The sequence below is a fragment of a genome, unplaced genomic scaffold (assembly GCF_019419815.1).
Source record: "Pyrus x bretschneideri cultivar Hongxiangsu unplaced genomic scaffold, Pyrus_bretschneideri_v1 Contig23, whole genome shotgun sequence".
Taxonomy (NCBI): domain Eukaryota; kingdom Viridiplantae; phylum Streptophyta; class Magnoliopsida; order Rosales; family Rosaceae; genus Pyrus; species Pyrus x bretschneideri.
The window spans coordinates 1,905,900-1,970,355 of NW_025999535.1; the positions used below are offsets into that span (position 1 = coordinate 1,905,900).

The 64,456-nt window shown below is 36.0% G+C and overlaps 4 protein-coding genes and 2 pseudogenes across 4 annotated transcripts; 2 read left to right on the forward strand and 4 right to left on the reverse strand.

Annotated features, from left to right (window-relative positions):
- Nucleotides 1-2,823: 2,823 nt before the first annotated feature.
- On the reverse strand, nt 2,824-4,239 carry LOC103957274 (protein FANTASTIC FOUR 1-like). Its single transcript, XM_009369418.3, has one exon. The coding sequence runs from the start codon at nt 4,038-4,040 to the stop codon at nt 2,970-2,972; it is 1,071 nt and encodes a 356-aa protein (XP_009367693.2). The 5' UTR covers nt 4,041-4,239; the 3' UTR covers nt 2,824-2,969.
- Nucleotides 4,240-12,509: 8,270 nt separating this feature from the next.
- Nucleotides 12,510-14,281, reverse strand: LOC103946484 (annotated as a pseudogene).
- A 777-nt stretch (nt 14,282-15,058) lies between these two features.
- Nucleotides 15,059-16,102, forward strand: LOC125478117. The gene is made up of 2 exons (XM_048585904.1): nt 15,059-15,074; nt 15,564-16,102. Exons 1-2 carry the CDS (start codon nt 15,059-15,061, stop codon nt 16,100-16,102), a joined length of 555 nt encoding a protein of 184 aa, XP_048441861.1.
- Nucleotides 16,103-21,235: 5,133 nt separating this feature from the next.
- On the forward strand, nt 21,236-23,149 carry LOC125478053 (cyclin-P3-1-like). Its single transcript, XM_048585774.1, is given in 4 exon segments — nt 21,236-21,575; nt 22,247-22,654; nt 22,758-22,780; nt 22,783-23,149. Coding segments are annotated over 3 exon segments (657 nt in total). The 5' UTR covers nt 21,236-21,575; nt 22,247-22,253; the 3' UTR covers nt 23,016-23,149.
- A 1,474-nt stretch (nt 23,150-24,623) lies between these two features.
- On the reverse strand, nt 24,624-34,362 carry LOC125477988 (annotated as a pseudogene).
- A 24,128-nt stretch (nt 34,363-58,490) lies between these two features.
- Nucleotides 58,491-60,134, reverse strand: LOC103957255 (probable inactive patatin-like protein 9). Its single transcript, XM_009369391.3, has 2 exons — nt 58,960-60,134; nt 58,491-58,875 (listed from the first exon to the last, which is right to left on the reverse strand). Exons 1-2 carry the CDS (start codon nt 59,884-59,886, stop codon nt 58,642-58,644), a joined length of 1,161 nt encoding a protein of 386 aa, XP_009367666.2. The 5' UTR covers nt 59,887-60,134; the 3' UTR covers nt 58,491-58,641.
- Nucleotides 60,135-64,456: the final 4,322 nt, after the last annotated feature.

Genomic DNA, 64,456 nt, shown 5'->3' on the forward strand with positions numbered 1-64,456 from the left:
CTTGGAAGCTAAAATATCCATATGAAGACGGAAAAAACCTCCACTATATTAGAGGTGCGTATGAAACTATTATTACGAGTGTGATGTTAGCCATCTATAAGAATCCACCAATGGCTAAATGGGGCAGGCAGTTATATAATGCACCAATATGCCAGTTTCTTTCATGGATATTAATAGTACTTTCAACTGGCAGTAAAATGAAAGTGATCCTTCACCAAAAAAATAGAAAGTGATCACAAGATAGCTTGGCCCCAAGAGTTTCTATCCTAGCTTTTTTTAAGACCTTTCATAAATCATGCTGTGAGAATATATTTATGTACCATATATTAGGAGTATGATACTCTCTTCTCTAAATTTTCCTTCTCTCTCACTTTTCTCTTTTTCTTTCTTTCTCTATAAAGAAGTTAGCAAAAACTGTTAACGTGATTTAATAGTAACCGTTAAAATAAAAAGAAATTGAAAGAGAAGAGAATTCAAAAAAGAAGGAATCCTACTCCATATAATTTAGGGTCTATCTAATCTATCAATGAAGCTCTTAAATTAAGCACATGATGTATTAGATACACTCTTGCATGCGGCTAAGTTAACAACTTCATTTGCTTTCGCATTCTAATCGTACACTCGTTGTACAATGACGTAGGGATGCCCCAACTCCATGAACGGACAATGTCTCCTCTCGTAAAAGTACATTAAGGTTTCACTAACGTGGATGAAATATATATTTAAAGGAGTAGGATTCTCTCCCCTCTTCCCTCCCCTTCCCTCCCTTCTTATTTTAACGGTCACGGTTAAGCTATATTAACATCTTATATTAATTTTTTATAAAAAAGAGAAAGACAAAATAGAGAATGTAAAAGGAAGGGATGGAAGAGAATGGAAAAATGAGGGCAGAGAATCCTAATCCATATTTAAACTCCATGTGCATGAATGAAAACTTAGAAATTGCTCACGCACGCAAGTACGGAAGTACGACAGCTAAAAACCACTTTTCTTGCAAAGATAATATTCTGAAAAGAACATGCATCTAGATTAACTTAACCTTGTTAATCATTGTTTTCATTGCCTGTCGATATCGTTTATATCAACCATCATAGCCGTCGATCGCACTAAATTTGTAAAGGAAATTGTATGCCAAAACTGCAATACAAGTGCATGTTATTATCGAATACTTTTTTTTAGGACAGTGGTCCTCCTCCTCCTCCTCCTGCTGTACTACATGAACGATCGATCGAGCTGACTAGCACAACTTTTGAGTCTTGAGTCTCTTGTGCGTGATGGAATATATCATATGAATTGAGAAGAGGAAAAGCGATCACACATGGATGATGAAGATTGACGAAGTCACTCCATGTTACCTTGTGAGCCCTACCCTATGATAGTTACCATGCATAAGTACCACAAGGTCCACAACTTGCAACATAGTTACCTTTGCATGACACAAAATTTTCGACCACTTGGTTATGTCATGTAAATCCTCTCTTTATTTCTCAATAGTAATTTCTCGTGATGAGATATACCTTATAATAGTTACCAAGCACAAGTACCATAACTTGCAACGTACTTACAACTTTTGCCTGAAACAAATTTTTAGCACACTTGCTAATCATAAGGTTTATGTGACTTCTCTTTTTATTTCTGAAATTGTCACGTAATGAGAGATATTACATGACACACTATATTTACAAGACACACATAGTACACAAATTGCAACACACTTACCTTTGGTTATTGGGGGTTGGTCTCTATTTCTCACGTTGATGCATGGTAAGAAAGAAACTCATATTACATTATGAGATAAATACAAAAAAATTAGCATAAACTCGTTTTATGTAATTTCTTTCTTATAATGTTTGTAGTCGCCTCAAATAACGAGCATTGTTATTTGTTTTTTAGAGTTAACTCACACTCATTGCAAGATAATACCACTGAACTCAGCTGTGTTTGCAATGAAGCATATTATTGTGAAGTAGTTTGGGAAGAATATTGGAAACATGAAAGTTGAAATTTTCCAAATACATATTATTGAACTTACAACTTTCAAAAAGGTCCAAAATGCTAGCCGTAAAAAGTGATTGGACACATTCGATTGGATGACAGTATATTTGGGACCAGGACCAGCAATATACTTTAAAATTGTGGTAGTTGGTGAAACTACGTCACTTTGTTCTCGTTTGGTTGTCAGTTTGGCTATGGAATTTGGCAGGATCATCTCCCGATCCCTTCCTTTTAATCTATCAAGTTTGAAAATCTGAACCATTAAAATTTAATCAAATGGTTATAAACAGAAATTCATTTGAAAAGTTATAATAACTTTAGTTGTTAGATCAAATTTCAATGATCTAGATTTTCGAACTTGGTGAATTAGGAAGAAGGGATCAATAGAGAATCACTTTCCATGAAATTTAAATTAATTCTTGTATCAAAAATTAACAGTACGAAAACCAACATTTTCAATTAAATTTTATAAATCATGTGACGATTGTTGATGATTTAATTATTACTTAATTATTTATTAACTTATTTATTTTCTATTGGTGACACATCACATGATTTATAAATTTAGTCTAAAAAGTTGATCTGTCTGACATTACTCAAAACGAAATCTACCTTAAAGTATTGTTATTATAATAAACGTTCATGGCCATTATTAATAAAAAATTATTGTGTATTGCTAAAATACATTTTCATGTTATAACTAGTTAACGTGTTATATAATTGTTAGTTGGACATATAGTATAATCGATTTATGTATTACGTGAATGTTATATACATGTTGGAAACAATAGGTTAATTATATCCTGAGAAAGAAACAAAGGGTAGAAATGTCCAATAACGATAATAACTAACATTAGCATAATTCGAAATTCGAAGCTACGAAAACTTCAAATTTAAATGACTAAACTTTCAAGGAAAAAAAAAGTGAAAAATCATAGTGAATTTTAAGCAGGGACAGAAATAGAGGAGAAGGCTTAAATGGCAACCCAAAAGGATTCCGGCCAATTGATCACCATCTTGTTGTTCCCACGCCCGCCTTCTTTACATCTGCTTGGCCTTGGAGGCCTCTTTTTCTTCTCCTTTCCAACCCCAGCATTTCCATTTTTCCCTTCCATATCCTCGTTTTCAACACAGTGTTCATTCTTTCCCTCCACCTCCTCTGTTTCAGCACTTTCAATATCCCCCTGCATCTCTTCTGTTTCAACATTTTCAACCTTCCCATCAAGTTCATCTTCTTCAACTTCACCACCAATTTCTTCATTTTTCGCCTCGATTTGAACCTCGTCGTCTTCTTCAACTTCTTCAATAATGTCACAGTTAGGCTTCAGCAATGTAAGCCTGAGTCTCCCATCACCGCGCTCCGCTTGGAAATATGCGGTGGGAGGGGAGACAACTGTGACGGCTTTCAAAACCAGCCGGCCGCCTTCCCGGTGAGGCGTCACTTGAACACCATTCGAGCCACTGATAGATGTCAAAGGAGGAGGGAAATTCGTGGTAGTTATGCTACTACGTTTCAATCTCTTTGGTGTAGCTTGAACATTGGTGTCGCTCAATATTTTTGAGCTCTCACTTGTGGAAATAGTAGTAGTAGAACATTTAGGGTTAGGGTTAACTTCCCCACTACTTCCAAGTGAGAGTAAAGGACTTTCAATCTTGTGTAACAAAAGTGAGAGCTTTTCGCCGCCATTTTCGCTACCCGTCTCGTTACCTAAGCTTTCCGTGCACATTTCCAAGCTTCCTGGACTGAGCGCTGAAGCAGAGCGCTTAGCGAGCGGATGGACATAGACTTTCTCAGCTTCGCTTTCGCTCTTGGAGGGTTGAATTGGGTTGACCAGAGACTGGAGGAAGCTCCAGCCAGCTACTTCAACTTCCTTCTTGTCCTTCTTGTCATTCAAGTTCAAGTTATCGATTTTCTCGATTTGGGATGCTTTCTCTTGAGATTGGGAGAGGAAATTCAATCCGGGTGGATTCAATTTGAGCAGAACAAGAGGCTCGAGGCATGATTTCAGGCCTGGGTGACAGACAGTGCTTGATGTTGAAGACATGTTGGTATGCGAAACAAGAATGTGAAAAAACAAACGGAGTTCGAAAAAAACTTAGGAGCAAGAGCTTGAATTTGGATGAAAAAAGGTGATAAATTTGAAGGTGTATGAGAAATTGTAGGGAAATCCGGCAAAAGACTTGGATTTAAAAAAAACCCAAATTTTGGTTTGGGTGAAATAGCAGATGGTTTGAGAAATATGGAAGAGGGAAGGCTTGAATTTATAGTAAAGGCAGGGTGGGGTTTTGGGTAAATATATTAACTTTCCAATACCGTGGATTGTGGACTGTAGTGAAGTTGAACTTTTGTGCCCACTAGAATTATACATCTGCGATTCTACTAAGATTCTCTCATCTCCTCTCTCCGTTTCTTTCTATCCCTTTATCTTACATTCTTTATTTTATCTTTCTCTTTCTATAAAAAATTAATATAAGATGCTGATGTGATTTAAACGTGACCGTTCAAATATGAAGGGAGGGAAGGGGAAGGGAAAAAAGAGGAGAGATAACCCTACCCCTTTATGATTTCCTCTCCCACACTGCCACACATGTTAGATCTATTTTTTCTAATAAAAGAAGACCAGCAACCACTTAATATTACGGTCTAATGGTATTCTTCTTTACTTATAAGTGAGACATCTTAGATTCAATTCTCGCCAAATGCGAGTTTGAACCACATTATGCTAGCTAATTGTGAGGCTAAACCCACCCCTCCCCTTTAGTTTAGATAATATCATTTATTCCAAAAAAATAAAACAAAAAAGGACCAATTGGTGGTTTTGCCACAACAGATCATTTTTTGGGGGGATCAAAAAGACTTATAGAGGTATTTTAGTCTCATTCTGGTAACCATTGTGTGATTCACGTCAAGAATTGAACCCTAAACGTGCTGTATGAAAACGAGCCTGAAATTTGTCATCAACCACTAGACCGTCCCATGGTAGTTTACATATCAAGTCTACTTCATATAACTAGAATTGGAAAAAGGGGGGAAAAATTAAAAAAATAATGATTTTGGACGGTGGTAAAGGCATTTAGGGGTTGTAGGGCAAACCAAATCTTAGGGCATGTTTGGTTGAGTGTCTAAAAAACTATTATCTAATATGATCTTCTACAATTAAAAGGTAGAAGAAATATAATTGTTTTGACTTTCATTTGTATGATTTAATAAGAGCCAGTTGTTTTTGAATGAATAAAAAAGAAGAATACTAAGGCTCTCTCCAACCGATCCGGCCAGAGGGTTATACGGCTAAAAATAACTTGAAATGACACGAAAACCGTCTCCAACCAAGGACTAGGCCAAAGGGTTCGTGGGCCCCACCAGGCCAAAAATACCAAATCATGACATTAGCTAGCCGTTGGATTTAAATTTTATTTATTTTATTTTTTTGGGACAAAATTTTAAAAATAAAAAATTCTAATTTTTTTCCTATAACTACCTAAACCATTAAACAACATTAAACAATATTAAACAACCTTAACTAACATTAAACTTAAACACCATTAAAGAACACAATCTCCACCTTGGTACTACTTGGGAAAGTTATTCAAACTTAAACAACATTAAAAAAAAAAAAAAAAAAAACATTTAACAACATAAAACTTAAACATCTACTCCATGCTTCTTTTGGCTCAAAGATGTGCAACAAGATCCTGTTGTAGGTACTTGTTTGTGTAGGCGAACGTATCATCCTATGGCTCCTTATGTACTCATTTAAAAAGATATTACCAGTTCTTGGATCCAAAGGCAAATTAGGCTCATCATATATTTTTGCACGAGCCCTCCTTAACCTATTTTGGATCATCTTGGTCGTCATCAAACTCTCCATCAATATAGCCATCTCGCTCATCCTCCATAATCATGTTGTGTAATATGATGCACGACATCATAATGGAGTTCAATTTATCTCTACTCCACCCTCTTGCCATTTCTTTAATGATCTTCCACCGTGATTGTAGAATACCAAAAGCTTTCTCAACATTTTTCCGATATGCCTCTTGGTACATTTGGGCGTCAACCACAAGGTTTGCAATTGCTTGGACAAGTGTTGCCCACTTTGGGTGGATGCCATCTGCCAAGTAATACCATATGTTGTACTAATGCCCATTGATATAGTAGTTAAGTTGAGGTGATTTACCCTCCGTCAGGTTATTAAAGATGGGTGAACACCCAAGAACTATAATGTCATTTTGGGATCCTGGGACTCCAAAGAAAGCATGCCAAATCCATGTGTCAAACGAGGCAACCGCCTTTAACACAATAGTTGGCTTTCTTGATCTTCCACTAAAGCCTCATTGCCATCCGGTAGGAGAGTTCTTTCAGCTTTGCGAATGAGCCGATCTAGATCTGCTTCATTTGGTTCACGGAGGTACTCTTTTTTGTAAAGCTGAACAAATGTGTGACAGAATTCAGCAAGATTATCAAGGCATGTAGACTCAGACATACCATATGTATCATACATCGCATCAGCTGGGGAGGCATAGGCCAACATTCGGAGTGCAATTATGAAATCTTGTTCTTGGATTTCACCGTTGTAATTTACGTATTTCGTATTCGCGGTATTTTATAGTATTTTGACGAATTAAAATTAATTTTAGATTTTAATTACTTAAGTACAAAGTTTGAATTTTTGAAAAATAATTATTTATAATTCATAGACCTTCGGGGGTCACTCTTAATGTTTTCGAATTAAGCTCACCACCACGAGCATGTAGGCGAAGGCCGTTTGTGAATTGAGACGAGGAAGGAGAAGTTACGGACTTTAGAAGTTTCTTAAATAAAATAGAAATTTAATATTTTTGGGGTTCCCATTACTTTGGGAAGGGACCAATTAGAAAAGAAAAGAAAATAAAGAAAGAAAGAAAAAAAAAGATTAGAAGCTGCCAGATGGCAGCAAAAGAGGGGGAAATGAAAGTTGCGAGAGAGAAATAAGGGGGAAGGACTAATCAGAAAGGGAAGGAATGAGGGGAAAGGAGGGAGAGGAGAAGCATGGAATTCCCTTGACTCGTTTTGCTTCTTCCCGACCAAACCTTACGGAAACAAAGGTTTCCAATGCTTTTCCCAGCCAAATTCTGGTTAATTACATTGATTAAACACCTGAGAAATACACCACAACCTTCCCTCTTCCATTTTCATCAAAAATCCAATACCAATTTGGTTCTATTTCGCGAGAATTGAAGCCGAGGGCTTCATGGGGTGCAGAGTGGTGATCCGCCGTTTCTAAAAGGTATTCCGATGACTACCACCACCAAAATGTTTCCTTTAGACCCAGGAGCAAACCCCAAACAAGTATAGGAGCGATGGAGTTGAGAATTTGACGAATCGAAGCACACAATTTCAAGGGTTTCCAGCGGATCAAGTTGGTTTTCAGGCATTTTTCGACCAAATTGGACTTCGGTCTAGGTATGAAAGATCTTTGGTAATTTTTGGAGTTAGTTGGAAAATTGGGTTTCCATTCGTTGGAAACCGCCATCTACAGCGGCGCATGGCCAGTGGGCTAACACTGCCTTTTTAAGTTAAATTCGATGTTCTAATTTCAAATTTGATAACTGTTTGATATAGTTCAATAGTTTGAACCTAGTATGGAATATTACGCCACTTGTTCCTTTTATGATTCGACGATCCGACCATTGGATCGTGACCAAACTCTAATGCATTATAGTACATAATATTTGAGGATCATAAGAGCTGACGAATTGGGAATCCAACGTACGGATCTTCCCAAATTGATTTTCGAAGTTTGTAAAACCAAACGTTGATAGCAACCTAATTCTAGCAATTGGCGAAGATCCGATCGTTGAATCTTTCCGAAATTTTAGAATATTGTTCTAGAAGATAAATGAGAAACTTGGGAAGTTACGGATCGGAAATTCATGGGCGGATGTTCCAAATTGACTTATATAGGGCTGTGGACCCCACCTTTGACAAAGACTTGACTTTTGGTCAATAGGCTACGAAATGATCTTAAATATTAAAATTTGTATTACTAAAGACTATGTAGGGCTTAGTCGGCCTATATGGGTTAGTGGGTTATCCCAGATGATATATACATCGGTTTACGTGTATGGGATGTCATATTGTGATATATATATATATATATGTTTATTTATCTTCTTAATAATGTGAATGATAAGTATGATAAATGTTATGACAATGTGTTTATTTATCTGCCATATATGATGTGTTGCACCATGCTTCATCTTCTTCATCGGACTCCTCATCTTCTCGTCTCATCTGCGGCCATTTATCTTCCAATTCAGAATTGGATGAGGACCCCCAGTTGGAATCCGAAGAGGATCCAAAGTTGGAATTCATTGCAAATTTGAATTGAAAGAGATATTGGAGAGGGCAAAACTGAAGGTGTGTGAATTATAGCCCAATATCCACCCTATTTATGGACATTAGAAGTTAAAGATAAGAAATGTCACGCAAATAAAAATCCTATCTAAAATTCCTACAACCAATTACATTTCGACACGTGGCACTCGAAATCATATCTGAAAAATTATTGAGATTACATGTCGACAAGAAATCTGGAGAGTTACTCACATATCGACACGTGGAACTCGAAAATCCTATCCGAAAAATTATTGAGATTACATATCGATAAGAAATCTGGAGAGTTACTCACATATCGACACGTGTCACTCGAAATTCGAGACGTAAAATTATTGAGATTCCATATCGATAAGAAATCTGCAAAGTTACTCATATATCGACACGTGGCACTCGAAATCCGAAACATAAAATTATTGAGATTCCATATCGACAAGAAATTTGCAAAGTTACTCACATATTTACATGTGACACTCGAAATCCGAGACGTAAAATTATTGAGATTCTATCTCGAAAAATTATTTACATTCCATCTCGAAAATTATTGAGGTTGTTTAATTTAAGTAACCATATTAATTCAATTAAAATAATAAATTATGTTTGGCCTATGGCCCTTTGGCCATCTCGGTTAGAGATGGCTTTTTGTCAAATGTCTATGTTTGGCCTAATGGCCCCTTGGTTGAAGATGGTAAGAAATATGGCATGACACTGTTCATTAAAATATTAATTTCTTGGAAGACTATAGGGTTAAAAGGAGCCATATGGCCCTCTTTCGGTTAGAGATGGCCTAAGGTGCATTCGGGGTGTAACTCCTTGTTTACCTTCTCGTGATTAACAAAATTTTCACCGTACATATGTTATGGTCAAAATTGTTTATGAAATTAGGTTAGGGTTGGCTTGGATATGAAATTAGGTTGAGATTTTTTTTATAGAGATGGTTTTCAAATGGTTATTAAAAAAAAAAAAAATTATGTTTAAACATCTTTATAGTACGGTATTTATCTTCACTTGTAAGTGAGAGGTCTTAGGTTTGAATTTTGTTGATGACGAATTCGATACCAAATTAGGTTGCCTCCATTGTGTGGTTTAACCGAACTCCCTCCTTTCCTTAGTTTAAAATATATCGTTGTACTAAACATCTTTACAGTAAAAATTTGTTGATCATGATTTGGACAAAGAAAACTTGGATAATTATAATAAAGTAGACATCTGTACCGAGTTAATAATTCTTAGAATGACTTGGGTGTCATTCTTGGCCGCTAAGACAACTCTCTTTGTTGCTTAACTATAAATTATTGTGGGGTTGAATCAATTTTTGTGATGAAAACGAGTAATTTCCTCATTTGATAGGGAACATAATGCTTTCTCAGCCATTTGCATTTACTGCCAAATGAAAACCAAACAAAGAGACCGGAAATGAAGGAGGATTCTCTTTGTTATTTTTATCATGCGATCTCTTGCATGTGTTCGGGTCATAAATTACGTTTGTAGTGTGTATTTCACTGAGGACGAGCCTTATCACAACGAAAAAGTTGTTCATTTATGATGTAAAAGTTACGAATTTGAGTCGTGAAAACATGCTAAAATGCAAGACTCATTTTCGGTTGACTAATTGCTTCAACTTCCATACAGAAAGTTTGCAGTTATCATAAAACATATAAAATGACCGACCAATTGAGATTAAGAGAACAACCTTGGTGGAAACTTAAATAAATTAATATTAATTAAATTTAACCTTTACTTTGTTTTCTTCTAAGGCAAGAGTTCAAGCACTAATCATGAAGTTTATTGTGCACTCAAAATCCCAAAATGTAGTTATCTTACTCTGTAGAGCAACAGAAAGCAACTTTCTCTCTGCATATTAGTGACAACTTTTTCCTCCATGTTAGTGACAACTTTTTCCTCCATTAATTTAAAACATGCCTGCATATGTTTCACCTAGGCAAAAAAATAGACATATATAGGGTCCTTAAATCATGCAACATGTCCTCAAGATAAATGGCATGCTAATTATTGTACTAAATTTGCAGACATAAGCTATAAATATTAGTGAGGCATTTTGATCCCACAACGAAACAACTTTATGGACATATCATCATTAGACTTCAAGATTAACTTTCCAAATGCTTAATTGCAGTCCTTTGATCTTAATTGGTATTGATAATGAATTTCATTAGTTAATTAGTCCAGTCGCTAGAGAAACTGATAATGTTAGTGAAAATAATATTCGGGTGCAAAGTACCATTTTAAGATAAAAAATATAGAGTACTTGGAGTTAATGAAACGAAAGACATGACACAAAATCGAGCACAGTAGTATTCTAAAATTCATACGGCCAACCCTTTTTAGTAGGATAAGGCTTGGTTGTTGATTGTTGTAAAACACCATTTTGGACATTTTCCCCTTTTGGTCCTGTTGTTGAGGATGTGAAGTCGTTGCTTGTATATGCCATTGGAGATGGTTTTACGGTTTACCCATATTATTTGAGGTCGGGCCAATGGTGATGCGCACTGTCTTGCTCGATTTGCTTTACATATAAGTGTAGCTTGCACTTAATGAGTTTCTGTACGTATGAATTGTTGTATTATCTGATTAATCTTGTTTTAGTTGTTCGTCGTACACCTTTTTTTTGGTTGGGTTGAAAACTCTTAACAAAATTTTAACGAGGGCTATGCTATGCACTTTGTCCTCTTTTCCAATGAAAATTGTCAATGAATATCGTACTTTTCACAAAAACAGGGCACCCTTATAATACGTTTATGTGGACTTCGGAGTTTCCTTCATGGCATGGATCGGTACGTCGAATTTTAATCAAGATTTGAGTAATATTAACCACCAATTGAAGAGGAAATGATCACCCTCCTCCTTTAGCACCAACATGACAAAAGTCAGAGCCCGAATCAGTTCTTATCAACTATAAATATACTGTAAAAAGTGATTCGGGCTATGACTTTTGTTGATGTTTTTGAATTCTTAATGGAATCTTGTTTTAATTTGTTTCTCCGTGTTGATATTATGGCTGCAAATACTAGTTTATTTGCTTAATTATGGTTTATTTTACTAATACATGATTCTGGTATTGAATTTAAAGCCTTAGGCTATAAATGCATCATCTGAAACTAAGGAACCACAGCCTGGGGGACCAAATCCTTCTCCTGAGAGAGTGGAACAGCACCCCGAAAACGCTGGCCCTCCTCCACGGGAGAAAACTAACTCAAACCTTAGGATGCAAGAAAAATCTGCCAAACCATCTCATTCGAGAAAGAGACCCAACAAGTACAATGCTGTTGTTAGGCGTTCTCTGCGCCTTCGTAACAGCATTACGCCTGTTCAAAACCAGGACATAGAGCCTGTGTACGTTAGTGATAGTGAGACGGAAGTTGAAATATGACATCATGAACTATCTATCTTCTAGTCAGGAAATATGACATTTCCTTTACATGTGCAGATTGAAGCCTTGACAAATGAAAACCGTAAGCGTACTTCAAAGTTGGAAGTTGCTCATGCCAAACTTGAAATCATAGTTTATACCAGCATTCATAGGTTTAAAAGGATAAAAAAAAAAAAACGTTACATATGTCGAGCGGTGAGTGGTTGCCATGTTTACTTTGTTTGGTTGTAGTTTGAGAAAGGGACTCATGCATTTTCTGAAGTGATGGAGAAGATGAAGGACGTGATTTTGGTCTCAACTTTATCGAAGGCTACTGAAACATTTATGAATTTCTCATCTCAAGCAGCATGTGATGCACTTTCTCCTCAGGATTCTGCTCAAGATCGCAAGTCAGCATCTAAGGACAAGAGAAAGAAGCTGTCCTGGTGGTTTAAACAGTAGCTGGATTGGCTTAGCTTGTAAAACGTGAAACCAGTAGGCAGTAGCTTTAGACATTGAAGCATAACTTTGGTTGTTGTTAATATTTAGTACTTGGTTACCCGTATGATGTATGTTTCCTTGCTTGAATGATGAATCGTAACTTTCGTGGTAGTTAATGAAGAATGTTGAATTGTAATATTCTTTGATCTGATACGTTTCCTTGCTGAGAACTGGTATCCGGAACTCGTTTATAAGATATTTTCCATTGAAATCACCTTAACATATAATTTGAGTAGGGAAAAGAGGTTCCGAAAATCAAAGTAAAGCGATAATATAATTTTCATTGAGATCATGTGCTTATGTTTCTGAAATCACAGAATAGAAGTCAATGGCATCAAAATTTACATCTGCAACAGTTTATTTCGAACCCCGAAGAAACAATCTGCAAAACCATTCGGCTACTGATCATCAAGCAAAGCAGAGAACCCTAAAAGATTACTTCTTGTTGTCTGAGAAACTTCATTATCAGCAGTAGCATCACCATTTGCCTCGTCTGCTGTTGGTCGTGGAGGAGACGAGAAGTCTGGGCACAACCCTTGTACAACTTGTTCATATGAACCAGAGAGGTCTTGGGAGGTGAGCTGGTGGTACTCCACAAGCTGGTGGAGGCATTGATTTTCCCTAACTAGGTTTGAATTTTCATTTGCTAGTCTTGATTTCTCAGCTAGCAGTGCCTCCAACTGAAGCCTCACCAGATCATCTTCCTCAGGCCTCAACCCTTTAACCAGCCCGTCTCGGAGCCTCCGATTCTCCTCCTCCAGCAAAACACAGCGCTCTTGCATAAAGGATAAATCTAACCTTATTGACTTGAGTTCCCGGCAAACGAAGCTGCTTTTGTTGCCATAGAAATCGCAAGCTGTAGAGAGATAAAACACACATAAGCACACAATTAGCAATCAACATAAAAACTCATCAAAGCCTTGACACTGAACAAAAGAGAGAAACCTACATTTTTTGCTTTCTTCAGCTTCCCGTCTCTGGGGCCTTCTTTCTCATTTTCTTTCTGGGATTCATCTCCTTGTTCCTTTGAGCAATGGCTGTCGTCGAATTTCCTCTTCAATCCAACATTGGAATCTTCTGCATTCTGCTGTTCTTCCGAATCCTTCTCTCTACTCTTCGTCTCCGAGTTGCTCAGGTGGTTATGTAATATCTCCGTCAATGTGGGTGGCTTAGCTAGACCGTTGGCTCCCTATATAAACACAGCAAACAAAGTAGTCCCATAAGCTCAAATCCCACCTGGATTCGACTAATTTCTACAGTTCAGGCAATCAAAAAACAAATTTCAAACATTACTATATAGCGTCTACAATACGAACACCTAAAAATACCATCATCGTCACCCATTGAGCGGTGTACTACACCGTCTGCTCGGTCTCATACGGTGTACTACATGGATCATTTGTAAGTGTTCGCATTTAGTGCATGTTCGTACCCAAGAAAAATCGCCTATTTAAACTCTTTCCAATTCAAATCTGACATAAAAGTTCAAATCTTAGCTACAAATAGGGTAGAAATTTACCTGAAGAGCATTATCCAAAGTATTCGAGAGCTGAGCCAAAGTGTGAGCTATGGAATCAAACCCTCTCATCAAAAGCAATGAGTCTTCCATCGTCGCTCTTGCTCGTTTCGATCCTCCGCCATTCTTTTCCCATAAAAAAAATGTAAAAACTTTCAAATTCACAACCACAGCAGAAAACCCAGTTGAACAATAACCAAAATTCTACAGTTAAACCAACAACTCACCGTTTGAATTGGCCGAGACGGATCAACATTTGGTGGGTTCTGAGCAATTGGGATTGTGGTGCTGCGATCATCTAGAAGAACGTCAATCCGGCTGCGGAGAGAGCTCCAGAAGCGCTTATCGGAGGAGGGGCTGAATACCGGAGAAGAAGAATCCATGAGTGACTGCTTGTTGAGGTGGATAGGCGATGGCGTGTCCACTGAAGCTGCCATTTTTGAGAGAGAACAGAGGAAAAAGAGTAACGGCTAGTTTTTGGGGGTTTGGAGGAGCTTGAGATAATGTGGGATATTTCATACATATATTCTAGTTTGACTGTTTGATGTATATTGTATATAGAGGAGACGAATGCCAACGTTACAAAAATAGTCAAATCGATCAATTTATTATTGATCTCAAGATTCTTGACTAACAAAGGGAGTTGGCTTTTTAGGGGAAACTTTTTAGTTTGCTCGGAACACAAGCGATACATCATATGTCATTGTATAATTTAAGGAAAGTTTCTTTTTCAAGCGTTCATCTAATTGTATAATAACATATGACGTACCATCTATGCTCCAAGCACATTAAATTATCTCTCCTTATTGAGGTGGGATGGGAGGAATTATTACGTCTTACCCTAACATTTACTTGTTGCATGTTAATATTATAAACTCAACACGTTACAATATCCCTCCCTAAAGAAAGAAAAAACACGTATTAGAATACAAGTATATTTGTCTCGATAAACTATATGTTAAATTTATTGGACAACACGTTTATAATTTCTGAATTAGGAATATTCTCTTGTACTTTTATTCCTTTTATCTTTTTCATTTTTCTCGGGTCAATAATGTTATTCTTATCATATTTTTGTACCACAATTGTATATCACCTTAGGTGGCATCTGATGTGGACAATCACATCATCTAAATTAATTAGCATTTAATTTCAAAATGTTAATAAAAAGATTGTTAATAAAATAATGATTATGGTATACGAGGAGTCTCCTTCTTCCACCTAAGATTATTTAAGTGTTTTAATTAATAAAAAATTGAAATTAAATGATGTAACTTGTCCAACTCATGTGCCATCTAAGATGGTAAAGAAACGTGGTATAAAGTTATGGTAAGAATAACATTATTTTTACCATGTTTTTATACCACATTCATATACCACCTTATGTGGTATCTAATGTGGACAACCACATCATTTAACTTAATCAGAATTTAAATTAAACTAAAAACCATTTAATAAACCAATAATTAAAAAAATTTTGGAATTAAATCGTGAGTGTGGCATACGAAGAGTCTTCTCCTTCATTCCCGATCCAATCTTGCTTCTTCTCCCGTTTCTTCTTCCACACCACTTCTTTCACACCATTTTTTTTTTCACCCTCAGTTTTTTTCACGTTAGTGTGAACTACCACAATCTCAACTAATTCCCATACAGCAAAGATTCATCAACGTCGACAATCACAATCAGATGTCAGTGCAATTTTCACCAATTCGCTGCAAATTTTCAAGCTTTATCAAATAATTAGGAAATCCAAATTTCCCAATTATGTCTCACAAAAAGTTGTTTATTTGTTGGATAATCTGTAGTAGAGGCAAAAGAAAGAGAACGGCTTTGGGGGCGGAGGTGGCAGAGAATACAACTCAGAAAGCTGTGGCCTAAGAAATCAGCGAACCGAAAGGGGCTTTTCTACCATTGCAATTACTGCACCAGGTCCATCAGCGATGAGTTGAGCTCCAATACGAGCACTCTCTCGCCAGACTCTGTCCTCCACAAACCGAAGCACTCCACAATTCTTTCCAGAAAAGAAGCTAAGGAAATCGGAAACCTGAAATGGATATATTCAAAAGAAGAACCACAGAAGAAAGTTGAAAGGAGGAGGAAAAGAAAGAAGAAGAGTGAGAGCAAGAGTTTGACAGACCTTCAGTTTGAAGAGCTAAAAGGGTTTATGGATCTTGGTTTTGTTTTCTCAGAGGAAGATAAAGATTCAAACTTGGTTTCAATCATTGTCAAGTTCAGAGCTGATGAGATGGCCAAGGCGAATGAGTTCATAAGGAAGCAATGGCAAAGAGATTGGGAAGCTGCTCGGCTTTCTCTCATTGAGGTGGAAACAAAATGTGGTGATTGATGACAAGTTCAGCACCGAGGGAGAATTTCGCATATATGTTGATTTCTGGTGTCACTTTTCAATGACCATATGTCATCCGTTTAGGTACACTAGTTTCAAGTACATATATGCAATCAACTTTGTCCTGTTTCCCAATTGCAATGTTGTCGAATAAGTATTTGTGCTTCGTAACATTGTTTATTTATGTAGTATTGATTGATCGATCGATCTTTAATTGAAGTATTTGTGCTTTGTAAAATTGTTTGCAAAATAAGAAGACAACCGCTCCCATTCCCAAGTACAGTTCCCTTCCGGAACCGGAAAAACGGAGAGTTTGACTTCTATCTGTGTAAGTTGCAAGTTGGCTTTTCAGCAACTAGCCAATTTATGAGACCATGTCAAGTTCACCATATCCATCAGCATTACTATATGGACTGTGCACCTGATAAAAAGAGAGACATCACATTTAGATGAGGACCTAGTAAGAAATTTTTAACTAGTTGCCTGCTGAGTTTTTGTTTGAAGACTACAACTTCACTGCAAAGTGTAGAAGATATGGATCAGGCCAGTTCTATTTGACTTTCTCATCTGCCAGAACTTAACGATTTTATGATTCGAATCATATCGAAATTCTCACCGAGGTAGGTAATTTCTTACAGTTCAAGTCAGAATATATATTAAGATCAAGTTGATCAACTAAGTTTTTTGGTATGGAGATTATAATATTTTACCTTTGGTAATCGCCAATTTCAATATCTTGAGCCTTAGCTAGGTCAGGCTTTCCAATACCAGCACCATCATCATTTTCATTGTTGAAAATAGGTGCCAGTGAGCAAACACACGACCCTTTTTTTGAAATACGATTCTATATGAAAAACAAATCAATGAAATTGTCCAAGAAGTTATGAGTCATGTATATAGTTCTTAGCCCTTCAAAAATTGGTAATGTCATACTTCTTCTGAAGCTCCAGCCAAGCACCAAAATATGTATATATATATGTATGATATCATATATCATAAAAATAGTAACATGAACTCAACGGCAGCAACAAAACCATTTAGTTTGTCAGTTATGTAGCGCAAGGAACATATGACATTGATGGTGACTAGAGTGCGGATAAGAACTTGATTAAACTCCATTTTCAGTACAACAAGAATTAGAACCTTAACACGTCTGCATACTGGCTGCTGTTACAAAATATTTGAAATGCATTGAAATCTATGTTTAGAAGAAATAGGATCCAAATCCACAAAAACTCAAACTGCATAAAGAAATTGCTTTCATTTTTGCTTCCATTGCTTAGTTGAGCTCTTGGTCATCGTTTCCTCTTCAAGTACTATAACCTCCATTCCAGTATGGATATTGTTGACCCTAAATAAAGAGAAAACAATAACCATAAGAACTACAAATAGAGCATTATATCATAAGAACCACAAGAACTCACTTCAACTACATAATCTTCTTCAGTAAATTCATTAGAAGAACTCCTGTTCCTAAAACATAAAACATAATTATACAAGTTTATATATTACACCACACTATCAATGTAAATACACTAACCATATGTACAAGTCTCTTAATTCTAGTGTATGCACTACAAAGGCTGATAAAACAAACCCGGACACACCACACACTTTATCCAAATTTTCCCAGAAATATCCTTGTTGCAGTAATTGCAATGGTAGAAAGCCCCTTTCGGTTCGCTGATTTCTTGGGCCACAGCTTTCTGAGCTGTGCCGCTGTTATAAAGCTTGAAAATTTTCAGCGAATTGGTGAAAATTCCATTGACATCTAATTGTGATTGTCGACGTCGATGAATCTTTACTATATGAGAATTAGTTGAGATTGTGGTAGTTCACACTAACGTGAAAAAAAACTGGGGTGAAAAAAAATGGCGTGAAAGAAGTGGCATGGAAGAAGAAACGGGATAAAAAGCAAGATTGAATGGAAAAGGAAGGAGAAGACTCCTCATATGTCACAATCACCATTTAATTCCAGCATTTTTTTTTAATTCTTGACTTATTAAATAATTTTTAATTTAATTTAAATTCATTTAAATAATGTGGCTATCCACGTCAGATGGTATATGAATGTGGTAGAAAAGCATGGTAAAAATAGCATTATTGATCAGCAACTAGACTGGTAGTCATCAATGGGCACTCTTGCTTCATCCTCCTCCTCAGTGCTTTTCTCCTCCGCACCCTCCAACCTCTCTCCACCGTCTCTCTCTCCTCTCCCCTGCCTCTCTCTCTCCTCCTCCTCTCACTTCTGCACTCTCTCCTCCTCCCTTTCAACCTCAACCTCTCACTCTTTCCTTACACAACCTGCAACTTCCAGGCGCTTCAATCATTGCTCCTTCAGCATCAGGGCCAATGCAGGGGAGAAGAAAAAGGTCCTAATAGTAAACACCAACAGCGGCGGACACGTGGTGATCGGATTCTACTTCGCAAAAGAGCTTCTGGGTTCCGGATGATGTCACCGTATTGACAGTTGGTGAAGAGAGCTCGGACAAGATGAAGAAGCCCCCATTTACCAGATTCTCTTATCTGTGCACATTTTTTTCACAGACAATACGTATATATATAACACATTTTGTATATCCTTCTAGATTTTCAGTGTGGGATTATTCTTAGAATTCGTTTGGAATTGTTTTTGTACGAAGTACTTCTGCTAAGTACTTTCATCAGAAACACGCTGAGATATCCATTGGAAGTGATTCGTTGAGTTGGGATTCGGCATTGGGTTTAAGCCTCTGAAGATATTTGGATTGGGCCTTAAATTTTATCATGTACGGTTGAACTTGAATGACATCTTCATGCACACACATAAACAACGGCACGTGGTATTTTATATCAATGAAACAAGGATATAAAAACAAAATTTATACATTACATTTATTTCATTGGCATGAAAGGTTAGGTAATGGTGTATTTGTGTCAATAATTAAGAAGATTATCTTTTTGTTTTATATGATACGGTAAGTAATGTATACACGTCAATTGTTGTATTCAATAATTCACCAATAATACAATACAAAAATACGATTTCCTAAACTTTCATGACATGACAATTTCTCGATTTATTTCTGCACCGACATTATTTGCAGTCCAAATTTCTAATGCGGTCGGATCCGATATCTGCTGGCTGTACCCACCGGACTGTAATTTCGGCCTGGAATTGAGGATTAATGAGGACTGAGGAGGGGATGCCAACAAAACAAAAACTTACAATAAACATGCAGTCTTACGTTCACTTGTCCCCTCAGCCCTACGCCAATGTCAATACCAGCTAGTTTCGCTCGTCACGTGACTTGTATAGTGTCAAATATCATATGTTGTTGCAAGAAAGATTTGAGTAATATCGAGAGTGCCTCATTCATCATGTGAATGGTAAAATGTCAAATGTCAACTGATACTGAAAGCTTATAATATTATTAATAATACAATTCAAAAATGATGTGATAAGCAATGTATACATGTCATTTGTCGTACTCAATTTATACACTACAAAAATTTGAGTAATATCGAAAGTGCCTCATTCAACCTTGCGCTCACTTGTACCCTCAGCCCTATGCCAATGTGGAATGTCAATGTCAGCTAGTTCCACTCATCACATGACTTGTAAAATGTCAGGTGTCTTATGTTGTTGGAAGAAAAATTTGAGTAATATCGAGAGTGTCGTATTCATCACGTGAACGGTAGAATGTCAGATGTCTACTTATGATGAAAGTTTAGATATCATTAAAAATATATCGATTTGTAATTGTTTCACTCAAAACGTTTGAAATGAGGAGGAACTCTTGAGTATAATTGCAAGACTAGACATTTCAAAAGTGATAAGTTATTTAAAATCCAATCAAACAGTAAAAACGAAAGGAGGAGGAAAACCAGTCACCCCACTTGGATGATGAATCTTAAACGCATTTGAACTTAATTAACAATTGGGGATTAGTCAAGATCCACACCTATATTAATCCAATTCTCCTTCCAGTCACAATTTTTTTTTTGAAATTTTTTATTTTTGAAAATGTTAGGTAGATAAATTTTTAGATCATTTTTTGTAGACCATATGATATGACAGTTGATGGTTAAAATCATTTTTAATAATTTAAAGAAAAAATCCAACTATCAAACGTAACATGATGTTATCTATAAAAAATGGTTTAAAAATAAGGAGTTTTAACGAAACACTTTCGGTATTGTTCACTTTAACAAAAAACCACATTTTTATTCTAAAAAATCAATCTTAGTACTATTCACTTACAACATATTTTTGTCATTTTTGTTAAAACTCAAAATTTTGAAGTCATTTTCACTAGTTTTTCTTTATACATATAATGTAACATCACTTTTTTTTTTTAAGTATATATTATTGGTTGCCAATCATTATCATTACAAGTGACCCACTAAAAGGTATCATGTCCTGTCTTATGGCATTGTCTGGGGAAATAAAATTATATTTATGACTTTGGATTATTCATATTTTTATTAGTAAAAGATACTCTTTAGTCAGGTGAATCCTCAGCATGTAGGATAGGAAATAAATTAGGATTCTTGAAGAAGATTAAATTTTTAAATAAAATTTTGTAAATTAAATGATATAGTTGTTGATGATTGGATTATTATTTAAGTGTTAATTAATGTGTTTATTTTATATTAATGACACAACATTTAGTTTTGCAAATTTAATTTCTATAGCTTTACCCAAAAATTATACAATGTACATGCATGTATTGAGTTCGATACAATAACTTTTTGGTTTCTATCTGACAAGAAATTATGATGTATAATGATAATTTATTCGATATATTTCCATCTCTCATCTTACGTAATGATAATGGACCTAATGATTGTATTAACACTTTCCTTTAACGTTTTGAAGGATGTAAATTGTAAAAACGTAAAGTTAAGTTTTCCTAACTTTTAATTACATTGCCTAACTAATTTTTAATTACATGGCCTAGTTTTTAATTACATGGAATTAAATTTGCAAAAAGATAACTACTGAAATTTAAATAACTAGAAATTATAAATTGACTGCAGTCGCTCTCCTCCCCCCTTGCGGTGGAAAAGAAAAGGAAAGGTACAGTCTTGGGGGTCCCACTTAACAACCGTGAAGGCAAGAATAATAAGAAGTCTTTGTATTTGCAGCTCATTCCTAATAAAAATTGGTGTTGAGTACACACCGACACCTTCTTTTTGCCAATTTAGAGAGAGATAGACACAGACAGACAGACAGACCTCCCATTCCATGTGAAGAGAGAGAGAGTGAGGACGAGAGGGAGTAGTTGTAGATGTAGCATTGCCTTTGCCTTGGGGATTCCATTGAGAAAGCAAAGCAAAGCAAAGCTCTTTCTCTCTCCTCTCTATCTCTCTATCTCTCTCTCTCTCCTCCTGACTGCAGCAGATAATTTGCATAAAAGAGATTTGGCGCCAGAGAGAAGGCAGAAGAAACTCCATGAGCTAATATTGTTCTGCCTTTGCTTGTTTTCATGTAAGCAAAACTCTCTCTCTCTCTCTCTCTCTCTCTCTCTCTCTCTAAATTATCCTTATATGCCCTGCATGAACAGCATTGTTTAAATTAGTGACTGGGATTTGGATCTTGCATCTTCTGGATTGGGATTTGATGAAAATTTGATGAAAAGGTTTATCTTTTATATGTTTCTTGATCAGATAATTTGTGGGTTGCTCTTGGTGTGCTCAGTTTCTTGATTTCCTCTTCTGGGTCTGTTCATTTTTTATATGTAGATACTTTGATTCTATGACTTCAAATTCTTATAGTTTATCGAAAAAATTGTTCATGGGATTCAAATTTTTGAAGATTTGATGATAAATTCGTATCAGCTATATATATTTGGACATTTTATTTATCTCAAGTTGATAATTTTAGAACTAGTTTCATGGGCTAGTATTGACCAAATGTGACAAATCAACTCATTGAATTGTTAATGCATACTCGTTAAGACCCATTTAATTTGATATCATCATAATATAGAGGCGAGATTGGTAGTGGTGACAACGGTGTAATTAAGGTGAAATCAAATTAAATGGATCTTAATGAGTAACCATTAATATCCAATGGGTTGATTTTCCCCCTTCTAGTTTTGACGAGTAAAGAACGAGGGTAGCAACTTCCTGTTTGCTAATCGTTGTTTTACTTTCCAGCTTGAATATGGCAACTTTAGCACTCGACAATGAAATTGTAAGCCCAGATGTTTACCTTTCCTTGGGGCTTAAGACATCGGGCAAAGGCGTGATGAAAATTCCGCGGGTGCTGTCACCTCTCTCGTCAATTCTCGAGAGATATGTTCAAAGGAACGAGATGCTACTGGAGACAACAAAAATTAAACAAGTTATAACCATATATCATGGTTTAAGAGCACCCCCTCTGAGCATTCGACAATATATTGATCGCATCTGTAAGTACTCTGGTTGTAGCCCATCGTGCTTCGTTGTTGCACAGATCTACCTTGACCGATATCTTCAGTGCACCCAAGTCCATTTAACTTCTTTCAATGTTCACCGGCTACTGATAACAAGTGTAATGCTAGCAGCGAAATTTATGGATGACGCGTAAGTACTAAATCTTAGAATCAGATTTATGTGGATCATTTCTGAACACAATGTTTTTGTTATGTGAAACCTTCTGACGTTAAAGATGAACGCGGTTTTGCAGATTCTTCAACAATGCATACTATGCAAAGTGGGAGGAGTGAGCACAACAGAGTTGAATAGGTTGGAAATCAAGTTCCTGTTTACCATAGATTTCAGACTGCAAGTTACTATAGAGACATTCAATAAGTATTGCTCTCAACTGGATAAAGAAGCTGCAGGAGTCCAGATCGAACGCTCGATCCAAGCTTGCAGGATCAAAGAGAATTGGTCGAAGTCAAAAAAGAAAGATTCAACTTACGTTCACACAGTTGCGAGATGACACAAATTGTCATATCATCTCAGCGTTTATTACATGAATTTTCTGAATTTCGATCGAGTTACAAAAAATCCTATTGTTTGGTAAAACACTTGAGTGAACAATAATTTTAGTATCTCGCTTTCGTTTTGTGCAAAGTTTTGGTTTCCATTTTAGTATCTGTCTCGTCAATCGGCATCTTCACTCCAAGATGAAGCTGGTTTGTATTTTTCGTGGCACCGGCATCTTCACTTGCCTAGACTTTGATACTCCATGAAGATGCTTAACTTGTGTTTGCAGCAATTTTGGATTCTTTTGATATTTATAGGGTGACCTTAAAGCCTGACTACTTGCCTGCCACCAAGTCGTCCCAATAAAACATCATGTGGGAGGACTCTCGAGTGCAATCCAACCAAACTTCCCTTTCCGAAAATCCGACAACACACGAAATGCCACTTGATGACTATCCATCCCCATTGAACATGTGAACGGCAAGCTTCTGAACAAATAGGAGAAGGCCGAACATTACCCCAGTTACTCGTTGTAAGTTTCGTGAAATCGAAATTTCAAAACCAAAAACTAGAAGAATGTATAAGGACCCCACTGCACGCAGAAGAAGTCCTTTGGCTCTGCGTTTGACATTCACATCTGCTGCTAGCGATCTTGCTAACCGGCCTAGCTTCATAGCGCCCTGTACTCGCCACGTCAAAGAAACCATCATCTGCCATGAGCGTTTTAAGTCGGGAAAAGAACATTTAGTTAGTACTCACGTCCAGAACTTTTACTTAACTTTACTATGAAGCGGAACATATTAATTTATGACACCTCACGTATTTCTATTCCGTAGCCACTTGTTCTTCATACTTGTATACAACCAAGAGCATTGTTGTATATAGCAACAAGAAAAGCCCCCCAAACCTTTTCGTTTACATGTCCATTGAAAACATGTGGCTCTTTCATGTTTCTGAATGGTAACAAACCTTCATTGCGTTTGCTACAGAAAACCCAAGAATTTACCCAACGAATATGTTTGAATACCCATCTCTCTAAAACCGTTAACTTCAAATAGTAGAACATCGGCCACCTGCAGACATCCACCACCAGCAATGATCAACCCAAGAACCTCGGTTTTCTTTTAACTTTGGTAGGACTTCTTTGATATAAAAATTTGGAGAAGCCAATAATAATTTTTTTTACCATGTTAAAAATCATTTTTTTTTTCGTCGAGTCTGATTTATTGACTTCGAAACTCCCATTTCATATGTCTAATTCATTTGTTTCATCTTGTTAAAAATCGATTGTTTTCATTTACAAACATGAACATTAGGCTGTAAGGATTATCGCCGAGATTGGTGTAAATGATTTTTTTTTTTTCATGTTAAAAATCGATTTTTTTTTCATCGGATCTGATTCATTTGCCTTCAGAACTCTAAGTTCATATATGTCTAATTCATTTGCTTCATCTCGGTAAAAACCAAATTTTCTTTTGCAAACATAAATGGCATCGGCCATGGTGATTGGTGTATACGAAGGGCGACGCATGAAAAGGTTTGAAAGAGTTGCAAGGCTTCTCGCCGAGATTGGTGATATAAATGATTTTTTTTTCTTCATGTTAAAGATCGAATCTTTTTTTGTCGGGTCTGATTCATTCGCTTTTCATTTCATTTGGTTCCAAACGGGCGACGATTTAGCACCAGATATGTTGATAAAAATCGATTTTTTTCTTTTACAAACATGAATGACAGTCTGCCTTGGTGATTGGTGTAAACGAGGGAAGACGTAGGAAAATGTTGGAAAGAGTGCAAAGTTTCTCTTCGAGATTGGTATAAATGATTTTTCCTTAATGTTAAAAATCAGTTTTTTTTTTTTTTTTTCATCGAGTCGGATTCATTTATCTTCGTAACTCCCATTTCATATGGGTCTGATTCATTTGTTTTATCTTGGTAAAAATCGATTTTTTTCTATTACAAATATGAATGGCAGTCTGCAAAATTTCTCGTCGAGATTGGATTTTCATTTGCCTTCATAACTCCAATTTCATACGGGTCTAATTCTTTTGTTTCATATGGGTTATCAATCACGTTTCGTTAGTTTCAATGGTAGGAATTAAAAATCTTTGAAATTTCATTACAATTTATCTAGATATCTGTTAATAATGTTTTCTTTTTAAGTATGTTTTTTTCTGCCATACTGGAAAATTCAATATTTTTTTTGTCACGCAAGAAAATTCAATTTATCCATTCTTTACAAATTTTATTCTTTTACATTGCCATTTGAGGATTAGCATGGCACCGTTAATATCACCAAAGATTGGGCAAATTGTTTTGTGAACTGTGCCAAAACATCTACATGACTGATGCGGGCTTCAGCTCTGTTTTTGAAATAGTCATTCGTAAATTACACACATTTGGTAAGAATTTTGTGGGGTTTGATAATTAAGAGGATCTTGAAGAAAGATTTTCCACCAAAAATCTGGTATTCAAACTATTTTGGACTAAATATTTAAAAGGCCTATGTATGTAATTTGTTGATAAAAATGAAACTTATTTTTAAGTGGAACTTGAGATTTAAGTTGTTCTTGTCTTTATTCATTTGAAGCTAGTTCACTGGTTAAATAATCCTCAATTATGTAGTAATAAAAGATTCACTAATAATTCTAATTTAAGGGAGGGATTGAAAAGGAAGGATTATCTCTTCCTAATCATCCAACGGTTAAGGTTAAACAACATTAATATTTTTATACTGATTTTTTTATAAAGACAATAAGACAAAAAGTAAAATGTTGTATTTCTATTTATTTATTCAACATCTTGTACTGATTTTTTAGAGAAAAAAATGACTTGTTTTGTATTTGTATTTATTACTATGTTGTTGTGATATTTTTTTTTCATTTTTTTTTTTTTTGCATAAATTTTATTAATTATCCATTGCAAATTCATGATTAGTTGCATCCCCAAAATAACTACTATTTTTGTATTTTTTTATCAGGATTTTCCAAAAAGTTGGTCTAAAAGTTTTTATTATTACCATTCCTACTCCGACTTCTTGTTCTATTTGTAAAAGTTAGTCTAAAAGTCTTTTATTTTATTTTAAACATTTTAGTTTTATCAGATCAATTTATGAAAGATAGATAATTTATAAACTAATCCACAATATTCATTTTCAGCTGTAATTTATTATAGTTTTTTATAATTGACTATGAGTTTCTTCAATACTATTTATTCTAGTCTGTGACGACAAGTATGAGGGCATCTCCAATCGTATCCATAACATCAAATAGCCTATCACAGTATCCTCATATCTTCGGTATTGTATTCACTTTGGTCCTTATTGCACAAATGATAAAGGTAATGCTATTTACATACTCAATTTTATTTGTCACACATTTTGTGCATTGATTTTCTTCAACTCATTCGGTCTAATGGTCGGAAATTAAGAGGAATGTGTGAGGGATAAAAATGTGTATAGACAGCACTACCAAATGATAAGGAACTCTCTGAAGATTTTGGCCAAGGGTTCTGCCTTTTTAGCATTTCTTAGACTAGGTTAGACAATGAGTATTTCATCACGAGATTTGATGGCTAATCTAATGACAAACAAAGTACGACAAGAGTACCGCTCCAAATATATACATGTCTTCTAAATTATATAGTGCTCCTAGCAGATTTAAAATAAAGTCACAAGATTACATGCCCATTAAACCAATTAGACATCAAAAGGATACCTGTGGGGAGGGTGATGGAGGAGCTGCATCCACACGAGAGAGTGCAGTAGCCCAGTTTGTACAAGGCCAAAGAAGCGTCACGTTTCTCCTTATACTGTGGAGAATTAAGAAGCCCCAAGAGCAACTCTAATCCTGCAAGTAACGAATTTGTGCAAAAGATCAAATTCTTGGAACCAGATGTGGTGAAATTATGAATATCAACAAGGTAAGATAAACCAAACTTTCCGACAGACTAAAGTCCTGTATTTGGAGGCCATTCAACTACAATATTAAGCGAAAACATACGAGTAAACAAAGAAAGAAAAAACCCCATTAAACCAAGCAAGCGTGCACATTATAAGCTTCTGATACTTTATTCTGAACAGATGCAATAAACAGAATCCTAGGAAAATTTGAACGCATAAAATTCATACCTTTTTTAGAAATAAAAATGATTTCCCTGTCACTAGAGTTGCAAAGACGAGCAAGAGATAAAGCCACTATTTGAGTGGCCTTATCTTCAACCCGCATCATATATAACAGATGGTTTAAAACCTGTCAAGGGAAATCAGGTAAGGAATTTGGAACATGCTAAATGAACATGCGATACAAGCACAAGAAGAAATTACAAAACAAAATATAATAAACACCGGACAGCCAAACGAAAAAGACAGTCCAGAATTATAGTTGCAGTGTTATCCTGCAAAAGAAATCCCACTTTTTAAATGATACACTGAGTAAAACAGCATGCACTACAAACTGAACTGAAGCAGGGAGATACCTCATTATCTGCAAGACCATATAGACAAAACGCAGCATTATGTTGGAGAGATATGTTTTATGAACCAAGAAGCTCGATTAGAGGCATGATACCACCATTCTGAGCAATGCCAGCTTGGCTATGTATTTCCTAATAAGAAGCATTGAGGAATCCAATAAGCTGTATATTCCCTGAAAAATTAACCACCACTTAAACAAAGTAAAATAATCTAATGACAGAAAGCACACAAAATTGACAAGTAACCACATGCCAGTAACCATTTATGATGAAGAAACAATATAGCCAATAAGAGATTTAACACTAATACAAAGAAACTTGCATTACAAGTAGACATGCCCATGATATTGCAGCCTTAACCTTTTCTAAAAGTACAAAACAATCCGAAGTAACATAACTTTATTAGGGTTCCTATCAAAGATACATTATACAAAAACAAAAGTATAAATGAGTTCCAGGACTGTTTAAAAACCAGCCGCTATGCTATTATGATACTTGCAACTGCCTTATTATACTTCATACATATATGCACTAAAGAATCGACAATGAATAAAAGTAATGCTAACCTGTGCCAACCTCCCAAGTGTAAAGGCAGACATCTCCTTAACCTGTGGATCAGGTGACTTAAGCATCTCAATTAATGGTTTTAAAGCACCCCTCTGAACAATATGTGCCTGCATTGACCACATAGTTATAACATCTAACAAAATCATCTTACGAAAAGAGTATGAGGGTAAAAAATACAAGTTTAACCAAAATGGTTTATTTTACCTTGCAATCTGTATCAGTTGCAGCAAACTGACCAAGTAATAAAGCAGCTTCTCTTTGGCTCTCCATACAATCGGAACTGTCAATAAAGAAATGAACAAAGGAGATGTCATTGTTCGAAAAATAAGTACATTTTTCAGGCAAAAATGATTATGACAACAACAGCAACAACATGATTGTTCAAGGAAAAAGTACAAAGTTCAGAATCACCCGAGCAATCCAATAATAGGTTGTAAAGCACCAGCAAGAAGTACTAATTTCTTGATGTGTGGGGATGAGTGGACAAGATTGCCTATTACACCAACCTGATAAACCCCACAAAATTTCAGCAAGAGCTTACAGAACAATGAGGTCCGATCTCTCAAAATACGAGAGAAGAAATATTAAGTATATCTCAAAGCTCACCGCTCAAAGGACATCACAGGATCCTCAGATCGAAGCATTAGTACCAGGGTAGACAGAGCACCGCACTCTACTACAATCTAGAATTTTGCAATGCAAATCAGCTAAATACTAAAGATTCCTAAATCAGTTATGTAAAATCTCAAAAGGAAAACTTAAATACCTGGTTTTTGTTTTCATCATTTTTAAATGCCGGAGTCCGAAGGGCACCTGCAGCCGCTATCTGTACCTTTGTGTCGAAGAAGTTAAGCAGTTCAACAAGAGGAGGGATTCCACCTTCAATCCTGAAAGTCCAAAGATAAACAAAGCGGTAAGTACCGAGACTTCTCTAATATGAGACTCAGGAGAGGAGATGCAAACAGATCTGACAAGGTTCTTAGTGTTGCCATTTTCATGAGCAATGTGAGCAATTGTATCACAAGCTCTCCTGATCACAGCATCAGGTGCCGGTGATTCACTTCCCTGCTTGTGCCTTTTTAACAGATCAACAAGATGTGGTACAGCTCCGGCATCAACCACGAGTTGTTGTTACTGTAGAAAAAGGTATGTAGGCTAAAAATATATTGATACGTGAATGTGGAAAAAATGGAAGAGAATGCTTTTTTTCTCATTATCTTTCTCTACAAGATTACAAGGATATATATACATGATACAAGTGTGTAGATAGGACAAGGTAGCCGTCCTAGTGTGTAGGTAGGACAAGGTAGAACGGCTGTAGGACGGCTTGACGGTTGTAGGACGGCTAGTATATTCCTTATTTGTCTAACACTCCCCCTCAAGTTGGAGAGTGGATGTCAAGAACTCCCAACTTGCGTAACATACCCGAAAACTTTTCTTTCCCAAGAGGTTTGGTAAACAAGTCTGCCAACTGTTGTGCCGTACCCACATGCTTGGTCTCTATTGTGCCATCTACAATCTTATCTCGTATAAAGTGACAATCCATCTCAATGTGACGAGTTCGTTCATAAAAAACAGGATTGGCAGCTATATGTAACGCTGCTTGATTATCACAAAATAAAATGGAAGGACCATCCAAAGGAATGTTCAAATCCTTCAACAAAAAACGAAGCCAAACTATCTCAACAAGCACCTGTCATGGCCCTATATTCCGCCTCTGCTGAAGAGAGCGAAACGGTTTTCTGTCGTTTCGTCCGCCAAGAAATCAAAGAACCGCCCAAGAATACACAATACCCAGTAGTCGAACGGCGAGTGATAGGGCAACCTGCCCAATCAGAATCACAAAACGCAGTTAACTTGGTCTGGTTGTCAGAACGAAATAATAAACCTTGACCTAGAGTAGCTTTCAAATAACGAACAATACGAAGCGCAGCATCCATATGAGATATCCTTGGCTCGTGCATAAAACGGCTTAGAACATGCACAGAATAGATGATATCCGGCCGAGTGATAGTGAGATATATTAACCGACCTACTAATCGTCGATACTTTTCAGGATCCTTAAGAAGTTCTCCTTTATCAGATAATTTTGTGTCATCCATAGGAAAAGCAATGGGTCGTGCTCCCAAAAAACCATAGTCCTTGAGAATCTCTAATGCATACTTGCGTTGAGAAATATAAATCCCTTGTTTGGAACGAGAAACCTCAATACCCAAAAAATATTTTAAATCGCCAAGGTCTTTTATCCGAAAATGATCACGGAGAAAAAACTTCAGAGAATTAATGGCACTAGTATCATTGCCTGTAATCACAATATCATCCACATAAATGAGCAAAGCTGTGAAAGAAATACCAAACTTTTTAGTGAACAATGAATAGTCAGCTTTGGATTGTTGAAAACCGGCAGAAATGATGGCACTAGTGAATTTGGCAAACCATTGGCGAGAAGCCTGCTTAAGACCATAAAGTGACTTGTGAAGGCGACACACAAGATTCTCCCCCTGTCGCCGAAGACCAGGAAGAGGAGACATATAGATTTCTTCATGTAAGTCACCATGTAAGAAAGCATTATTAACATCAAGCTGATGAAGAGACCAAGACTGACTAGCAGCAAGATCAAGAAGACAACGCACCGTAATCATCTTAGCAGTAGGAGAAAAAGTGTCATGATAATCAATACCTTCAGCCTGAGTGAAGCCTTTAGCAACCAAACGAGCTTTGTAGCGGTCAATAGAGCCGTCGGAATTGTGCTTGAGTTTGTACACCCACTTACAACCAATGGGAATTTTGCCAGGGGGCAAGGAAGTTAAAGTCCAAGTACCATTAGCATGTAAAGCTTGAAGCTCCTCAGTCATAGCACGTTGCCAATTGGGGTCAGTGGCAGCCTCGGCAAAGGAGGAAGGCTCCACAGTCCGACTGACAGAGTTAATGTAAGAAAAATGCCTGGGAGAGTAACGGTGATAAGAGAGAAAATTACAAAGTGGATATCGCGTACCTTGTGTAGAACCGGGTTACGAAGTCGAAGATGGGTGGGATGGCAGAATCACCTGCGAGCAAACGTAGTCTTTTAAATAGGATGGAGGTTTATGGGCACGGGAAGAGGTGCGGGGAAGGGGAGGAGTGGTAGGTAATGGGGGGGTAGGGATGTCCGTGGGTAAAGGGGCATGGGGAGGAACGGGTAATGGGGCAGCAAGGGAATCTGTGGGAGGCGTGGAAGGGGAGGAAGGTGGAGGAGGGTGAGGCGTCGGGGCAGGAAGGGGTGGGTTATATGTAAAGTCCAGAGGGGGTGGGATGGGTAGGGTAGGCGAAGAGGATGGGATAGAAGGGTGAGAAACGGCATAAGGGAAAGTAGTTTCGTGAAAGATAACGTCTCGACTAGTGAAAATACGGTGATTGTCGAGATCGTAAAAGGTATAGGCCTTTTGTCCATGAGGATAACCGAGAAAAATGCAACGATGAGCCCGAGGGGAAAATTTGGTGGTGGGAGTGACAGGTGGCATATGCCAGACAACCAAAGACGCGGAAGTGGTCATAAGATGGGGTTTTCGAAAAGAGAACCTCAAATGGGGATTTATGATGGAAAAGACGGGTAGGGAGACGATTGATGAGATAAGTAGCGGTAAGAACACATTCCCCCCAAAACTTGATAGGAAGATGGGATTGAAAACGAAGGGCGCGAGCGGTTTCAAGAAGATGACGATGTTTTCTTTCAACAACGCCATTTTGTTGGGGGGTATAAACACAAGAAGTTTGTAAAAGCACCCCATGATCAGAGAAAAAACTACGAAGAGATAAAAATTCACCACCATTGTCAGTACGAATGCATTGGATGGTAGTGCGGAATTGGGTAGTGACATAAGCAAAAAAATCCTTAATTAATTGTTGAGTGTCGGATTTATGTTTCATGAGGAAGACCCACGTAAAGCGAGAAAAATCATCCACAATGGTTAAGAAATAATGAGCACCAGAAAGAGAAGATTGACGATTCGGGCCCCAAATATCACAATGAATTAAAGCAAAAGGGAAAGTTGATGAAATTGAACTCAAAAGAAAAGGTTGACGAGTTTGTTTTGCCAACGGACAAACATCACAAATATGACTAGAATCAAAAGGACAATTAAGAGAGCTAGATGCTAAAGCTTGCAAACGAGTGGAGGAGGGGTGACCAAGACGCCTATGCCAGAGGGAGGAGGGGATGGTAATGAAGTTGCAGAGAGGTTGACAGGTGGGGAGAGAAGAGGTAAGTGCCACAAGGTAATACAAATCGTCACGTCGCTTACCCACACCAATCATCGCCTTCGAAACCAAGTCCTGCAAAACACACCAAGAAGGAAAGAAGGTTATGGAACACGATAATCCATCTGTAAGTTTACCAACCAATAAAAGGTCCACTCGGAAATTAGGGACACATAAAACATCCTTCAAAGTAACTGATGAATTTAAAGGAAGAATGCTAGTAAAAGTAATGGGAGCGGAAGCACCACTAGGCAAAGAAACAGGCGGCAAATGTGAAGGAGAACGATTAACCAAACATGAGGCGGAAGAAGTAATATGATCCGTAGCACCACTGTCAAGAATCCATTGACCATGACGAGAGGTGACAGGTAACAAACCTTGGGCAAAATCAGTAGTGAGCACGGCATTGGCCTGAGGAGGGGTGGTGGTGTCACGTAGAGCAGCTAGAACACGGGAGTACTGCTCGGCAGAGAGGTCAGGCATGGCAAGCTGCAAGTCATGCAAAGTGGGCTGGGCCCCGTGCACTTGGTGGGTCGCTGGAGTAGAAGAGGAGGTGGGGGCCTGGGTGCCTTGCACGTGATGAGCCTGGGTGAAATTATAGGGCCGGGAAGCAGAAAACCGTGGCTGCCGAGGAGGACTGGAAGGTGCACGGCTGCGGGAAGAACTGGAAGCAGTGGCACGACGCGGTGGTCGCCACGGTTGGCCATGGAGGGGATGGCCAACAGGATAGCCATGAAGTTTATGGCAGGTGTCTCGGGTATGATAATCAAAATTGCAGTAGGTGCAGTGGAGGGGAGGACGAGCAAAGGAGGGATGGGACGGGCCACGAACAGCCATGGGAACGGCAGAGAAAGCTGCCGAGAAAAAAAATTAGGGCTAGGGTTATAAACCTGCTCTGTATACCATGTAGAATAAGGTATGTAGGCTAAAAATATATTGATACGTGAATGTGGAAAAAATGGAAGAGAATGCTTTTTTTCTCATTATCTTTCTCTACAAGATTACAAGGATATATATACATGATACAAGTGTGTAGATAGGACAAGGTAGCCGTCCTAGTGTGTAGGTAGGACAAGGTAGGACGGCTGTAGGACGGCTTGACGGTTGTAGGACGGCTAGTATATTCCTTATTTGTCTAACAGTTACTCCAGCTATATAACATAAACACAGATACAGAACAAAACCCATCAAATAAGAGTACACAAACTGAGATTAAACCAAATTTTTTCAGAATCCAAATCAAGAAAAAGCTACCCACTAAGAGATCAAACATTTTTATTGCAGTGAAGGTATTGTTTTTATAGAATCATAATATTAATTAATGCCCCAAATATTTACAATCCTCATAAGATGTACCATAACATAAAAAATTTCTTACAAATGGATACAAAGAACAGGCAAAACAAATTTAGTTACCGTACTAATGTAATAAAGGTGTTAAATTTACCTTAATGGCAATAAGTCCCAGGGCATAAGCACAGTATTTCTCAACCTCGTGCTCGTAAGGGATCGGATATTTTCGGCCGTCAGCCGCCGGCGCCCGCAGATGCTTAACCACAGCCGGAACAGCTCCACAGTCCACCAAGATGTCCACGAGCTCCTCTGCATCCAAATTACCAAAAAATACTTAAGCTCCAAACAATCTCACAAGATTTCGATCAGATTAAAGATGAAAAAACAAGTAAACTCCATTAACACCCGCCAAAAATAGAAGAAAACGGTGGGTACGCTACCTTCCTTGGCGGTGAGAGCGAGGCCATGGGCGGCCTGCTTGGCGAGTAGGCGGTCGGATTGGGCAGACGAGAATTTGGACTCCAGAATCTGAACCTGCTCGCGAACCCGAACGACGAGATCTGGGCGATCGTCCTGAGGTTCGAGGACGGCCGGGACTTTCCGGTCCGGTTCACCCTCAACCTTTTCTTCTCTGAAGCCTTCTTCGAGCTTCCGCTTCAAGCCTCTTTTGGTAGTGACGGTTCGCGTCTGAGAGCGTTCCATGACGGATGGCAGAAATGGTAAATTTGGAGAGGGGTCGGGGGTAGTTCGGGAATAAAGGTGTGGCGGATGGGATTTTCGGAAGTAAATCTGGGGTGGCGCTTAAATATCACACCGTTAATTTCTCATCTCCCGCCGAAATATAATTTCAGTGGCTTATTACAAATTTTGGCTCCCGCCAAAGTAAATTTGCATTTGGTTTTGATTTGATTTTACTAATTTGGGCCTGGTGTATTCGAAAATCTTGTTTATTTTTCGTCTTGGGCTTCCGTAAAAAGGGAAGTATTTGGGCCTATTAAGGTAAAATGGGCTAGGCTTTATATTTGGTTGTTGGGTCTATTTAGACAAGTACCAGCCCCTCATTTTTGGGGCCACTTTTGTTATGAATTGGAACAACCGTCACCAAGTCTTATGTCACTATATGGAGTTGGTTGTATGAATTTTAGATCGTCATTGTGCTTGATTTTTCACTTTTTATGCTTTGGTGACCATCTTTAATTTTAGGTTTTTACTTTTTATGATTGAGATATGTGAAAATGATTAACAAGAAAGAGTGGTGAGACGGTGAGTAAGAAACAAAAAATGATGAATTAAAATAAAATTTTGAAAACGGAAACAACTTTAAACAATTTTAGTTGTCATTTTGTATGAATCTCTCACGCCACCCTTCCTCAACTCTTTTATATCATCATTTCTCAAATCTAGTTTTCCCCCTATTTCTAACATAGAAATAAAAACGTAAAATGATAAATAAAATGGTCATTAAGTCAACCCTTAACTAATCTTACTTTTCATGAGTTTTTAATTGACACTAATAACTAGTAGAGCAATGTTCTTGTTGATGGCACTAGCATTATTCGTAAATTGGCAATATCAACATTATTGACAACGTGTCGATACGTTATTTATGTCATGTGAAAACTATTAGGGTGGTCAGAAGATACGTACATAGTGAGACTTTTGGCATAGTAATAGAGCTTCTTGAGAACACTCCCACATTGTAGTTTTCCTTCTTTTCTTTTTTTTTCATTCAATAACAAACGTCCAAAATTTAAGCTTGGTTAATTTTCAAATATACTAAAAATTATGTGTCACTAAATCAAACGATCATTTGATGCTGATGATGGAAGATGGAAGAGCCATACAACTTAGGGGTTTTGTTGGCATATAGAAAAAGGAAAACTAATGAAAATGACTTGAAATTTTTGAGTTTTAACGATAAGGATAAAATAAAGGGTAAAGTGAATAGTACCATGATTGACTTTTTAGTATAAAAATATGGTTTTTCGTTAAAGTGCATAGTACCAAAAGTTTTTCGTTAAAAATCTCTATAAAAAAAAAAACAATGTGTGCAATGCAAGTATGATATTATATGGTAAGAGTACACTCGTAATGTACTGGCAGTGGAAGGTGTAGTGAGTGTCAGCGGTGCAAAGTAAACAAGTAAACAAAAGTGTGAAGAAGCTTCCCAAATGGTTGTCAATAGATCACATCAACATCATCAACAAGAACACGACCTCCATCTCTCCCCTTCAGATTCCCTCTCTCACAGCTAAAGCCAGAAAGCAATCCATTCCTACACAGACACATAAATATCAACAATGTTTGGCTACTCAAATATGAGTAGGAACTCCTAATCAAAGATGAGTAGGAACTCCTACTCAAAAGTTTCGCGTTTAAATTACAGATCTTTGTGTTTATGATCAAAACTGTTTATATTATTAATCACTCTGTAAAGATTATCTCTGCAAAAAAAAAAGAATTAAAACTAAGGTCGTTTAGTCAATCTATTGTAGTAAATACATAGACGATTCATAATACTTTTACCAAGTCTACAATTAGATGACTAAACAACTTTAGTTTTAATTGATTTTTTGCATAGGCGATCTTTGTAGAATGAATTGTAATATGAACTGTTTTGATCATAAGTGCAAAAATTTATGAATCGGTAATGAACAATTTTGAGTAGGAGCTCCTACTCACCATTTGAGTATCCAAGTATTGTTTTATAAATATATACATAGTTTTTAACTGCTAGCGCAAAACAGATAGAGATCACTCCGAATTTCATTCTTTGGAGTTTAAGGATTAGACAATTCGAACAACTAAAATTGAATTCGACAGTCCCCATTAACTCAATCTGCTGCCCCCACCTCACACAACTTAAGGACTCCAATTTCTCTTTCACATAAATTAAGGGTTCGAATTTCTTAGTATTTAAACTTCAAACACTAAGATCCGAAGAGAATCCAAATTAATGCAAAACTCAACAGTTTTGTCCTTCACCCATTCTCCAACACATAAATGACAAACAAGTCTCCTTCTTCATCTACACAACATGGGCTAGGGCAGGGTGTTTTGTCCTCGAATAATAATAATAAAATTATAATTGAATCCAAATCGTAAAAATGAGATTTTTTTTCTTTTTTTTTTTAATTTGATCTTCTCACTATTACGTAATTTTATATGTTCGTTAATATTAGAATACTTATTTTATTATATTAAAATTTTAAATTAATTAGTAAGAGAATTCACCTAATTACACAAAGTTTCAAGTTCGCTTCTCTTTCTAAATCTCGTTAATATAGAATAATATATGATCTTTTAATTAATATCATATAGATATTTAACATATCGTTCATATCAAAGCACATCAATTTATAATTTTATGTGATGATGTGATGATATGACGATTAAATTAAAAAATTTCTCATGTCACACAATACTATACTAATGCGCGTGTAAAATGACCATGCATGTCATATGAGAAGTTGAGTGAAGCAGGTTAAACCATCGATGAGTCATTACAAGATTATGTGTAATAGTGTAAGAATCCCTTTCCACATCACGGTAATGGTGAACCTGTTTTACAAAAGTCTCACATGCCATGCAACTAGAGTTCTAAATGAGTTGAGCCAAACCGAATATTATTGTGCTTAAATTTGATTTGTTTAATTATTTTTTATCTCCAGTTAGACTTGGCTTTTATGCAAGCAAAGCACGAACGAGTTCAAAAAATTCAGCCCGATGAGAGCTCGACTTGTTTTGAGCAGATTTACAGCCCTACACGCATATGTTATTTCGTGACAAGTTTTCCACGTGAGTATATGTACTATTGAGTACATATTTACGGAAAGGGATCCTCTCCGGATCCTTTCCACCAACTCCATCAAGTCAACGAATCCGGACCCTTAAAATTTGATTCAATGGCTAAAATTATTATAACTTTTAAATGAGGTCCTTATTTTTAGCTGTTAAATCAAATTTCAAGAGTCCGAATTCATTGACTTGGTGGATTTGGTGCAAGGGATCCGGAGGATCCCTTTCCCATATATACTTAACTGTAGGGGCGGGTAACTCAATTGGCCAATACAATAGTATCTAGTACTACTGCTTGATGTGCCTGCACTTGTAGATGTTGGGAGATCTCTCCCTCTCCCTCTCTCTCTCTCAATAATCCTACCAATCTTATGTTAATTTGGCATTGATTAAGTTTAATAAAATCTGTCCTTAAGATCCAAAGAACATCTTTCCAGGGGTGAGCTAGCAAGCATATGCTTCACGGGACTCATGCACGTACACAGTCCACAATCGATTCGATTAACAAAAGTATTAAATCTTAAGTAATCTTTATTAATTAATTTATAAAGTAATTTAAATTAATTACTTTAAGGTCAATGGTTTTGACTGAATTAAATGCCAATTCCATTGGTGTGCGTGTGACCAAGGAGGACTTGTTTGACTAAATTTAGTTGCAAATTAAACAACAATTTTATGCAGCCTAAGGAAACAAGAATTCGTGAAACATACTAAGCAAGTAGTAGGAAAAACGCTAACAATCTTCTTATTTGAACTTACTAACTCTTTTTTTAAGTTTTTTTCTTTTTTCACATTCGACATTATTACACATGATTTTTGCCTTTCATTTTCAAGGTTACATTTAATTTAAAGATCCAGTCTATCAAAAATTAGTTAAATTTTAAAATTATGTAGTCATTTAACAGTTATTTAATAAATAAAAGAATTATATTATTTAACTAAATATGAAAAATTTTACAATTTGAATTTTAGCATTTTATGATTTAGTTAGTTTCTTGCAAAATTGTTCTTTAAAGAGTAAATTAAAAATATATAAGATTTTTTTGTTTTGAAGAAACTGAAAATTTTCTCCATCTGATATCCTTTTAGTATGTTATTGGAAATTTCCTTCTTGATATCCTTTTCTTTTCAGTATTAGTTATTGGAACTTTCCAAAGGAAAGCACCATTAATATTGCACCCGAGGCACATCGTATGAGTATAATGGTGATCAGCCATGCACCGCCCGCATGTGTGGCAAGTGGCTTGCTTAGAATAAAAGCATGAAGCCACGAACCCTAACAAACCAAGATCCAAATTCACATGGAGTTCAGCACATACACTATAAAATATAGGAAAACTAATGAAAAATCTTTAAAAAATTTAGGTTTTAACGAAAATGACAAAATAAAAATGTAAATGAATAGTACCATGAATGATTTTTCAAGGTAAAAATGATCTTTTCATTAAAAGTGAACAGTACCAAACATATTTCATTAAGATTCCATAAAATATACTAAAAAATCAGTAATATTGTCATAAGGAAACAAAAGCGTCACTATTAAACAATCATGAAAGCTTTTCTGGATTTTAGTTGGAACTTGCAGTGAGAGATTCCAACATCCACAGAAAACTCTGAAGCATGCCCCAGAGAGGGGATATGGATCCTCTCCTGAACCTAAGGAGAGGATCCTCCTAACCAAGCTAATAATAAGGAAATTTTTTTAAAGTTATATTAATTATAACCGTTTGATAAAAATCTAACAACCTACACTGCTTAGTCAGAAGGATCATCTTCTTGGGTTCAGGAGAGGATCCAGATCCCTAGAGAGACATACTGGCACAGCCCAGATGTCTAGAAACTATAAAATGAGAAAAATAAATTTGAAATTTAGATAAAAGTCAGAATTTATAAATTGACATGCATTAATTCCTTTGTTTGGATTCATAAACATAAAAATTTAGAATTTCCGCGTGAAAAAAAAAAACTTGGAATTTGGGACCTCTAACTCCCAAATTTAATTTCCAGGTAAATATGTGTCATTCCCAAATTTAATTTTCATAAAACTCTCGATTATAAAAATTGAGAGTTTTAAAATAACAAATTTCGTATTCAATTCCATTGTTAGGTTAACCAAACAAGAAAATTGATAAATTCTAGAAAATAAAATCTCGTCATTTCAATTATTGTCATTTTAAAATTCCTTACACCATATTTGAATGAAGAAATTTAAGATTACTGAGAAATTTTAAAATGACAGGATTTTATTTTCTAGAATTTTTGAATTTTTTGGTTGGTTAACCTAAAAGAATAATGGAATTGAATACAGAATTTGTTATTTTTAAACTCTCAAACATAGAAATTGGGAAATAACACATATTTACATGGAATTTAAACTTGGGAATTTGAGGTCCCAAATTCCAAGTTTTTTTCCACATGGAAATTCTAAATTTCTATGTTTATGAATTCAAACAAGGGAATTTGTGCATGTCAATTTATAAATTCTAACTTTAGTCGAAATTCCAAGTTTATTTCCCTCATCCAAACATAGTGTTAGTAATCTTAAATTTCTTCATCCAAACTTAGTGCTAATATTAAATATTTATCCTATCAATCACTGTACTCTCCCTGTTTAAAGGGATCCTTATGTACTCAAAAGGAAGCCAATTTAGTGAACTATAATCAATCTAAGAAGAGAGTGAGTTTTTTCCTCCTTAAATCAAGTGTGAAACTTGGTTGTGTTGAGTGAATCCACAATTAGCGATGTGAGTGATTTCGTTACCTTTGGTTGAGTGATTCCCAAGTTAATTATCATCCCTCGTCTACAGATACTCTTGGGTTCTCTACTACGTCAAGTGGTATCAGAGTGGATTTTTGGATTTTTTATCCGAAATCCTGATGGAAGCACTGCGCATATCATCTGATTTCGTCCTCAAAGTTGACTTAGTTACAGTGACTTCTATCCAGAGAATCACACATCACTAGAAAGCCGTGGAAGCCTAGTTTCCAACGCAACAAACGATGTGTCAATCCAAGCTTTCTACAGAAACTTATTAGCAAAATACTGAAGGGTGTGTGGTTGTGCGCGAAAATCTGCAAACGCCATTTCTTCCAAAGAAAATAGGATACACAAGCATCTTGCTCCCATGGATGAGAATCAGGTATCAGTAATTAATGTGAGTCAAATATTGTCGGAAAAGAATTTGTGTTGACACGTCACATGCTAGCCGACACCTGAAGTGACACAAGCCATTTTATGAATGCATATGCCGAGAACATGTGAAACATACATATAAATTTCGCACATAACTATGCAATGTAATATTCAAATACAACATAAACAAAATAATATAATAAGTTCATCTGCCAACAAAATAATAGTGATAATATATGACATGTTCAAAACATACTACTAATTCAAAATACAAGCAGAAGGTGTAACAGAAAGTGCTATTACAAGAATGTCCAAGCAGAGAGAAGGACACAAAGTCATTGGTATGGGAATGCCTCGTAGCTCGGATCGTAGGCCTCATTCCTAGGTCTTGAGGGGGTGCAGAACAAAATATGAGTGGACCAAGTTGATATATAAGTAATACTGAAACAGTTATTCATCAAAGTACTAACCCCCAAAATTTATGAAAACTCAATAGTATAATATGTAATAGATTTTCCGAAAACCCTAGCATGCCATAAAACTTCATAAAACATATATTATATATAGTGTGTTTAGTAGTGGTATCAGTATTGCCCGAAGACATATAGAACTCTTCATTCGCCCAAAGGCCTACATTCGCCCGTAGGCCCCTACAATACCTGACCGAAGCCATATATAAATATCAATCGCCTGTAGACCTCTACAACAACCGACCGAAGTCATATATAGATATCATTCGCCCGTAGGCCCCTACAGCACCTGGCCAAAGCCGTATATAGATATCATTCACCCGTAGGCATATAGTGACCACTAGATAAGCACAAAAATCATTGAACATAATCTTTCCAAAATATATCTCATCGGAGCTAAATAGCTTAAACATCATATTGTAAAACCACAGTCATAAGTAGATATATAATCATCAATCACACATACCACAAATAACGTAAAGTTGATAAAAGCATAAAATATCATAAAGTGTAAATCCAATTTACTCATAAACCTTTCATAAAATGTAGCCATTAAATCATGCTTTTCATGTATGCATTTCTAATAGTAAAATATGCATTTTAGAAGGGATCCACTCACAGATACTCCATAGTCGAAGAGCCGTGCAAACTAGGAAGAACGAAAACATCACTAACAAATGCACCTAAGCATAAAGGGACCAATTAATAAAACTATACTAAAACAATTGAATTTCGGGAAACAAACGTCATAAATGGATTTAGGACGTCGAAAAACATAAAAAGGATGCCAATTTAGTGAATTATAATCAATCTAAGAAGAGAGTGAGTTTTCTCCTCCTTAAATCAAGTGTGATGCTTAGTTTTGTCGAGTGAATTTACGATTAGTGACGTGAGTGATTCCGTTACCTCTGATTGAGTGATTCCTAAGTTAGTCTCCAGAGACGCTTGGGTTCTCTACTGCGTCACATACCGATCGACCACTTCTTTTGGAAATTGTTTTGGATGATAATCCTAGCTAATTTGTCTCGACTATGTCAAGTAGTTAAATATAAATCTGAATTCGTATGCATGCAGTTACTAACTTACCACGATGGGATAATTATTTGGAAAGGATGCTAAGTCTCTATATTTGTCATCTGTGGATTTACGTGTATTTAGACAATTCTTGATCATTTGATTAATCTAAAGTAATTTAATTCGTTCATGTCAAATTTAAATTGAGGACGCCTTCGCACCATATCACTCTGTGTCTCTCTGCCATTCTCCTCACCCTTCTCTCCTGCCGTCTTCTCCCCTCTTCTGTAAATCACAAAGAGAACTTCACATGGATGTTGTGTGGTTTCGTACGATGGATGCGTGAAAGGGTGATTAATATCAGTTAATCCTACTAATTATGAAATGATTCTGAAACGTCATGGAAAGTTTGTGCTACTTTCGAAACTTCTTGTAGTTTTGTGAAAACCCAAAAATTCTTAGGGGTTTATGTGTATTTAACCCAATCGCAATCTATATATGTAGTATTGACACCTCCTATAGGGTTCGAAAAAGATAGATGTCCACGTACTTGTGCATGGGATCTGGAAGCATGGAGGAATGGGCGGCGTTGTGTGATTTGGTTTGGTATAATAAGAGAGATCAGCCGATCCTATCATGGTGACGATCATTTTCCCTGGTTTTGTTTTGTTATCAATTTTGCAAATATTGGCAACGATGAAAATATATTGACTCTAAAGGCACTAGCTCCTGCTAGTTCAGTAGTGATGAAGGTAAGGTTATGGGCTAGAAGTAAACTAGGTGATCTAGGGTTTGAAACCGCCCAATATAATGGTTAATCTTACACAAGGTCCTATTACATGGATGTTATATATCATCAAGTATTGAACCTCAAATCAATTTTATGTATTGATGCTAGGGTTTCTAGGTTTTGCATGAATATATATTATGTCTTCGTTGACTTAATTGATTTCATATCTTCATTGATACCATGTGTTTTTGAGAAAGATTTTCATTACAAAATGTATACCGTCATCACTACAAGAAAAATGAGCTATGGGTACAAAATAAAGGACACAATTGAGAATTTTGTGTCTGTTTGACCATCAAAAGACTGAAACAGTTCCCATTTCATAAAGGGCATCATTGATTGTGCCTATTGTAAAAAAAAATAGGCACAAATACATTATCTGACAGCTTTATTTAAAAAAATGGCTCTAATATATTATTTGTGCCCATAGTTTACTTCTAAAGACACAATTCTTTGTTATTTATTATTTTTTTTCAAAAACTAGTGGTCCACATCCATCCAACACTCTCTTTTCCACTTAACTCACCCACTTCTATCCAACTCTCTCTCTCCCCCCTTAACCCGCTGACACCCTTCCTAATTATCCCCACCCACTATCACTCCCCCTTGGCCCGCCCTCAACCATCCAACTCTATCTCTCTCTTCCCCTAACCCACGACACCCTTCGTAGATCATACTCCCCTCAACCCACCCACATCCATCCGTCTCTCTCTCTCTCTCTCTCTCTCTTCCTCTCCCCTTAACCCACACACATCCTTCATATTTATCTCTTTCATATTTCCTTATTTTTAGATCTGGCTCTTCCCTCTCTGTTCTCTCTAAAACGACCAAGCCGGACTCGCCGGCCAAGTTTCGACCAAAACTGGGTCTCGACCCAATAGAGAAAACTGATCCTCTCATAGTGAGCTTCCTATCTATGTAAGTGGGTTTCTTCAATTTTAACTTTTAGATGTGAAAAATTATTGAGATTTAGGACTAATTCGGTTTTAACTTGGCATGTTGAAGATTTGGTTAGTGGTTTTGTTTGGGAGATTGAATTCAAGCTGAACTGTAAGAAAATGGTTCAAATTCTTGGATTTAGGTAAGAACCCGAGAAACCCTAACCCTAAACGTAGCCTTCTTTCGATTTCTAAGAGCTTGGCTTGTTTTTTGTGTGTTTTTATGTGAATTATTTGAAGGGTGGTGATTTTATATATGAAAATCTGAACTTTTTGCCTGGAATTTAAGTAGGTACAATTGTATGGAGGAATTGGTTAGAAGAGATTGTATGTGTACCAGATCTGGGTTTTTTCAAGCCGCACCAGATCTGAATTAGTGTTCTTTTTGCGGCTTGAGTTTATATATTTTCATATATGAGTTATTTATTATTGTTTATTTTCTGTATGCACGTCACAGTTTACTCACTTGGAGACTCGCTCCTATCGTACACAATTTTCATGTACCTCCCTGTCTCTCTTGTTCTATCAATTTTTGTAGTTCTACATTTGTGTGTTCTGTTTGTTGATTAAATTTAATGAATTAGATCGATGGTTTTAATTTTTTAATACTAGTCATTGACTTTGGCAATGAGAGGTCCAAATGCTGCATATATCATCCAGATTAGTTCGTCTGTGGAGCAAATGGAAAGATAATGTCATAACAATGTTGTATTGTTTTCTTGGATGGAGAGTTGATTGCCCTGTTTTTATGTGTTTGGTAATGCAGATACGAGAATGTAACTGTGGTGGAGAATATAGAGAAGATGGTAGGATCTTATCTTCCAGCAGATAAGGGCAGTTTTTTGGTTTTGGCATTTAAGATATTTAAGTAGGGTTTCTCTTGCAATTGTAGAATTTGTTAATTTTGGAAGCATGAATTAAATGTTTGGGATTAACTTACAATGCTTCCTATCAAAACCAATTAAAACCATTTTCTGAATCTAATGTTACAATGTTGTGCACTCTCATTGATAAGCAGATTTTCATTATGATGAATTTTCAGTCTTTCTCAAAATCTCCATAACTAAAATTCATGTGGCATTCGGTGTGAATTTTGTCGGATTTGTCTCATTGCATTGTATTGATTTCTTGTATTGTTACCATGCCCGTCAATTTTTCCTTTTTATTCCTAACTGTTTTCACTTTCAAGGAAAAGAGGTTTCTTGTTTGATGCCTTGTAGGAGAGCTGTGGTTTTGACAATTGGGGCAAATAAACGTCACTTATGAAGTATGTTTGTTACTTGTTTCATTATTAGCAAATGAACATAAATTTAATTTGTTATCTTCATTTAACTTCTTGATGATCACATTATGTTGATAATAAAAGGTGAAGATCAGATTTGAGTTTTCACTCCCTAAAACACTGCGATGTCTAATAAGGAGTACGTTTCTTACTGGATGATTTTATTGTTAGAAATGAACATATGCTATTGTCATGTTGTAGCTTCTTAACTGTTTATACACAACTAATAGTGGGGAAGGATTTTAGAGGGATGGACTATATATTACATTGGTACAGCCTACAAGTACCCACTCGAGGGCTTTGTTGCAAGTTTTTAGTTGTAGTTAAGTGTTTAGGTTGCTCTTAGGAGAGACTGAACAGTGAGGAAACGTGCAGTCTTAAGAAACTAAACAGCTCCATGAATCTTATCTTTCCGTATGGAAACATGGAAGACTTCACTAAAGCTAAAAATTAGATTTGAAATACTTATTTATTAGCTTGTGCGTTGTAGAGCCTATAAGGTTCTTAGCAGTTTCTATCTTTCTTAGAAATTAATGTCATAACAATGATTGTCCAAACTTCTATTGTTTTGTACATCTTGTTTGCTGGTAATGATGGTTTTGCTGCTTAATTTAGTTGCATATTTTGTTCACTGTAATTTGGTATAACAAAGTAGCAATGCATCACTGCTATTGAGTTCTTAATGCCGATTGAAAGTTTTGGTCCTTGAACATGACTGGAAATAGGTCCTTTCTTTTTTTATTTTTTTAATTTCATTTTCACTTTCATTTGGATTTCAGGAGGATGTGATTGCACCATCCACCAAGTTGGAAAAAGAGGTAAATCTTTGATATGGCAGATCTGGAACTCTTACGTATTGATTTTAACCAACTCCTTTTTAGGTGTAATTTTGGACTTATTTTGTTTTGAAGTCGACTATATTTGTTTTGGCTTCTGATGAGGTGCAAGGCTTGCTGGGGAAGATGCATTTGTCCAAAAATGTCTGCTTTCAAGTTCTTTTTGCATTAGAGATGAAATATGTAACATTACAATATATGTTTCTGAGATTGAGAATGTGTTGTAGGCTTTCTACATTTTATGAAAATTTAAAAAAATAATAATAATTACAGTTTTTTCAATTTTGATTTTTTTTTAATATTTAATTCTTGTTGGCACAATTATAATATAAGTGTCAATATGGCTGGAAAAGGTCTTCTGATAAAGTTGTCAGAAACAGGCACAAATAATGGTCCATTTGTGCTTGCATCTTTGAGCACCAAACAGTGTATTGTGCCCTTTTAGCAATGGTGACGCCCATAGAGGGCACAGATAAAAACTTAGTAGCTGCACTGTTGCTATTGGTCTATGGGCACATGTCTTGGTGCTCTTTGGCCTCAAAGGGCACATATAATTTATTGTGTGCAGTGCCCATATTTTTTGTAGTGCATCTTAGTATTCTGTATTATTTAAGTTTCTCTCCTTTTAAGGCAAACTTTATGTATTTGTATCTAATCAATTATTTTCACACCAAAAGAACAATGAAGGAAGAAAAGGACAATTGACATTATGCATGGGTGCGACGCACGCCGACTTGACATATGTAACTATGAAATTGACATTAGATTTGAGGTAACTTTAATGAAAAGATTCAAGTATTGTTTATTTTAACGAAAAATCATATTTTTACACTAAAAAATCAATTCTAGTACTATTCACTTTACCTTTTATTTTGTCCTTATCGTTAAGATTCAAAGTTTTCAAACTTTTTTCATTAGTTTTCCTTATATTTAAAGCAATCAAAGTCGATAGTACTAGTATTACATTTCTTCCTCCCTTATTTAGTGAGGGAAATATCTTAGAGTTGTTCTCTATTAGGAATTCAATGGGAAAAAAAAAGAATGCGGATTGTCAACTACTTGATACTCTCTTCCTCTTCCTTTATTCAAGTTTTGGAACCGACAGCGTAAAAAATCTTACACAAGCGGAGTTAGTTGTTCACAAATAAAACAAACAATTACAATCAAGTTGAAATCATTAATTGGTAGCTCAAGAATTAAAGAAAAATGTAATGTAAATGTCAGAAGAAAAAAGGTAAAAGTCATATTTATTAGGTGTCCTTGCTCCTTAGGCTATTTAAATTGTTCAGGTCCTATTCACAGAGACTCACGGAAAGATCTTAAATTGTCATACCGACTGAAGGGCTTTATGGGGTGGAGCCTTTAACCTGACCTTAAATTGCTCTGATGCATAAAGACATGGAGATGGTGAAGCAAAATTAAATAGAGAATTTTAACGAAAAGTTTTCGGTACTATTTATTTTAACGAAAAATCACATTTTAACACTAAAAAATCAATCCTACTACTATTCAATTTACCCTTTATTTTGTTCTTATCGTTAAAACTCAAAGTTTTCAAGTCTTTTTCATTAGTTTTCCTAATTAAATATAGTCCTAGATTTTTATGCCTCTTTATAACTAAATTGAAATAAACGTAGCAAAAGCTTGTACTTCAAGTTATTATTTAGAGCATTTGTTTATGTCCTCGAGGTTCTACATATATTTAAGGTGCGTTTGTTGCACCGAACTATCTTTAACTGGACTAATTGTAAAAAAAATCTTACACAAGCGGAGTTAGTTGTTCACAAATAAAACAAACAATTACAATCAAGTTGAAATCATTAATTGGTAGCTCAAGAATTAAAGAAAAATGTAATGTAAATGTCAGCAGGAAAAAGGTAAAAATCATATTTATTAGGTGTCCTTGCTCCTTAGGCTATTTAAATTGTTCAGGTCCTATTCACAGAGACTCACGGAAAGATCTTAAATTGCCATACCGACTGAAGGGCTTTATGGGGTGGAGCCTTTAACCTGACCTTAAATTGCTCTGATGCATAAAGACATGGAGATGGTGAAGCAAAATTAAATAGAGAACTTTAACGAAAAGTTTTCGATACTGTTTACTTTAATGAAAAACTATATTTTTACATTAAAAAATCAATCATGCTACTATTCACTTTATCCTTTATTTTGTTCTTATCGTTAAAACTCAAAGCTTTCAAGCATTTTTCATTAGTTTTTCTAATTAATTATAGTCCTAGATTTTTATGCCTCTTTATAACTAAATTGAAATAAACGTAGCAAAAGCTTGTACTTCAAGTTATTATTTAGAGCATTTGCTTATATCCTCGAGGTTCTACATATATTTAGGGTGCGTTTGTTACAACGAATTGTCTTTAACTGGACTAGCTGCAAGGATTAAGCCGGGATGGCTTAGACTAGGCTAAGCTGGACTAGCTCAGTGAAGCGTTTGGCGCAATATCAGGACTAAGGAACAGACTAATAACAAATTCCAATATTATATTATTTAATTCATATTTATTAATATTTTACATTATTTAATAAATATTTAGTAATATTTTATTATTACTTCAGTCTATTTTCTCATTCTAGAAACCTTCTTCCATTCCCAATTGTGTTTCGTTCATCCCCTTTTTCTTCCTTAATTTTCTCCGCCCCTCTCCCTCTGTTTTCTTCCTAATTTTTCTTCATCCCTCTCCCTCTTCATCTCCATCTTCTTCTTTTGTTCTCCGTTCATCTCCCTATTTTCTGCCTTTTGTTCTCTGTTCATCTCCCTCTTTTGATGAAAGAAATTAACATCAAAATTAAACCCAGAAGTTGTTCATCTCCTAACTTCATAATCGACTGCAAATCTTCACAATCAAACCACAAAGCAAGAAAGAGAATGAAAATTTAGGAGTTGGGAGCGGGTTGCATGTGCGATTGGCCCAAAGGTAGAAGATGGGGGTTGGTTCTGGTTTGCGTTTTCTGGGTGCTGTGATTGAAAAATTCAAGCTCACCTCACTGCAAATTTTTTCGGTCTCTGGTTTTCTTGGTGTTGTTTGATTGAAAATTTCAAGCTCATCTCACTTTCAGATTTTTTTATTTAGGTTTTCTGAGATTTTGGGTGTTGGATGTGGTTTTGAAAATAGAACGTTTGCAGATTTTTCTTCTATTTTGTTTCGGTTTTGTCAAATCTGGTCTTGAAGATGGTTATGGGAAACAAGGATGAAGTAGATGGATGTGCGAAGCAAGATGGGGAAGCTATATGGTCTTAGTAGTCCGCCCGATTTCGAGGGGTCTCACTAAGCCCCTTTAGCGAAGTGTTTAGTCCAATTTAGTCGGGGTGAGTACCATTAAAGTTAGGCCCTTCCGTAAACAAACACGGGATTAGACTAAAAGGTAATCCTGTCCAGTCTAGTGAAAGCTAAGGAGGGCAATCAAACACACCCTTAACCTCCTCCTCCTATCAAAAAAAGAAGAAGATAATATGTATACATGAAGTTGATAGAATAAAAACTTTTTAAGGATTCATTGTTCCACAAGTATTGTAATTAATTGTACTTTAGAATCCTAATCCTTGAAACCCAAGTTTTTGTGACGTATGTATAACAGGGTTTACTACTTTACTGTATGAACGAAGTATACTGCTATTTACACACCCATTTTTACCCCTCATGTACCCTTGTTAATTTTTTTCCATTGATGTTCTTCAATTCATTTAATCTAACAGTTTCAAATTGAGAGGGGTGTGTGAAAAGTAAAAATGAGTGTGTAGATGACACTGCTTATGAATGAAATATGTCAAAATTCTTACTATAATTAAAGGAAAGGGGCAGTTTCGAATCCGGAAAGCATGAGTTGAACTACAGCTTGTTCTTTCCAAGCTTAATCATAAGCTTAAAGAATAATTAGTCAATTATTTTAATTAATTAAATAGTTTGGAGATGAAAATATTAAAGGTGGCTCTCAATGCTTGGTCTGATGGAAATGGATATGATTCTTAATAGGAGCATAACTTGGGTCTTAATCAAACGGTTTCATCACTAAAAAGTTGAAAATTTACTCTTTCTTGTTATCTTAGGTCTTAATCAAATGGCCTCAAAGATCAATTGATCATTGCATGTATTGAACAAGATTGCCCGCCAAACCACTTTAAGTTAAATCTCTCTTCCTTTTGAGCAAGGATGATATTAATCAAATTGATTTAATGCAAACCAATCGTTGAAATGCATTTGTGAGTCATCTCGTCCCTCAAAATGGTGGACTGTCGTGACAAAACCATCAGCTGATTCGCTTTTTTAGAAAGAAAAAAAAGACCAAAATTAATAATTTAATTAGTAATATGATTATTAAAAGGAACTTTAACGAAAAGCTTCCGATACTGTTCACTTTAACGAAAAATCATATTTTTACACTAAAAAGTCAATCCTGATACTATTCACTTTACCCGTTATTTTGTCTTTATCGTTAAAACTAAAAATTTCAAGTTATTTTCATTAGTTTGCATAATTGTTAAGAACATAAAGTGACCATTTTAACATCTGGGTTATAAAGCCAAGAATCTGCTTTACTAAAAGAGGAAACAAACACTGTTAAATAATAAGCATTGATATGAAACCAATAACTTAAATGAATAAAAAGGAGATCCTACCAAAAAATTGTGTGATTTTTTAACCATGCACGATTAAAAGTGAAAGAAAAGTGGAGTTGATGTGTGATGGGGTAGAATAATTATATAATATATGGCAGAGGTGTTCTTCCATGTTACTTGAACAGTTTTGCTGGTGGAGAATAATGACCTTGTTTTTAAGGATCGATATATGTGATGAGTTTTTTCCCTGTCAGTTTATAACAGATTTGAAGTTATCATGGAAAGTCGGAGCACAAAATATGATGTAACCCTACAAGTTTTTCCAGTGAGATGAATCGAGATGTATGGCATCCAATGGCAAAGAGGGTGAAGGTTTTCCTATATGATGTCTATCTTCAGGGCTGGTTTGAAAATTTGGGGGTTCTAGGCGAAGCTTTTGAAGTGGAGCTTTAAAGTTTTCGATTTTCTAATCTTTGTACATTAATATGTATAAAAAAAAGTCTATTTTTATATTAAATATCATTAAAAATTAATAGAAGAAAGATAAATAAATATTACACGCCTCGTGGTTTCAAGTCAATAAGAATAGATTTGAGTTGTTTGACGTTTTACCTTTCACGTACAAAAAACAAGTTTGCTGTTTTTTATTTAATTAATTATATAAAACAACTAAATCTTACAAATGTTGGGCTCAACCGCTCCGCTCAATGGGCTATTGTATTCAGGTAAAAACTCAAAAGTATATAAACTTCTTATTTGAATTGACACAAAATTTGTAAAATTAATCTTTATAAATATATAATAAAAAATTTTGGGGGCCACCCCGAAGTGGAGGCCTTAGGTTGCCTTCTACTCCGCATACCTCAGGACCAGCCTTGTCTATCTTTCTTGTCATGTAAATGACAATGAAAATCTTCCATTTCACTAGGAGCACATATTATACTAGAGATTTATAGAAGAATATGCTTTTATACAAATACGTGTCTATCATTATCATCACATTACAATAACACCTGATAATCTTTCACTAACTTGCAACTTGCAAAAAGAGGTTAGCAACCATGAGGATGGAAGTACAAAATAAATATTGCTCAATGTAATTTTTCTATGGTACGTACTTATCCTACCTACAAAAGGAAAAAAGCATTGAGCCACGTAATTTGGATTCTTCAACTTGTTTGGTACACACGAAACAAAACATGAAACAAAAAAGGTTAAGCAGTGAGTTAAAACGAAAGGAATTTTTAATTAATTGCGGTGGCCAGAACGGCCAGGGATGAGGGATCACCCTAAGATATGACTCACATCCCAAATTTGTTTACCCAAAAAAAAAAAAAAAAAACAGAACCTTGTCGGCTTCAGGTCGTTTCTGAAACACAACTTATACGAAAAGCAGAAGCCACCCTCGTTCGCCAATTTCAAGCCGCCATGCAGCCAACCTTATATCTTTTTTTATTTTCTCTTTTATTTTTCGAATATTTGTGTTCTCTCAATTTCTAACACCACTCCTTATTAATTCGACAATACAGGTGCCTTGTGAGTCTGTGACCATTGTCGGTCTAGAGATTTTTGAGGTTCGGGAGATACTATAAAAATGTGCCATTACTTTATATAAAAAAATTATTTATTTTCACATGTAAGACATCGATAAAATTATATTTAGAAAATCACTTTAAACTTAATAATTTAAAAACATAAAAAAACTAATTTATTTTGTATTGTGAGAAGAAAACAAAAATACTCTAGTTTACAAGTAGATAGATAAGAGTTTTGTTTTCCATATGAACTTTTAAAATGTTTTTATATAAATCGTGAGGTGTTTCTTCTTATTTACTAACCTTGTCAATATGGGATTAAAAAATAATGATGTTTTTGAGTCTTTAATTGATATGTATAAGTAATAAATGGGTACTAAATTAAACTTTTTGATGACACGTCAAATGATTTACAATTTGGTCTAAAAATTTGGTCAACGCATTACTCTTTATTGAAGATTAGATTTGAATTGGAACAAATGTTTAAAAATAACAACTCACGTAGCTATTAGCTACTAATTAAAAATAAATTAATAACCAAACAAAAATTGTAAAAATTGAAAGGTAAATAAGCACACATGGTGTTTTGAACCCAAGACCTCCTCATTAATTTCAAACAACAAAGCCACCAATTCTAGTTAAATTTCTTTGTCATTGAACCAAATTTTATAAAATTACACTCTTGTGAAAACATATATAAATATATCACCCTAATAATTTTGGTGCCCCCAATTATTTTGGGCCCGGACGATCGCCTTGGCAGCACTGGGCCAGGCCTGTCTGTGACTATACAATTTCCACTGTTCATGTATTATATTATATGTGTAATTAGCATAGAAAGATCAGCTCGTAGACCTGGCAAACGGGTTTTGTTTGTTGTGTTCGTGGCGTACTTGTTATCTTAACAAGTCATTTATGTCAAACTCGTTATCTTAAATAGTTCCTAACAGATGAGTCAATAAGGATATGATTCGCTAGTGGATTGTGTCCTTTTGTGTTGGGTAATGGGTCATCGTAACGTTAAATTTGTATGTATCATTTGTAAAGTGTAATTGACCTGTTAACATCTAGAATTGTAACGAATGAATTGTTGCAAAATGCAAAGTTATGGATGGAGATATTGATCATGACATTTCATTTCAAAGAAGTTACAAAAAATGGTACAAAATAGTACGTACGTATGGTAAACTGAGAGAAAGAGACAATGGAAAGGACCTGCTGCAAATTCTTATAGAGATGAATAATTCGGTGAAAGAAATGGATGGACGACTGAGATATACTGCACCAAAAAACCAAAAAATTAGCACTTAGCCACGTAATATATTAAATCCAGTGCCAAAATTAGATGAGGTCCCCCCTAAACGGCCAACCTAACCTCACATTCCTCTACTCCTTTTACCATGAAAGCCGACGGTATTGAAAAAACCATGCACACTGAAATCCCTAGGATTCTGTTTTCTCTTCTCTTTGTGAATGTGATCCCCACGGAGTCCACATCAAACAGGTTGGGTGGCTCTACTCCACGGTACAGTCACACGAGAGAGAGACGAACATAGTTTTTAAGTCACAATGGTATATGAGATTGTCATAATCTTTTATTTTGGTTATTGAGATTTAAAATCGATATAAGTATTGATCCTTGAGATTATCCACCGTTAATCATTTTGGTCATTCGAGGAGAAATCTCATTTGAATTGAGGGTATTTTTGTCAAATCAACACCTTCACTTGAACCGATGGTTTCTTCAATTTAACGGAAATTTTTTACAGAGCGACCAAAATGATTGATAGTAGACAATCTCATGGACTACTTCTATCAATTTTAAATCTCATAACCATAGTGCAAAGTTATGACAATCTTAGAGATCATTCTGGCTACAATACGAAAGAACTTTTATGACACGATTATAATATTATTGTGGTGTTGTATGTATGTGATATACCGTTATGGAAAAAACACGCAAATAATCTGTTTGTTAATACTATACCTTAAGTCGGATTCAAGTGATATCAACCACATAACTAAGTCATGTTATAACATGTGTGTTAATAAAAAAACCCGTAACAACCATCACACTCATAAAGGTTTCTGCCATTTCTCACGCATTGTTTAATAAGCCGCAAATCTTGTCTTATTTATTGCCACTATTGTCGTTCCAACATCCGGTAGAAGATGGAAAGTATATGTATATATTTAATTAAACCAACTAAATAGTTTTTTTTTTTGTCAAACGATAGATTTTGTTAGATTTGATGTTAAATTAGCCACCGACGGGGTTTGAACCCACGTGGTTATGCAAGGGCTCAACTTCTTTCCACCACTGTAGTAAAGGGCCACTTGCAAACCAACTAATAATTTGACCAAAAGCAACTATGCATCTACTATGTAAGAAAAATCCAAAAGGAAAACAGAAAGTTTAGGAACATATGCAAACTAGTGGCCTAGGTCCCTTTATAGTGCCGAGAATAAGTTGCGCGAAGCGATTCACATTAAGAGAAAAACTTACATGTATATATTCCATTCAATATAGATATATATATATATATATATATATATATCAGATCAAGCGCTCCAATATAAATGTAATGACAGCATGCAAGTTTTAGACCAAGCCAATGACGGATGCTTAATGAGACCTAGATGGTTCCAGAATTATCTGATGTCTGACAAATATACATGTGAAGGTCTTTCGAGATTCTCTGAATGTCTGGTATGGGTTCTTTTTGTGCCCACCAAGTGTTTTGACAAAATGCATGTCGCATATTGCATCGACAACACTTCTCAAATTTTCTCAATAGTACTCATCAGACTGTTTTGACATATGTCAATATATGTTGACAGGTGCGTTATTTTGTTCAGCTAACAACAACAAACTCACTAAGTATTCGACGAAATGCCTTAGTGAATAAATTGAATTTTTTTTTGTGTGCTTCACGTTCTGTTTTTATTGAAAAAAGTTGAACCTTTAACACTAGACTCCTTAAGATTCAAATCCTAAATCCGCCAATATGACCTAGCATATGGTATAATTGAGAACCGAAAGGTGAAATTTAATGAAAGATGTGTGTGTGTGTGAGTAGAGTAGGTTTTGCAATTTAAGAAGATGAATGTTGAAAAGGCTGTTTGTTACAGGCTCACGGCATGTAAAATCTTGCTCACCTAATAACGGGATTCGGTTCCTTTTCTTTGCCTACATTAATTACTACAAATTTCAGTTGCAGCTGAAAATAATATGCAAAAGGGTTTGCAGGGCCCACTAGTTTGATGTTCTCAGAGTACAACGTGGTACTTTTTTGTTCAATTAGTCATGAATAAAATTACTGCATTTGCGATAATTATTTTGTTCATATTTTCTGGGATAATTAATACCGTCCTTTCCCTACACAATTATTTAGTTTTTAATTTGCATAATTAAAATTTAGTTGAAACTTAGATTTCATCTCTGAACTTTCAGCGTAGTTTAGATATGATTCTTAAATTAAAATTTAACAAAACGTGCATCATTGTTTCTTCGTATGTGAGATTTTTTATCAATTTGACTACATATGGCAGGGTATAGAGGACTCACAATAATATCCAAAATTGGTCCATTAACTTCACAATAGTTTAGATTTGATCACTAAACTTTTAGGCTTATTATATTAACACTCCATGTATTGTTGAATAAACCCCACATACTTAATACACCCTATATTTGTTTTTTTAATTAAAAATTATCTTAATACACCTCACATACTTCCCCATAATACCCTCATACCTCACATTCTCAACATACATCTCACATTTTCTTCATACACCCCACATTTTTTAAATCTTATAACACTCATTTTTAAACATCTTATGATTTTGTTTTTGGTTCTACTCTGTTGTTTTTCGTTCATTTTTAAACGGAGTAGTTGGCTCATTGAACTGTGACTCAAGTTTACCACTTCATCATCTGAATCACGCTCTAACATCTTAGAAATTAAACGTCTTATGATTTTGTTTTTTGTTCTACTCTGTTGTTCAAGCAAGGGCTTGCATGTGTAGCCTATTAATTTTCAATGATGATTTTGATACATGTGAACTTTTAAGTTGTGCTTTGATGTAGTATCTTACAAAGCAATATTTGGCCCGTGTAATGAAATCAAAAGCTCTTACCAATTTGTAGACATTTTTCATATGAAAAATTATGGTTTGCTAACAAATTTTATAGCTATCATATATGTGTGTTCATCCAATTTGTAGTATTCCACTACTACAAAATTACCTATAACTGGCGGTCCAAAAACCGACAAGAAAACATAATTTATGTCGGATATTTGGTAAAAATCTGACGTAAACTCATGCAATGTCAGATAATAGAACCGACACCATTGCTAGCGTCACAAAAAGGCTTTTGATGTCAGTTAGTCCCCTTAATTCGCCACGAAGAAGGAAAGCAAAAAATAAAAGAGGATAAATAATAAAAGTGATTTGATAGTTGGTGAAGATAAATAATAAAAGTGATTTGTAGTGTATTTAGAAATTTTTTATTTTTTAAAACCTAATAAGGTCAAATTTGTCATTGCATAGTAGGATACATAAATCATTTAGTATTAAAATTTAATATGGGGTGCATTTAACATTTTGTGGGGTGCTAATATAAAAAGTCAATTTTTATCCTTGTCACGGAACGCATATTTAGAATTAGATATGTGAACTCGCACGTGTGCCACATCATCATACTAACATAACTTTGGACAGAATTAATGGCGGGGGCAATGGTGTACAGTTGTTAGTTTGTTCAACAAACAATAAGATAATCTACATTAAACGAAGTGAAAATGGATTCAAACAGAGGACCTCGGGAACAAGAGTGAATGCTACCAACTCAGGTATAGTTTAGGGACTAAATGTTAATTAGGATGAAAGTTAAAACAATTGAACTCTTTTATGTGAGTCTCTTACACCGTCATTGATGTGAGGAGTTACTTATCGTAGTAGTATATTTCAAAATAATTATACGCTATCATGTGTATTTTAATTTTCATTGTTTGTTTGAAATACCTAGTGATGTAACCGGAGTAAGTACACCTCATAAACAACTCTTAATTGTAAGGGATTCCCCTAAATTCAAGATCATTTTTTGACAAAAGCATCTGATGATCATGGACGGAGGGAGGTAAGGCCCAGTGGAGGCACATGCCCCCTCTCATCCTATTTTGTTTGCAATACAAATTATTCAATTAATCATTCCCCTTTTTTTGGTTTTTTTTTTTGGCTTTACAAATTATTCAATTAATCATATTAAAATAATGAAAATCCTCTTTTAGTTTTTAAATGCCCCTCCTTTATTCCTGTATATTTTTCTCATGCACTAATGTCTAAACCTTATTGTGTTGCATGTATTTGGTTGGTTAGTATAAATGAGTACTGGAATGTCAATACAATAATTAAAGACAAAATTAAACAATAGAGTAATAAAATAGGCATTTTGTAAGTAATTTTTTCAGCATTTGTAGAAGAACTAGATTTATTTGTCCAAAAAAGGAGCTCAAATCTTTTAAGATGCCCCCTCTTAGTTAAATTTCTAGCTTCGTCCTTGCCGATGATCAAATCCAAAACTACATATCAATCACAAGAAGGATATGATTTTTTTCCTTTTTATGGGCCTGTGGCTGTGGCTGTGGCTGAAAAACTAACACCTGAAAATTTGCCATTTGCCATTTGCCAATAGATTTTTAAATTACATGCATATGACGCTAATTTGTACTATTGGCAGATCCTTGTGATCATTTCTATTTGTATTTAGTTTCGAAAAGGATATATTGACAGACCACCAGGTCGAAATGCAGCCTGACACTCGAATAATTGGGAAATGAAAACTAAGCTCCCAAGTACACAAAGGTAAAATAAGTGAGACTCGTGGGTATAACGGGAACCAACATATGGTATTGTGATTTGAGATTCTATCCAGATTTTTGTGTACGGAGTCGACGGACTCAGAGATTCAATTATTCATTTAAAATTTTACAGTTTTTATTTGTCCATCACAGTAACACGCCTCACACATATTAAGGATCTAGATCTCTCTTTTCCATTTGAGCGGTCCACATTTTTGAGTCAGTCGACTCCAGACTTGAAGATCTAGATAAGATCTTGATTTTTTTTTTTCATCGTGTGACTAAAGTAACTCTAATTGTATGATAAAATCTAATAGAGGTTTTGGTTTAGACGATAGTGGCCTCAAATTTACATCAAGTTTCATAAAAGTAGCACAAAATCAATTTATACTACTAAAATAGAAAATTGATCGCATCCAATTCCTAATCTTGCACATGGATGAGGAACAGTGTAATTTGGAGTTAATCTGAAATGTCAGCATAATTGGTGTTTTTGTGTTCCTTTGATAGACCTACCTACAACAACGCCGCCATTGTAAGACTGGTTACTCATTAGCATATCATAAGCAATGTTAAAACTCATAATATTTTAACATTGATTAAAGATATCGTCACAGTATCTACTTGGTGTAAGTTAGCTTTTCTATATCGTCCTCGCGAAAAAGAGACGACATAATTGTGTCATTTAGTTGAATAATTAAAGATGCACAAGGGGTTATTATTAGCTGCTACTCGTAGTACGGTGAACCTGAGATCGGTTACAAATTACAGCTTCCAGAAAACCTACCAAAAGAGGAAAAATTACTGAGAAAAAAGAAAGAAATAAAAACCAAATTCTAACTAACGGCCGTTAGCGAGGGGGCTAACGCCGGAGTCCTTGCGGGGACTAGGTGGCAGACTGCTCCTTCCACAAGCCACGAGTCGTTGCACGAAACCCTCGATTCTCTCTCCGTTTGTCTCCGTCAATAACCGCTTCCCGCCAAACGGTAACGACTCCACCCCTCTCTCCTTCAACACCTCCGCTTCCTCCTTCGATCGCTGGCCTGCAACCACTTCGCTCCCCAATCCGAAAGCCTGCAACAAACGCCGTCAATCATTCCGTAACAAAAACCTTTAATTAATCCAGATTAAGTTAATCTAATCTCCATAATTATATACCTGAATTCTGACGTAATCAGCGCGGTTATAACAGAAGGCGTTTCCCACCATCTGGTCAATGGTCTCGGAAACTCCGTCCAGCACAATGTCAACCACCGACGACGGCGTGCACTTTCCGTTACTCCGCCCCGCCTTCCCTCCGCTCAACGGGCCGTTACCTAACGACAAAACCAGCAGGTCCTCGACGCCATTGACGGAGGGGAAGTCGCGCTTGTTGTTGAGTACGTGAGTCACAGCAGCCGCCGTCGGGTTGTTCATCACCAGACCACCGTCCACCGCCGAGCACGATGTCTTTCCGTCCACGGAGATCAGGCTGAACGGCTTGAACACGCCTGGAGTCGCTGACGTGGCGCGGCAGACTTTCCACATTTCGAAGTCGAAACTCGCCGACTCGGACGCGTCGGCTCTGGAGAACACGAACGGGGCGGAACTTTTCATGTCGTAGCAGGGAACCAGGAGAGGCTTACACGTGTCCTTGAGCGTCAGGACCTTCCCGTCCTCCCTCGTAAGAAGCTCCGCCAACGCCTTCTCCATGCTCCCGCCGGAGTACCTCCGGCGCCGGCGAAACACTCCACCAAACATCAATTTGAACATGTCGGCATTCTTCTCGGAAACCGAGTTCACAGCATCTCTAGCGGTGTAGAGAGGGCGGCCGGAGCCGTCATCGGCGACTAGCATGGCGGCCAGGACGGCTCCGATGCCGGTACCAGTGACGAGGTCGAAGAAATCGGCGATTTGAGCGTGGGCGTCGCCGGTTTTGAGTCGGATCTGATCCTCGAGGTGGATCAAGGCGGTTCCGGCGACAATGCCGGTGGTTCCGCCGCCGTCGATGCTGAGGATCCGAGTCTTCTTGGCGGTTTCGCAGTGGGAGAGCCACTTCTGCTCCAGCTTCGTGAAGATCTCAAAGGTTACCTTGCTCAGCTCCATTTTGTGATTAATTGAATGCTTTGCGACAGTTGAGAGCGCTAAAAGTGTGTGCTCACGCTTTGTTGCCGAGAAGCATTAATGGCGGAGAACTGCTCGTCTCTCTCTCTCTCTCTCTTCCGGTTTTTCTCTCTGTTTCCTTCTCTCACTAGAAAATGGAAACGAAGTGGGTTTTTGGGTAGTTGGAGAGTTAAGAGCTACCAAAAACAGTGGGAGTGGGCGAACTGGGGAGTGTGAGAGTGGGACGCCGTGTTTGGGAAGGACCTTGGTTTATATACGCGAACCAAAAGCAAGTGGGCCAATATATATATTTTAAAATTTATTAATAATATGAGCGAAAAGTTTAAAATTATTATAATAATTTAAGAGCTTACGGGAGATGGTTTCAGAATTATTACAATAATTTAGGAGAGGGAGACGGGTTCAAAACTACTATTTAAGGGAGGGAAAATTTTGAACCTAAAACGCATGAGTAGAACCCAACACCTTATCTATTAGTATATTGAACTATATGCATAGTGCACCAATTTTCGTTAGAAATTTTATTCAAAACTCATCATGCCTTGCACACATGAGCACATTTTCATGTGTACTTTCACCGCTTCAAATGCATTCACAAGCTTTAGTCAGTTGGATGTTAGGATTAGTCATCTTGAAGTTGAGCCACTCTTGATTTTCATGCTTATACAAATGATAAGTTTTGACTAAATTTTTAATGAAAAATAATGAATGTTGGTAGCATAGGCGATACATTGTATTAAATACAAGACAAGTGTTTGAATTCAGAATACAATAATTATAAGATGAAGGCACTAATCATCATGGCAATTTACCAGACAAGAATTTTAATTGGACTGATAATTACTATTTGTGCAATTTCCCCATTTGTTTTTATTTATTAGTAGTATTATTTAATAAGAAAACTAACGAAAAATTCAAAAAAAAAAACTTTAGTTTTAATAAAAAATAACAAATAAAGATGTAGTGAATAGTACTAAGAAAAGGTAAAAATGTGATTTTTCGTTAAAAATGAACATTATCGAGATTGTTTTGTTAAAACTCTCTTATTTAATTTGGGTTTTTTACAAAAATCGTGTGTGATTTCCTTGCACGTGCAAATGTGCGTGTAAATTTCGGGTTACGGGCAAGCGCGAAACTCGGCTTGTTAGTCGGCTCAGCTGCCGCTTGTCAACTGTCTTCTCTCCTCTCACATATTTATTTACATTTACATTTTTTTTTCCTTAATTTTTTTATGTGTTTTTTATTTTCTGTTCTGGTTAGATTGTCTTATAAATCAGATGCTGCCAAGTGAGGAAGGAGACTGGAAATAATGGTGGAACACCATGGAACTAAACTAATCCCAGTAGTCTTGCCAGACAGTTGTCCAAGATTTATCTTAATCGCCTTAATTAACTGATCTAAACAGTAAACAATTCAAGCTTGCATTTTCATGTTTTTCTTTATTTCTTTTTAGAATATATCATATAATTTCTCATTGCTACGAATTGACAACTGCTAACTTATTTCTTGTTGTATAGCGTTATTTGTTTTTTTCTCTCATATTACATGACTAATTACATGATGAGAATAGAAGAATACGAGATTAACAGGCCTAAAATAGATATGCATGTAAATTGTAAGCAAGATGCATGGCCAAATTAGCTAGGATAATGTGTTCTTCATGCACCTCAATCCGAATCTATATCCCTAGCTATTATTTAGATTATGTTAGAATATTGCTCGAGTCACAAAAGTGTTCGATGGACAAGTATAGTACTCAGTGCAAATCTAGTTGTGCCTCAAATCTGGTGGTAGCTTATTAGTTTTGGAAATTTTTTTTTTTTTTTTTTTTAAAGGCGGACAATTTGTGATAAGTCACGGTTATCCCTCCATTTTGGGAGCTGGAAAGACTCACAAGGAAAGTAATAAACAGTTTGCAACTTTACATGCATACTATGTGTAGCAAATGACATATATCAATGATCCAATGCCAAGATAGATGTGTATTAATTGCCCAGCAAACAGACTTGCACCCTCAAATCTATGACGAAGGTATGCATTTTTTCCCTTGCAAATGTATCAGTCTACCTCAATTTTCGACAAAGAATTTGACTTATAAGCGGTTATATATTTCTTCACTCCTTTATCTCTTCCGTAATTTGTATTTATCTCTCTTGTCAATTGACTCATACAACCCAAAATAGCTTAGAATCTCTCGCCGAAAAGTCAATTAACATATAAACTTTGAAGCTAATGCTAGCAACATTGGATACTGCTCCACTTGATCTAATGTGCCATATATTGCTATAATTGCAGGTTTATTAGTTCGTTGAATCTTAACTGATGATATGATGATCCGACAGAAAGTTCTAAAATCTCATGTGATACCGCTAAAAAATCTTGATTAGCATAATTAATTGATGCATTATCTGAAATCTCATGTGATACTGCTGCAAAATCTTGATTAGCATAATTAAGTGATGCATTAAACAAATCATGCGAGCTACGTTTAAGTTAAATTTGAAGATGGAAGTCTTCTTCGTTTTTAGACGGTGAAGTAAGACTAAGCTCATGAGTTTATTACCCTAGTTCTGAACAACTTGATAAAATCGCCTTTTTACGTCCCCATGGGCGTTAAAAAGAAGAGAGACTCGCTTTTAGCTGAGTTAATTTTTACCCCGATGTACTACTTTACAATCTCTGCTGTGAATATCTGTAAACGTGCCAAACAGTCTGTCTCTCATCACAGGGTATCCATGGCAGGATGCACAACCACACAGACAAACACACATCATATCTTAGTATTAAAGTCCCATCTCTGTTACAACTTCTGCGTTCATATATAAATGATATATGAAAGATACATTTGGTACGACATTCATGTCTAAAATCGAACCAGCAAAAAAAAGTGATTTCCCTCCATTATCATACACAAAAAAATATATCCTCTGATTTCGTTTTGAGAAATTTCCTAGAGCAAAGAAAAGTGATTTCCCTCCATCATCATACACAAAAAAATATATCCTCTGATTTATTTTTGGGAAATTTCCTAGCAATTATTTCAATTCACCATGATGAGAGTATCAATCTCATATCGGAAAAATGAGGGACCTTGTATGTGTTTTTAATTATAAGTAGTTGGGTTACTCTCCATATTGCCAATTAACTTTATGGTGAAATCTCAACTTTCTTCATGGTATCAAAGCAGATTGTCCCGAACGTGAAGCCCAACGGCTACACCTACTCCACGTTACTCGATTTGTGTTGTCCACGTACTAGGCTTGAAAATTTGTTACACGTGAGGGGGAGTGTTGAGAGTATCAATCCCACATCAGGCAAATGAGGGACCTTGCATGTCCTAAATACTTTGGACTATTCTCCATATTGTCAATTAATTTTATAATGAAACCAAAATATTGGAGGCATATAGTATAGGAATGAGTTCAGGTTTTGAGTATAGTGGGCTAAGTCTATTAAACTCAAAACACCAATGTAAACTTGAATCAAACTCAGTCATTTTGATTCATATATTAATTCAGTGTTGCATGTTAGTGTTACACAAATGTTTTCTAACATTTTGACCAACAGAAGTACTAGCACCTGCAAGAAAGTTTGCTTTTCTAAAAACATGTCGTCACTTATTAGAATCAAAAGAGGTTGCTAACCATTTGATGTCGTCAACAATAGTTTTGAACGTCCAAAAAACTTGCAACGGTCAGGAATCCCAGCTATAATCATCTTGGAGTCGCCTTCAACTTTCACATCCTTGATATTTCTTTATATTTCCAAAACTCCACCATCTTTCTTCAAGAGTTTACAATGTGTTCCACCAAACAATGGGTTACATGGACCATCCTTCAACAACTAATCACTTTTTGTACCCAACAATATCACTATCATAGGCGTGAAAATTGTAATATTTACTTCTCAGTCAAGTCTTAGGGGCTTTTAGGCCTCATCATTATGTGAGCATGTTTGAAACGCGTATTTGGTAAGTTTCTTTTTTGCCAAGATGTTTGGTGGTATGTTAATTTGTTTAGGAAGTTTCTTCTCATTTTATTTTTTCACTTTTTAGGGTTCGAGTTGGGATTGGATCCTCTAATATTGTAAAATCGTTCTAAATAAACATTACTGTATCAAATCGACAGTATCAATGCAATATTTGATACTTGGTTTATGCCACATCAATATTAAATCGCAAACTATCAGATATCGATATAATGAGACACTATCTACATTATTGTCACATATTGAAACGACATCGGTATAATGTGACTAATTGCTAAAGTAAATTGTCCAATACTCAAACCCAACAAATAAGAAAAAGAGAAGATCAAATCAGGATCAGGATCATCTCCTAATCTAAGGATGAGGATCCTCATGACCAAGGGATGTGGGCCGTTGGATGAAAATCCATCGGCTACAAACAGGGGGGTCCCTTTAAAGTTATAATAATTATAACCGTTGGATTTTTATCCAATGGCCCACATCCCTTGGTCATGAGGATCCTCATCCTTAGATTAGGAGAGGATCCTGGTCCATCAAATCAAAGGGATAAGCAAACTTAATCTAA

Excerpts from the sequence above, each read along its gene's own strand:
- LOC103957255 (XM_009369391.3), bottom strand. The coding sequence starts at position 59,886 with ATGGAGCTGAGCAAGGTAACCTTTGAGATCTTCACGAAGCTGGAGCAG. Across the intron at positions 58,876-58,959 it reads CTGATTACGTCAGAATTCAG|GCTTTCGGATTGGGGAGCGA; the intron begins GTATATAATTAT and ends CGTTTGTTGCAG.
- LOC103957274 (XM_009369418.3), bottom strand. The coding sequence starts at position 4,040 with ATGTCTTCAACATCAAGCACTGTCTGTCACCCAGGCCTGAAATCATGC.